Source organism: Mytilus galloprovincialis, chromosome 11 (assembly GCF_965363235.1).
Source record: "Mytilus galloprovincialis chromosome 11, xbMytGall1.hap1.1, whole genome shotgun sequence".
Lineage (NCBI taxonomy): Eukaryota > Metazoa > Mollusca > Bivalvia > Mytilida > Mytilidae > Mytilus > Mytilus galloprovincialis.
Genome location: NC_134848.1, coordinates 47,219,062 through 47,291,150, shown reverse-complemented (window position 1 = coordinate 47,291,150; position 72,089 = coordinate 47,219,062). Strand labels below are relative to the sequence as shown.

The 72,089-nt window shown below is 32.1% G+C and overlaps 2 protein-coding genes across 3 annotated transcripts; one reads left to right on the top strand and one right to left on the bottom strand.

The window, feature by feature from the left end:
• Positions 1-6,560: 6,560 nt before the first annotated feature.
• Positions 6,561-13,052, bottom strand: LOC143050775 (uncharacterized). Its single transcript, XM_076223891.1, has 2 exons — positions 12,236-13,052; positions 6,561-6,628 (listed from the first exon to the last, which is right to left on the bottom strand). The coding sequence occupies exons 1-2, from the start codon at positions 13,050-13,052 to the stop codon at positions 6,561-6,563; spliced, it is 885 nt and encodes a 294-aa protein (XP_076080006.1).
• A 16,345-nt stretch (positions 13,053-29,397) lies between these two features.
• On the top strand, positions 29,398-45,219 carry LOC143052280 (uncharacterized). 2 transcript variants are annotated; one of them, XM_076225283.1, is made up of 9 exons: positions 29,398-29,504; positions 32,285-32,511; positions 33,597-33,716; positions 34,701-34,879; positions 36,878-37,807; positions 40,280-41,776; positions 42,412-42,572; positions 43,991-44,100; positions 44,440-45,219. In XM_076225283.1, exons 2-9 carry the CDS (start codon positions 32,286-32,288, stop codon positions 45,066-45,068), a joined length of 3,852 nt encoding a protein of 1,283 aa, XP_076081398.1. In that variant the 5' UTR covers positions 29,398-29,504; position 32,285; the 3' UTR covers positions 45,069-45,219. The 2 variants fall into 2 exon arrangements, with proteins under 2 accessions (XP_076081398.1, XP_076081399.1); XM_076225284.1 differs by lacking the exon at positions 29,398-29,504 and adding an exon at positions 31,609-31,698.
• The last annotated feature ends 26,870 nt before the right edge of the window (positions 45,220-72,089 follow it).

Here is a 72,089-nt window from a genome sequence, read left to right as displayed (position 1 = left end):
AAAATGACACAGACATTAACAACTATAGGTCACCGTACGGCCTTCAACAATGAGCAAATCCCATACCGCATAGTCAGCTATAAAAGGCCCCGATAAGACAATGTAAAACAATTGAAACGAGAAAACTAACGGCCTTATTTATGTAAAATTGCCTTTACATACGGATATGAAATGATAAAAGAAGGGCGAAAGATACCAGAGGAACAGTCAAACTCATAAATGGACAATAAACTGTCAACGCCATGGCTAAACATGAAAGAAAAAACAGACAAATTATAGTACACAAGAAACAACATAGAAAACTTAAGACTGAGCAACACGAACCCCCACCAGAAACTGGTATTTATACTGTGCTCTAAAAGGTTAAGAAGATCCTGCTCCACATGTGGCACCCTTCATGTTGCTCTTGTTATCACAAACGCGTTACAATGTCTAATTCGGTAGGTCACATTCATGAATAGGGAAGGAGAATGTAGTAAGAAATAGCTTATAATTATGTACACCAGACGTGCGAAAACACATATCCGATGTCATCTGTATTCCATAGCGGTCAACCTACTCTTGATGGCGTCCATAAAATTTACGAAGGGATAATTTATTTTAACTTCACCATTTAGAACTCTTGGTTAACTAGCTTTCTTGTGAGCAGCAACCTTCTATCAGAAAAATATTGATAGGAATTACACCACGGCTGTCTCGTATCAATTGGGAGATATATACTCCGTATGCAGGCGCTACTGTAATGTTGATACATAGAACTGGAAAGTTTACAATTGGGAAGTTGAAATCACCTCATTGGGTTAAACGATGGAGATAAATTCCCACGATACATATCTATGTATTCGTTATTTAATCGGTAATGTACATTGTCATTGAATGTCATTGGAGTTACCTTAGTCGACAAGATATATTGTTACCCAATTCTTTTGGGGTTTTCTTGATTCAGTTGCCCATTTTGTTGTGTCATTGCATCGTTGTTTCTATAAGATGATTAAATAAACATTCCTTTTTTTTTTATTGAATAATGTCTTTGCAGAAAATGTAATAAGCAAAACTTTTATTCATTCTTTATTATAACATATTTAAGTGTTCTTCATCTAGATATGCTAGTCTCGAAAAGCGCATTGGACACAACTGCCTTCATGTTCCTTTTAATTCTATCAGTTATACATACGTTGCATTTTAATTACAACATGTACAAGTTTAGGGCAAATCAAAATATGGTTATTTCGAAACTACCTTTTACAAGAGTACAAACGCTATGCAAAGGTCAATTTTATGTACTGGAGAGAAACGTCATCATTTGCAAGCATTAGCAATTCAGTCATAAAGTCAAATCAATTTTCATATTTGATATATTCTCTCCTTCCCATCTTTTCATCTACTCAAGTCAGGCATATAAAGATTAAAACATAAAATTTTCTAAAAAAACTTTCAATTTTCATTAATTGGAATATTGTCAACACTGTCAAACCATACATTTTCGTTGTTCTGTTTTACGATTAAGCTACTGTTGAATGAATGAATGAATGAATGAATGAATATATTTTATTGCAGAAGCAAACATAATGCTATAGCAAAATAACATAATATACAATTACAATAATGACAGTAAACAAACAGAGAACAACACAATATGGTCATAACAAGCAAATAATTACAACTGCTATGCAATGATTATCTGTGATCTTAACTTCCATGCCGCATTAAGAAATCTACATACTTGTTTAGTTAGACTCTTTGAGCTAGCCTGTAAAAGAAATAACAGCTTTTTAATAGTTGGCCATGAACAATAATATTTTGGTAAAAACTGTAGTCTCAATGATCTAAAGGCAGGACATACAAGAACAAAATGGTACTCGTTTTCAATACAATTCATATGACAGCATATACATATACGATTTTCTCTTACAATATTGTCAAAACGACCAACTTCAATATTAAGTTTTAATGTTCCACTACGCAGTCTATTCAGTATATTACTATTAAAAACTGTTGTAAATATTACTTTCGGTGAAGTCAGGTAAACGACTTAATCCTCTCTAATATTAATCTCCCCCAAAATACACCAGTTGTTAATTGAAAATTACAAGACAATGCACCAGATCCCCTGGAGTAAGCCAAACACCTAGTGAACATTCGTCATAACAACTTCGCGTGCTTAAAATCCTCTACTTCAATTTATCTGTCACAAATGTTATATAATTGCTGTATAATACAAATATGAAAACGGACTAAATTTGTGGTTATATGAGGATTAATATTTATTGACTCATTAAGATGTTTTAAGATCTGAGTTGGATGTAAAATTATCCTAAGAAGAATTCTAATTTGGTTAAACAGAATGTAGCATTTAATCTGTTAGCTATAATTTCATTTAGTACTATGTGATTTTTTCTAATTTTATTTTTTGTTTTATTTTATCGATGTTTCTTAACATCCTTAAGATAAATACATATCTGAACTTGAAAGATATGTTGATAATAGTAAGTGATATGTACTCTTACGGGAACTTATTGGAGGACATTTGAGTAAGTGTTATATCATATGCATTGTAATGGATAATGATGAATAACTGATGCCTTAGGCCAAAATGTTTTAAAACCCAAACATCGACAAGCATAGCGGAGCTTATAACACACAAATGTGCCTAAGGTATAGTAAGTAAATACAAAGAAACAGAACTTTGCATGAGAAAGATATACTCTTTAATTTTAAAGGTTTTTCAAATAAAAAAAGTTAAATGTCTAACAAATAATATCTTTTTTTCATGCAGTTGTTGTCGGTTAATGTTTATACACATAAAACAAAATAGTTACAGTGAACTTTAAGTGTTCACTTTTTTACACGTATAAATTAATTACGTATTTTAAAAATCACATGTGCTATGTGTCAAATCAAAATGTGGTAGTTTTTCATTTTAACAAAAAAATATTCCCATTTGTTAAATTGAACGATCTATTAAGGGAAAACAAATTATACAGAAAGGTCAATAAGACATAAACGAGGAAAACATCATCATTTATAAATAAATGAAACAACTTCATCATCCAGTTTGACAAGTGTTTAATAAAACTGATAAAAGACCTATTATGAGAAATTCTGAAATAACAATATGCATGCGAACACTGCCTAATGAGATGAATAGTGCATCTACAGCTAATTCATATATAGAATCTTATCACATTATCATGTACATCACCTGGCCCCGGCGCCATAAAACTATTTGAGTAAAGTTTTTTTACTCAGCCTGAGAATTTTCTCAATTTTTTTATTCTCAGCAAAATGAACCGCCATAAAAAAATTCTCAGATATTTTCTTACTTAAAGTTAAGAATATTCTTAAATATTTAAGTATAGCCAAAACCATACTTAAGTATATATAAAAAAAATCTTAAATGTTTTTTTGAGGTAATTTGATATAAAATTACAAATGTTGATAGTGTTTTTGTTAAAATTTGCAATGAAGAACTTCACTTATCACCTCAAATCAAATGATATCAAAAGGAACATACACATCTTTATTCCTTAACATATTTTTTTTCATACATTTTTTAGGATGAATACTGTCTAAAAAAGCTGATTAATGGGGTGCTTAAATGTGCATTTTTTTTACATAAAAAATAAGAGTAAGGTACAACGACTGAAATATGTCTCATAATTCTGTAAAAGCATATGAAAATTAAAAATGTAAGTTGCTAACCCCATCTATGTTAGTTGGTTGTACCATATTAATCTTACCAAATTTTAAAAGATACTACAAAAAAAGCGACCAATTAAACAGCTTCTCATTGTAGATACTTCTTCACTTTTAACGCTTGACGCTTGAATATCTGATCTTTCTTAGAAATTACCCAAATAAACGAGGCGATTAACAGAAAAGAAAATACCCCCCCCCCCAAAAAAAAAGAAGAAAAAATGTGCAAAAAGAAAAAAAAAAAAAAAAAAGACTGAAAAATTGGGTGCTAAAATGTACAATTTTCTTATATAAAAATTAAGAATAAGGTAAAACGAGTGAAATATTGAACTGGTCGTAATCGGAATTGGTCAATTGATGTACGTAAGCATTGCAATTTCTGTACATCCATAACCATCAGTATTTTGCTCAAAAATCACGATCTTGCATCAGGAGTTAACAAATCTTGACGTATCATTTCGTCCACTATTACAGACAAAGTCAACCTAACATCCTTCTCCTGCATTGTGTCAGAAATTACACAAACATTACCCCATAATAAAACAGTTCGTGTCAGAGATCAGACCAATATGATCATTGACAAAAACGCTGCAATAGTGGAAAACAAATTGATAACAACAAATCAGAAATATGGCAAAGAGACGAAGGTCAACTTTGTCCGAGTTGAAATCTCAGTTTCTTTAGATTTTTCAAAATTTATAAATGAACAACTAACGGTAATTAAAGTCATAAGAAACCTCAAATTAAAATAAATAATGCATATGTTTTTTATAACTCAATGGATAGTTTTCATTATAAAACTTATGTACATATACTTTTTTCTGAAGAAAATTCTTTAATTTGTTCATATTAAGAAGAAGTTTACATTATTCTAATTGTTTCCTTCCAGGAAGCAATTCCCCGACATATTTTCCGTATGCAAAGTGACCTCAGTGTGACCCATCTCGTAAAAATCTGGGGCGTGTTTTATTGGTCTCTTCTGTACATCTCCAGAATGTCTTCTGGTGAAGAGTTCAAAAAAATGAATCTGGACCTCTTCTGGAGATATTCTACGGAAGATCAATAAAATAAAAAAATTTAATTGCCGTCGAATACAGCAGGTTCTTGTTATGTTGGATGAATTAAATTAAGTTTACGATTTTTTTAAGAAAATTAAGATACGTCCAGTAGACATGACTGTAAAATTGTGCTCTGTTCGTTACAATTTTCTTTATGCTTTTCTTCAATTCAATGTTGCTAAACAAATCAGGCTTTATCCCCCACTATTTGATTTTTAAGAACAATCTTATCCTGCACAAGAATTCGTTAATATTTGTCTGGAATATGACTCGGATCAATTTACAAAAAGGACATCTTAGTCTATCTACTTTTTTTTTAAAGTAACCGAACTGGATTATTTTTGTATAAAGCAAAGCTTTCAGGAAGTTCTCAAAATCATTTTTTTCTGGTGGTCCTTGAAGAAAATCTCCTCAGGTCCTAACTATTATTTCTAATGCAAAATTTCGATGGTCAAAACCTTCGGACTACCACTTTTCAAATGCTTTCATTATATATCGATCCATATGTTAGTATGCAACGTAAACCAGACGTTTCCTATACTTTTCTTTTTAATACATTTTAACAGTTGGTTGTGTACTGATTGATACTTCAGTCTGGGAGAACAAGATTTATTTCAGAACTAGTTGCAACTAGCTTAATTTGAACAAACTTCCAGTAATTGCAAATACTCTTTGTTCGATGTTTTGAGTCTACAGTTAGTTGGCCGGTTTCTTTTGAGTATCTCGTTCCGATCTTTTCAGTTAATCAAATTGCAACTGATTTGCACATGTTGTTCTTATATTGTACTGCTACACTACTGTTTCAGCTTCGAGGAGGATCGAGCGCTCACAAACTAGTTGTTGTACTGTTAAATCACTGTCCCTGGATAGGAAATGGTTGGGATCCCGCTACTATGTTTAATCCCGCCACATTCTGTATCTGTATGTATGTGCCTGTCCCAAGTCAGTAGCCTGTAAGTCAGTGACTTACAGGCTACTGACTTGGGACAGGAACTCGGTGGTTGCCGTTTGTTGCTGTGTTACTTCTTTGTTTTTCGTTCACTTTATTTTATACATTAATTAGGCCGTTAGTTTTCTCCTTTGAATTGTTTTACATTTGTGATTTCGGGGCCTTTTATAGCTCACTATGTGGTATTGGCTTTGCTTATTGTTAAAAGCCGTATGGTCAGGTGACCTATGACTATTAATTTTTGTATCATTTGGTCTCTTGTGAAGAGTTGTCTCATTGGCAATCATACCACATCTTCGTTTTTATATAATCAACTTCTGTCATATTCTTTATGAACCTGTCCCAAGTCAGGAGCATGTAGTTTAGTATTTGTCGTTGGTTCATGTCTCAACTCATATTTGGTATTTTTCAAATTGTTTTGTTTTGTATAATTAGGCCGTATTAGTTTTATCGTTTGAATTGTTTCACACTTTCATGGCGTTTTATAAACGGCTTTACAGTATCGGTTTTTTTTTATTGTTGAAGTCCTTACGATTTCCTATTATTGCTTTCATCCACTACTTCATATTATGATAGTTGCGTCATCAGCAATCAGATCACATCTCTTCGTTTTTATATTATATACCCGACTTTTTCTCTCGTGTTTTCCTGAACATGCATGAAATATTTGTCACTGGGCGTTAAAAATTAGCATAAATTTTGTGTTAAATAAGAAAAAAACATCTGATATTTATTTATTTGTTGGGATGGGGGACAGGAGATTTTCGTTTATGAATATGGTTGCCTGGTAAGAGCAAAACAAAAATAGGCATGATTAGCGACAAATTAAAATGAATAATGATGTCCTCTTTCCTTCTTCATTCCTCATCTATTGATTTAAACTGACTACTAGCCCAATCATGAGTATTGAAATTAGCGTTAATCACTAATGAAAATATAATAAAGAAAATGTAAAAAATTAAAAGTTCAATAAAATTGTAAAGTTTAATAAATAAAAGAAAAATTGAAATGAACTAGCAACCTCAATCAGGCATGCGCCGGAAAGTAATCTTCAAAATGTTGATGGTTTTCTGTACCTAAAGAAGAATCAAAATCCCGTCTCTAGTTCAAAGAGTTGTCCCTTAACTGTTACTGTCCGTGTAGTTCTTATATTCATCCAGCTTATCGTCCTACAGATATGTCCTACTAAGGCTGTCATACCATAAAAACGTTTATAACAAAGCTCACATTCTAGTATATCTTCATTAATTAATTTATGAATGTCATTTAGACTAAACGACGCCATGTTTGTTTTGTGCCTCTGCTGTTTAAACCACCTATTTAAAAAGAAGAGGTGGAAGAGAGCCAGAAGATCTTCCCAATGCAAAAAAATAGAAATGGGCCTCTTCTGGCTCACTACCGAAGAACAAAAAAACACGCCCCTGGTGATCGCAATACGCATGGATGTCCTTAAAATAAACTATTATCTGATTGTACATGTTAAACACGTGCTCAATATCCATGCTTTTTGGTGGATTGTTGACAAACAGGTGACAATCGTTAAACTTCGGCTTCAAAACACGAACTTTAATTACCTGCTATATTTTCACAACACTGACCGATTGAAAAAAAAATTGACAATTATACGAAATTTATGCAAAAAAAATTATAAAATCGTGCACAGAAGACTTAGTTTATGATGTTTGTATGCATTGGTTCAAGAATTGGAAAAACATTATTTTTCACCGGTCACTTGTTTATTATGACTTTAAATACAATTACAGAATCAAAAAGGTCTGAGCTCACGTTCGCCAGCATGCTTACTACGTCTTATGTTCCAGTTTTGTAAGATCCATAATTCATTGCAATTTAATACAATATTTTTTGGTAAGGGCTGTTTGACTGATACTCGAGGACGGATAATTACATTGTTTTCGATTTTTTTTATTTTTTTTTGTTCACTTCCAATAAATTTTAAATATATGCTCCAAAATAGATGATAGATAGGCAATTTTTTATATTTTGTTGGACAGGGCTTATCAATGTCTTTTCTCTCTTAAATCTATTTTTACAATTTACTACTGGTACATCAGTTAGATTGCAGTACCGGTACCTCATATCTACTAAACCAAATACATGTATATATCAAATATACCCACATGTTATGTCATCCTATCTACTATTTATTATCTTAGATATCAAAAGTTTTACAAAGAAAGTAAAAAAAAATCCCCCCCCCTGTTTGGTTTTAAACAGATATTAGTTAAAATATTGATATGCAGGAATGTATCATTTGTGCAGTACAGTAGTAAGGTGACAGATTCGTGGGGGGGGGGGGGTATTGTTGTCATACATATGTCGTTGATCCAGACAAATCATTTATCTTGTCAAAATCATGATACAGAAGGAAATTTCCATATGCACGATCAGAATTTTACAGAAAATATTTCTTACTGAATAGAGAAAAATAGAACATCTTCCCCTTCTCCCTTTTTCATGACCCTCGTAAATCGGTTAGTTTTGTTTGTTTTATTAAACTGTTTTTATTTTCGAAAATAATATTTGTACAAGGTGTTGTTAATAACTGTAATGGACATTAAATATATATGCCATGCCTTCTCACACGACGTCGTACTTTTTATTTTCTCTTCCTGTGCAGGGCTTTCAATAAGTTTAGAAGTAGGAGGATAAAACCAAAAAATAGGAGTCCCATCAATGCGGACTGTGCAATATGATATTAAACTCATTATGCAGAGCAATTTTTAGGACTACTTGCATAATTGTTAAATCGTATTAAACATATTAAATTCTGTATCAGATTTATATTATTATTAAAGTTACATATATCTTGAATATTGAAAACGGATTCAAATTATTTACTGGCTTTCATATTGATTTAAACATATTTGGTTTGTCGTTTTTTTTGGGGTTTTTTTTCCAAATGTTTATTTGGCACTCCATACTCGATAGAAGTGCGGACGTGAAAGAAAGCACTCTTCACGTAAACGTCAACGAAGATTGCATTTTATCTTTTAAAAGAATACAAAATATAGATCTAAATAAAGAAATATAAAATATATATATACATATTTATAAGAAGATACGGGTAAATAACTCAAGTATTTCAAGATCTTTCTATTCTGTGACTTTTTGTCAAGACTGTGGTTACAGATGCTTACTAAATGCTACTTGTCATCTTATCTATCATAGATTCTTTTTATGTTTTACATTATTTCTAAGAGATAAAACTGCGTTTTAGAGAAGTTTGGTATACGTTTTAGTTTTCAAACAACGATTTTACCACTTACGTCACTGAGAAAAAAATACTCAGCTGAGAAAAAAAATTCTCAGCTGAGAATATTCTCAACGTTGAGAATATTTTTTTATGGCGGATAAAAAAGTTCTCATTCTTAGCTGAGTAAAATAATTCATTCTGAGAATATTTTTTTACTCAGCAAAAAAAAGTTTTATGGCGCCGGGGCCTGTTCAATTGGTCAGAAATGATCAAAAATTAAATAATTCGCAACATTGAACTATGTAACAACTCAACATGATAAAATGGTATTCGACAGATGCTTTATTAACCTACAAAAGACAAATCTTTAAACCAAGATAAGATCAAGTAGAGCATAACATTTGAAGGCATGAAGAACTCTTAATCTTCTAAGATTCCTCCTGTTGATTTAAAAAAAAAAGATATAGAAGATTGGTGGATTATTCCTGATAACTTTTGATTTTCTAAATTATCACTGACAACCTTTTGCAGACTTCTTTGTTATTTGGTTTGCTAATTTTTGTTTGTTTGTCTATTCAGAAACTTTTATGTTTGTGCTTTTGAAGATACAAATGTCGCAACAGATACATAGATCTGTTTCCTTAAAATTTTCTTTTGCTTTACTTGTAAAACATCAAATCGGTGATTAATAAAGGCACCAGAAAACTGATCATTATGCTAAATAAATATAAAGCTTTCATGCTGAATGTTTTACAAATAGAATACTTGCAATAGCTTTCTTTGTGGTTTATTGAGTGTCGTAACTTCTTAAAGGTATACAAATTAAGAAATGAGTGGTTTATTTGTTGAACTGTATTTATGACGCAGTTGTTTTAGTTATAGCTTACATTTTTTTTCATTATTTTGCTATGAATATAAGCTGTAAATATTTTTGTTGTTGTTTTATTATTGAATAAAACCTTTTATCTAGTTCATACTACTTATACGTGTAATTTGACTAGTTATAGAACGGTTTCACTATTGATCTACTTAAATACTATTAGGATTTATCAAACACATATCGAAAGCATAAAACTATATACAAAACCAAAGGGTCGTACACACATGTGTTACTATATACATAATATAAGTAAAGCATGTTTATGAATAACTTTATTTTAGAAAAAAATGACAAAGGCTTCAAATCAAAGATATAGTTTGAAAGTTTGGTGTACCAAAAGCGCTTCTCTTATTACATTGTAATATGATATCATAGGAACTCTCATACAAAACCATAAACATTTAATTCAAAGTCATTCTCTTTCTTTATATTATTCCTTGAAGTTCAAAATTTAATCATGGAAATAAGATCACATAGCTCGTAGAATATTATTATTCTTGCAGAACGCAATAACCAGTATATTAAAGTATTTTTATTGATAGGAATTTGTGGATGGTGGATGTCATGTTTTAACAACTTTGCACAAGAATATTGTTTTGTATACAAAAAGGAGCACTCCGTTTGGTGAAGTTGGTGTTGCTTGGTCTCTAGTTTTCTATGTTGTGTCTTGTGTACTATTATTTGTCTGTTTGTTTTCGATCTCTGAGTTTGAAGATCTGTCTGGTGTCTTTGGCCCCTATTTTGACGATTTATCTTTACTGATATTGATACTTGGTATAGGTTCTGAGATAATCTTACATTTAGTCAGTATATTTAACTATTTATAAATTTTTGTGGCAATCTTATTGTCCTAACCGATCCAAGTTTGAATAATATTTCAAATTTGACAACGGTAGGGCAATTGCAACAGAAACTACATATTAAAGCCTCCCAAAACGAATAGCAGTCTAATAATGATTAGAAAAATAAATTTAATCTAACGAGGTAAAATAATTGAACGTGGCTACGTACTTATATATTCATCTAGAATGAATGAAGCCCTGTAATTTAAACTGGTATTTTAAAAAGAATTTCGAACTGTAAAGCCGGAGTTACTAGAAATAAGTGAAGACAGGAAAATGAGGGACTCATTCTATGTTTTTTCATTTATGCCCTCTGGGGAAACTGTCCGTAACTTTCTTATCCAAAATCTTTCCCGAGCGACTCTGTCGACTTCGACCAAACCTCGTTGTGGTCTATGATGGTGATGGCAAGGTTTTTGAGATCAGTTTGTGTGTACCAAGGTGATCTCAAATGACGACTTACGGGTAGGTCGGGCTTGCAAGTGTAGTCACTTCGATGACCATTCATGCGTTTGTTGAATGGCTGCTCTGTCTCGCCAACATACTGCATGCCACATCGACACTGAAGGAGGTATACAACATTCTGGGTTTTGCAAGTTACATTGCAAAATATAGTGTACACAGACCAAGTCGAGTGGCAAGTAAATGTTTGAGTATTAAGTATTTGTTGACAAGTCAGACAACGTCTGTTACCACATGACTTGCACCATCCTGCAATTGAACAGCTTTTATATGAGGAGACGTCAGCTCTAACAAATAAGTCTTTGAGACGTGCTGGTCTCCGAAAAGCTAAGACAGGAGGATTGGGAAAGATCTTGGATAATTTAGGGTGTTTGGCAATAGTTTGCCAATTGGCACGGATCAAACGTGAAAGGTTAGTAAAGGCTGGATTGTATGTAAGAACAAACGGGACTATTTTGCTGCGCCTCTTCCGTTTGTACTGTAAGAGGTCATTGCGGCTGTTATTGTTAGCGCGCGCAAACCCCTTATCTATGTCCAATTTCTTATAACCTCGTTTTGTCAAAAATCCGCGAAGTTCCTGTAACCGTTTCGTGACAGTCTCCTCAGAGGAGCAAATCCGCTTAACTCTGAGAGCTTGACTGTACGGGATACTTTTTGTACAGTGTTTGGGTTGACAGCTTTGGGGAGAAAGGTACTGATGTTTATCTGTGGGTTTACAGTAGAGGTCTGTTGATATGACATCGTCCTTTATAGATGTGGTTGTGTCTAAGAAAGATATCTTAGAGTTGGAAATTTCATACGTAAATTTAATTGAATGGTGGGCGTTGTTTGCATGTCTGATGAAATCATCCAGTTTTTGTTGGGATTCAATCCATTTCATGTCAACATCATCAATGAAACGGAACCAAGACAAAGGTTTGGATTAAGATGCTGCAATAATTTGTTTTTCTAATTTGCCCATGAAAATATTGGCGTAAGACGGTGCCATTTTCGTCCCCATCGTTGTCCCGTTTTTTTGAAGGTAATGATCACCATTAAAGGTGAAATTGTTGTATTTCAGGACCAGAGTAAGCAGCTGGACTAAACATTCATTAGGTGGTTCTAAAATGTTGCGCGAGTCCCATATTTCCCTACAAGATTGTATGCTGTCAACATGAGGTATGTTGGTATACAATGAGGTGACATCTAAAGTGACAAGGAGGGTTTCCGGAGGAAGAGTGTTCATGGATTCCATTTTACGAAGATAATATGTAGTGTCTTGAATATGGGAAGGAAGATTTTCTACATGAGATCTTAAATGAAAATTGACGAATTCCGAGATTTTCTCAGTCGGATGGTCGTTTGCGGATACAATGGGTCTACCAGGGTTGTTAACCTTGTGTATTTTGGGAAGAAGATACAATCGACCAGGCTTGGCATTCTCTGGTTTTAAATAACCAATTGTATCCTCATGTATGTGACCGTCATTGTACATGGTTTGTAACGCAGTGATAATTTTGGAGCTAAACTCGGAAGTAGGGTCATCGTCTAGTTTGTTATAAAATCTCTCATCAGAGAGCTGACGCACTGCTTCCGCGATGTAGTTAGCTTTGTCCATTATCACAACGGCGCTGCCCTTGTCTGCTGGTTTTATCACAATATCATCTCGGTTTCTCAGCGATTGTATGGCTTTTTTCTCGTCAGGGGAGGTGTTATAAAATGACGAGTACTTGTTGCTAGCTAGATGAACAACATCCGATTTGATTTTGTCGATAACATCTTTCAGTGTAGCAGATTTACTAGGTTTTGGAATCCATGAACTCTTCTTTTTAAAATGCGGAATTATGATTTCTTCCTCCGAGTCAGACGTGTCTGAGTCTTCCTCATTACCCACCTCTTTATCCTTGTTACCAAAATATTCTTTGATTCTGAGGGTTCTGGCAAAGTTATTAAGGTCATCTCCCAGTTTCATATTATCTATTTTATTGGGAGTAGGGCAAAAATTCAAACCCTTAGACTTATTTGTTAGATCTGACGTCTCCTCAAATAAAAGCTGTTCAAGTGCTGACGTCTCCTCAAATAAAAGCTGTTCAATTGCAGGATGGTGCAAGTCATGTGGTAACAGACGTTGTCTGACTTGTCAACAAATACTAATTACTGAAACATTTACACACAAGCTGATCTCAAAAACCTTGCCATCACAATCATAGACCACAACGAGGGTTGGTCGAAGGTCGACAGAGTCGCTCGGGAAAGATTTTGGATAAGAAAGTTACGGACAGTTTCCCCAGAGGGCATAAATGAAAAAACATAGAATGAGTCCCTCACCTCATTTTCCTGTCTTCACTTATTTCTAGTAACTCCGGCTTTACAGTTCGAAATTCTTTTTAAAATACCAGTTTAAATTACAGGGCTTCGTTCATTTTAGATGGATGTATAAGTACGTAGCCACGTTCAATTATTTTACCTCATTAGATTAAACTTATTTTTCTAATCATTATTAGACTGCTATTCGTTTGGGAGGCTTTAATATGTAGTTTCTGTTGCAATTGCCCTACCATTGTCAAATTTGAAATATTATTCAAACTTGGATCGGTTAGGACATTTCTGATTTTTTTTTTTTTTTTGTTTGAGGAATGCCCTCAATGCATTTATAACATCTAAACTGTGACAACCTTTGGAAACTTAAAATTGTGCCAGTTCACATCGAAAATAACTATTTTCATTTGGCATATCTTTGTAATCTTTGCGCCGTGTTTGGAAATTTAAAAATTGTATCAGCGTCTGTGGTGTTCGCCTAAATTGTATAAATTTCGAGATTTAGAAAACGTTTTTCAGTTTGAATATTTTTATAGGATTCATTTGACATCGTGCTATTATTGAAGAAGGATATCAGTTATCCGAAATATCTAATATTTGTTCATTTTATAGTTATTTAATGGTGATGTTGTACCCTTTTTGACTTGTTATATATGTAATGTGATGATATTTACGGTTGTGTATATACAGATTGTAAACTTCTATAAAATATAGAACATTCATGCACTTTTGATGCTTTTCATGCCAGTTATTTTTTGAAGCATCTAAAATGAAATACTTCAATAAACATCAACATGGTTAAAGTGACGCTCGAATAAAAAAAATGTTAAAAAGGTCAAATAAAGCACGAATTTAAAAATGGACCAAAATTTCCTAAAAGATTTGCTAAAAATGAATGGGTTTAAATTTATGAATTGTCAGAACTTTTGTAATCAATTGACTAAATACTTGCGACACATTTCTATTGTTACATTATAATAAGTTTTTCTTGGTATATTCAAAACATATCCATATGATTCTAATGTTAAAAAAGACCTGTAATGTAAATTACACCTATTTTATAACAACAAAACCTTAGGAGTTAAAATATATGATTGTCATTTGGTTTTCTTCTAGATTTCTTCACTTTGGTGTGATATCATCATTTGACCATTATCAATTACATTTCTAGGTGCTGTTGAATACTGATAACTATCGAATGTTTGAAGTAGCATAGTCAAATGTCAAACAGTTCAATATATTACTGAATAATGTCAATGAATATTGTAACAGCACAAATAGCAAATATGTCACGTATACACCATTTCCTTGCTAAAAGTAGTTTGCGTCTATTCAATAAAAATCGTTTTTGATTACTCAATATTACGATGTAGCGATATCTAAAGTAAAACGTTTTTGTAACAATTATTTAAATCTTGCAATCATACATTTTATCCTTGTACTTCATGTTTCCATAGTCATTTGTATTCATACATGTCTCTGTAAAGAAAGAAGTGTATGTTCAGAGAAATATTTGAAAAAGACAAATACAAAGTTATATAATTTAATTTTGGATGAAACGCGTCTTCTGATTGGCTGACGTTATTTTGTTATCAGACCATAAACATAATTTAGTAATGTGACCGTGACGTCATCAACGTTTTTTCAAGGGTATCTACGGTTTAAAATGGAATTTAGAATTAAATTATAAGAAATGACTGTAATATTTTTTCTGTCTATGAAGAACTAGCATTAAAAATGTGGTGCACACTGTTAAATAACCCGCTACGCGCGTTATTCAGTGTTCACCAATTTTTTTATGTTATTTCTTCATAGACAGAAAAAATATTACAGTCATTCCTTAAATAATAAACAAACTAACAGAAATCTATCATGACTTTGTCTCTATTCTAAACTATTTCTATTCTGATAGGATTCCTGAATTTGAAATGATAATGTCTTATAGTCCACAATTTCAAAGGAAAATGTCTCTTTGTGGATATCCATGTTTATTTAATACTTCATGGTAACTTAGTAATGTTGAACGTTTTCAGTCAAATATTAAAGACCGATTATTGATAATTGACGTCATATTGTTATCTATTATTTGAGATTTTAAATTGCATCGTCAAAACATAATATCTATTGTGGTGCAAAAGGGAAAACATTGAAGAAACATTATGTAAACTTCATCGGTCTTTTTGAATACGTGTTGCTTTTCAGTATTTGGATTCGTTCAATGGAAAAAAGACAAAAGAAAGTATGAAAATATGTGGAGAGGTGGCAAGATGATATTAATCAGTGGTTAACTGATCATGATATAGTGTCCATAGTATTTCCGACCATTTAGACAATGTACACGATTAGAACATAAAAACAACATGATGTGATTATTAACAAAAAAGATTTTTTATTCAACAAGTTACAAGTATTTATTAATGAGTTACAGATACGGAAATGATAATTAAAAAACTTCTTTTAGATTTGTTTTGTTGGTAAGGAAAATCGAAAATATAGTTACATTTTAATAAAATGGAAATATAAACTTCTAAAACTTCTCCTTTTTCATTGGCATGTATTATTCATTCAATTTGTATCATATCCAAATCAATTTTTCTGACTTGCTGTTTCATTGTACATACATTCATGTTTAACTGTACTTCATAAAATTCTGCATTTCATAGGTTTCTGTTCGTATTTAATTTCATTGTCAAATGCTTTCGTTTAAAACACACCGGCATCAATTTAATGAAATACATTCAACTGCCAGTGTTTTAAATATAAATAAAAAAAGAACAAAAAAATATACAACGAAAACACGAAAGGTACGAAATTGAAGTGTATAATATTGTAAGGCAAAGTTGAATTTAGCTGTACCTCGTTTTATTGAATAGTTCTCAGGTTTCCAGACATTTGTATATCCCTGTGATCACATTCACTTTGGAAGATTTGAAATGAGTGCCTTTAAGACAACTCTCCATCCAGGTTACAATGTGTAAACACATTAACAGTTACAGGTTAAGGTACGGCCTTTAACATGGAGTCTTAGCTCACTCCGGACCGAGGCCTCTTAACTGAAATTGTGAAACAATTGAAACACAAAAACCAACAGTATAATCTGTATAAAAATACGACAACCACCAATGAAGCACATCGACAAACAACAAGCACTAAACAGGTTTCTAACTTATAACAGGTGCATAAAAACGCATTGGGTTTCAACAGACGCCAACCTTCATCCTAATATGATACATGTATGGGTTTGAATGCCTTTATAGAAAGAGTTTGAAAAAGAACGTTTGATATACAGAATCTGAAAGGCTATATATAGACATACAGGATCTAAGTTAATCAAAACATAGAATGACACATAAACTGTATACAGGAGGTCATTAACTCTGTACTATGGAAAGACGAGAAACATTTTTTAATGAAAATCTATTAAAACTTTTCTTATCAATTATGCAAATGTAGTTTTATTTATAAGGAATGTAAGTTTTACTCCCATGTATGGAAATACATTTTGCAATAGTTCCCCAACACTTATTCGTAATCATAACTTTAATCCAATGGATCATTGTGTACCAGACAATTCTATGGCCTATTGACGCCATCTTATAAATTGTAATTAAGATTACTAGACCGTTCCTTTTGAAGTTGTCATTCCTTTATGAGGCTATACGAGTTCTACTTAATTGAGTATGAAAATATTTCTTTAAATTAATAAAAATAATATTCATTCAGCTTAACAAATTAACTAGTTCGTAAAACACAAATTAATTTTCGTTGCCATTCTATGCGATAAAAAGTAAAAAATCTATATATTTATTGTCCATGTCATCCGAAAAAAAAATTTTTTTGGATTGAAGTTCAATGTAACAATTTGTCTGACTAATAAAGAATTCAAAGGCATATGCCCCGAAACGCATTCTGAATATAGTTATACAGAATGAATAATTGCACTCATGTGTTCGTAGCATACACTGTATCCTTTTATTAACATACTTATACGTGGTGTAGGCAAAAAAAAATGTTCTGATTATGTTTTCTGAATTTTCCTGGTACCATTGTTTGTCTATTCAGCTTTCCATAAAATGACAAGAGGAAGACCACTTAAACAGAAAAACAAACGATATAATCTACATCAACAATTACATCGTATCTACTAATTCCTTAAAATAATTGTCGAAGTGTAGGTGAAGGGCAAGGGTGATTTTTATAATAATTTTGAGAAATGTGCATTATGTGATATAAAGAGATAAATGTTGTTGCATTACTGGTGAGGATAAATCAAGAAAAACGTTTTTTTGTGATTTTTTTATTCCCAAAACCGTTACTGAGAGCATCTACAATTTGATTATACGGTATCTTGTAGTATATGTGTGCCTCTCCATGACGTCACGTTGTCTGCAATGTTGTGAAAAACATGACAAGGCTAATCATTGTTTTAATCTGGGTGCATTATGATTTTTTTTTTCATATCCACTGCTGAAGGTTCTTAAAATTTATCAATAATTCATTATTTAACTCATGGCTTAAAAAAATCCTAAATTTTAGATGTTGTATGGTATCTAACTAGTTCAAATCTTATAGCCTTGTAACATTTGATGTACCAGCAATGAATTCTTTGACATGACCTAATCATAACATGCTGTCATATTTCTGATAGAGTAAGACTACAAAGTAGTCTGTCTTCTGTTCGGTTTAAGCCGTAGACAAGGTCGTTAAATGAGGCAAATGACTTGTAAAACAAATAGTTTAATTAAAAAACAAAGTTTAAATGTCAAAGATATATAGGTTTTTGATACGAAATCAATAACGACCTGACACCTTTGAATTAACAGAAAAAAGCAGTGCACTTGTGCCGAAATAAAAAAAAAAGACTTTGAACACGCCGGATGTTCAAGTATATACACTACATTAAGTAATTGGCAGTCTTACAAATATCAGCATCTTACCCTCACTACCATTGATCATGACATCCAGTGAAGCACAGATGTTGGTATTTAGGATTCCCAGCATCCTGTGTAAGAGAATTTTTTATCAACGTCAGCAGATTTCTATCAGTACATAAACTTTGATATTGTTATAATTGCCTTATATAAACAATTGTACCATTGTTTAGTATTACCATTCACCAACCAATTCTCAATTCGGCTGTTCCCTTTCGATGTATGGCTCAATATCATCAGATTGTTGATAAACTTCATATTCTATTCAAGGATGTGTTTTTCCAAATATTTCTAGAATACCCTGTGATCACCTGTCCAGAAGTTAGTACTTTCATTTTTCAACATGGACATTATTGTTCTAGATTTCATAATTCAGGATTTGGTAACAAATATTTCCTCACACGGATGTTTCTTGGGTCAAACATCCCTCACCCTAACCACGTGTATCAATACATCATACAAAAATATCGTACAAAAGGACTTAACTAATCAGACCGATACGAAGAAGAAAAACATCTACCAGACATGTCTGGGTATGTTCACTGTACTGACAGCTAGTTCTTAGGTCAACTTAGATGTTAGAACTGTAATAATTACTTGATTTATCAACGCCGAGTTATCTAAAACCTGTTATATAAAATGTTACTGACAGAGGAAAAAACAAACAAAAGTCAACAGGTCACCAGCAGTGGTATTGACCTAGCTGCAAATAAATGAAAATAACACAAATATTTAATGCTTAGGACTTTACCAAAATATTACTCATCTGGGTCACTTAAAAATTAAAGACAATTCTAACATGACGTCCTTCAAACTCTTTGAGTACACAAATGTATTAAGATATGAATATATTGTTTGGGCTGTTCCGATCGTACTCCCACGTCATATTCTTTTTTTATGAATGAACTACCCGACGTCATAGGACGTTGACGTCAGAATATAGGCATTTTACAAGAAAATACACGCTTGTGAAACCGAAAACTAAAATGTGTTTGGTAAGCCGTTTTTTATACATATAAGACATGTAAGCCATTTAAGTACAATTATAATTTAGATTCATCCAAACCTTTCTTGATATGTAATTGGAAATAGTTTAAGCATGTCACTTCTTAAGTTTGCTCCGTTCTTTTACGTCAATTTAATGATAGTGCGTTTATTTATGGGAACGGCAAATAATGTCTTCACTTAGAGCGCTTCGATCCAAAACAATTGCCGTATTTGTCCTATTAGAATCAAAATAATTCATGGGGGCCATGAATATATCGTGATTTTACCACGGGATGCCCTTTGTGTCGATATTTTACCCCTCTTTATCGCTCAGGGTAAAACATTTGTCATAAAGGGCCAACCCATTGTAAAATCACGATATATTAAACCCCCACCCCCCCCCCCCCCCCCTGTATGATTTCTTAATTAATGATTAAGTAAGTAACTGTACCCTTTTTTATTTGGCCATTTTCGTTTATTTTCGGATAATGGGTTTGTATATGCCTCTGGTGTCTTTGGCCCTTCTGTTATCACCGGGATTGTACCACATGAACAATGCATTGAGTTCAGATGTGGATTAGGAACTGCTAATTAGTCTGAATATCTACAGGTTTTGCTGAATTCATGTTGTTAAGTCTGAAGTTTGTTTTTGTGTTAGCCTTTTTGGTTTGTTTCAAGGTCGTGGTCAGTAAATCATCAATTTATCAGTTTGAATTACCCTGTGTGTTGCCTTCACCTTTCTTTAAATATAGGTACACGGTGAAGATTGACAATGTAAAAATATTCACAATTCATTATAACTAGTGATAAGAGCAAGTATAAGTAAAGTTAATAAATAGCGTTTTCAGACAAAGATACAAATGTATGAATTAAGGTGGTAACAAACACTTTCACTCAAATTAATTTGGCTCGTTTAATTTTCATAAAATTTTGACAAAGTATTTACTTTGACCCTTTAACAAAAATATAAAAAATTAAAATAATTTGAACTAAGCGTTTTATCAGAAAAATTACAATGGTTATATAGCAGTTTGACAAACACTAATTTTGATCATTGAGAAGCTTTATATTGCCTTCACAACGCAACGTAATTAAAACGTTTAGCTGATATTACAGAGTTATCTCCCTGTAGTGTTAGGTACCACCTTAACACGTCTTAGATTACAGATAACAAATTATATAATAAAAATTTTGATGAATTGGATAGAAAAACGCATATGACCCTGACAGAATGAAGCTCTTAACGTGCAAGTACATAAAAGCTGTGACAACTAAAATCGTGTTTTAATGTATAAGAACTTTTGATTTAAATAAGACATAGGCAATAACGAAAACACTTTTAAGTCCGTATAAGAGTAAAAAAAATAGCAACCAATAATGTATATATGCTGTATATGTTTTCTATTTAATATCATTGATGGAGTATAATAAAAGTTCTGTACCCTCAATATTTTGACCTCGAACATTGGACTTAAAAGTCAAATTAAATAATGCATACAAAAAGAATAACTCTCAAATAGCGGTTTTAAACCGCTATTTGAGAGTTATTATTTTTGTATGCATTATTCAAATCTATTAAGTTAATAGATATAAAACAACATTGTTGAGACAATAGCTTTGAACCATTCAGACAAAATGTCCAGTTCTGATTCTTCTGGTTCGAGCTTTATCCAGGTTCAATCCATCATTTTCTATATTTGATAATTCCTGTACCGAGTCAGGAATATGACAGTCGTTGTCCATTCGTTTGATGTGTTTTATAATTTGATTTTGCCATTATATCAGGGACTTTCCGTTTTGAATTTTCCTCGGAGTTCAGTATTTTTGTGATTTTACTTTAAATGTGTTCTAAACAATAATTAATTCCCATCCAGAATAAACATGTAACCAAAGTAAATCACTATTGATATAGATATTAGCCTATATCTAGACTAGGTACCATAGAAAAAACAGGTTAACTGATCAGTATTTTAACTGTATCAAGACTGGATAGGTTATATATCCACGGGTGTCATTCGTTTTAACGAGAGGAATGATCGTGAAAGAATATCTAACGGCGGTCAAGTATTGAGAGACGATCGTGAAAGTTCTGGTAACGGATCGTGAAAGACATTTAATCGAGAAGACATATAAAAGGTCAATAAATATTCTAATTTAATTAATTACACAGACAAATTAACGACAAAATAAAACTGTTTGTCAAAATGGTTCAACATTATGATCAGTATGTAAGAATATCCAGTTTTAAAAGTACATAGTTATTACAAAACAACAAAAGGCAGATTGCTTCTCAACATTTCAATGACATCAAAAATGTAAACAAACATTTTTTTCACAAATTCGACCAGAAAAACTACTTTTATCCGAATAAGAGCATTCTATTTGAATGAATCAAATAGTTCTCATAGTTATTTTGCATAAACATAATCTGAAACTTGGTAAATAAAGAACTATTTACACCAAAAAAATGACTTTTCGGATCGTGAAAGATCACGTACCGCATTTTTGAAGATCGTGAAAAGGATCGTGAAAGATCTGATGCTACGAAAAATTTCAAATTATTCTTCAATTATATCATAATTAATATTTGTTTTATGGTATTGAGAAAAGCTAGATAGATCAACATCCTCAATAGGTTTAAACATTTCAAAGTATTAATATTTTCAGAAAATGAAATGTAAAATAGTTGGATAATTGTAGGATGAAGCTTTTTATTGTCATGAGAAGTACTCACTTATCACGAGATATAGGATACCCACATTTTGTATATTGGATCCTATAAACTACATTTAAGACAGACAGCTAGATATCATAAACATACTATGTATACACAAGCCAGAGTCTGAGCTTGATTTGCTACATGATATAAAAACTAAACTGACGAAAAAAGGTCATTTATTCAAAATCATAAAATGCAAAAAATACATTTTGCAAATAAAACATTTGACATAAAAGTTCATATTTAATATGAAATAATAATACATAATTAATACGAAATTACATCAACTAATATCATGTCAATTGAATAAATGACAAAGAATAGCAAAGGTGGGGAGAAAAATCTGCCACAAATCCACTCTTAGGCTGAAAGAGTGGATCTGAAATCCACTCTAAGACTGAAAGAGCGGATCCCCCACCCGACGACTCTGGCGACGTGAATACAATTATATATGACTTGAAAAAAAAATACATTCACATACATGTACATCAAACACATATCACTTTATTATGTAAAACGTTTCCACATTTAGCAGAAATATTAAAATTTCATATTATCATATACCAAGATATTACTGGTAAAAATGATTAAAGTAGTAAATCTTATTCCGGCCAGTGAAAATTCAAACAAAACTAAAGTTCATTTTTACGAAGCCCTGGATCCTTCCTAAATACGAAGTTTTATAACTGACTATTTCTGTAAGGGATCATAAGCAAAGGATTCTCATACTACACTTGACATTTTTCAATCGAAAATGTATAAATATAAAAAAGAAGATGGTATGATTGCCAATGAGACAGTTCGCCACAAGAGACCAAAATGACACGGAAATTAACGACTATAGGTCATCGCACGGCCTTCAACAATGAGCAAAGCCCATATTGCATAGTCAGCTATAAAAGGCCCCAAAATGACCATGTAAAACAATTCAAACGAAAAACTTAAATGTAACACATAAACAAACGACAACCACTGAACTACAGGCTCCTAACTTGGGACAGGCACATACATACATAATGTGGCGGGGTGAATTCCATAGGGTAAAAGTTTTTAAATTGAAATTAGTAAATAAGTATTTAGTGTAAACCTTATTTATTTAACTCTCAGTTAATTTTGTTGTGATCCGAATTGATATGAGACTATAGAAATAATTTTCGTAACTCATGATACGGTAAAAAGAAAAGTTTTAGTCACAATTTTTAATATACAGCTTTTTAGAAATTTAATGACTGGTGAACATCACCATTCAATATTAATAGTAATAATTTATATCGATAATATCAGTATAAAAAGGGGGGAATACACCAAACTTACTTAAAACTTACATAAAATAAATTCATTTCTTCCTGGCATGCTACAGAACCTATTTTAACAAACTGTTATTCCAATGCAATACATTTAATAGGTTTATATTGTATGGTAGTAAATAAAGTTGCTAAATGAAAAATATAATATTCCAGCTTTAGGTGATGTTTCATATATTTTTTGTACCGTAATTGCGATAAAAGTTAAAAGATGTAAGTTTTAACCGAGTAAATATTTATAGCTTTTGACACATACTATAAACATTTAACCAAAAGAAAAATCCAATTTAGTTAATAACCAGTTTAGTTAAATTAATATAAAAACTTTGGTTTGCGATGGATTTACCTCTAAAGACCATAGCATTTAGACAGCATTGGAATAAACCATCAAGTCTTTTTATATATATAATTTGAATAATTAATATGAATTAGATAGGCAACATTAAAAACCATAACATGATTTACGAACTATTCATGCATACATACAGGAAGTTAAACCGAGCCATGAAATTAAAAAATAATTTTAAGGTAGCCTATCGAATGATTCCATTGACACCCCAACAATGTGTAAAGACAGCATCGGCAGGAGGGCGGCAATAAAGACACAAATCGTATGAAATAAAGATCACAAACGTTTTAGCAGGCTATACTGACCCAAAACAAGATACGGTTGAAATTATGTGAAATAAAGATAAAAACCGTTTTGGCAGCCAATGCTGACCCTAAACAAGACAGTTGTAATGATATGAAATAAAAATCATAAAATGTTTTGGCAGGCAATGCTGACCCTAAACAAGACAATTGTAATTATAAGAAATAAAAATCATAAAATGTTTTGGCAGGCAATGCTGACCCAAAACAAGACAGTTGTAATTATAAGAAATAAAGATCATAAAACGTTTTGGCAGGCAATGCTGACCAAAACAAGACAGTTGTAATTATATGAAATAAAATCATAAAACGTTTTGGCCGGCAATGCTGACCCAAAACAAGACAGTTGTAATTATAAGAAATAAAGATAATAAAACGTTTTGGCAGGCCATGCTGGCCCAAAACAAGACAGTTGTAATTATAAGAAATAAAAATCATAAAACGTTTTGGCAAGCAATGCTGACTCAAAACAAGACAGTTGTAATTATAAGACATAAAAATCATAAAATGTTTTGGCAGGCAATGCTGACCCAAAACAAGACAGTTGTAATGGTATGAAATAAAGATCATAATGTTTTGTCAGGTAATACTGACCCGCAACAGCTGAAGTATAAAGTTCTGATACTAAATTTATTCTTTTTAGCTGTAAAATTCCATAAACGTATTTGACTTCAATCCTTGAATCACGGATACTAATAGGACCATGCATTCCATCCATGAACTGCGGCAGAAGTCTTTGTTTGTTTTATTTTCCTTCCTCTAAAACTAAGTGCTGTAATTAAGTAACGAGAGACCTGCACAATTAACGACATAGTCAACTTTAAAGAGATGGTGGTATAACAATAGGTTCTTTGAGCTTTCATTGTAACTAGGGTCCAGTTGTGTATCAAAATGCTGATCGAAGTCGTATTTTGTAAATTTGTATTTATAAAACAATAAAATTAGGCTTTGGTTAGTCAATGTTGATACGACTCGCACTTCTGGATAAAAATTCTAATCCAAATTAGGTATGTGTCATTAATGTCAGTGAAACAGCAACCCATCAATATTCGTATGTTTGTATTATCGGACTTATGGCATACCGCTGACAAATGAAAGTATATGTAAGTTGTTGATATCACGCTTTATTGCACATGTCCTTCAATGGGGAATACCATTCTTAGCGTTCGTCAAAAAGTCGTCCATAGTTAAGGCATGAAATAAACAAAAAAAAAAGAATATAAAATAATGGATGAAATTAAATTCTCATTAAAAAACAAACTTGGTCTTACTCAAGGACCACAAACATAACGAATGTTAAGGAATAATATGCGATAATTAAATTATCATAGTTTCTCTTCTTTAATAATCAACCATTAAACAGAAAAGATGTTTTTATCATGTATTAAATGAAGAGTATGGACTTTAAAAATCATCAGTATATACATGTATATATATATATATGTCTTGTCCAATGTTATTTTTATTAATAAATCTAGTATATAGAAAAAAGCAAACGACCTTACAGTGCATAAGTATCGGCATAAAAATTATCAATTACGTTCATCGCATCCCAAACTATATCATGTACATGAATTATACTAGTAAAGATAAATAAAATAATACATTAAAAACATGTATTACAAACTGACAAACATGTAAATCTGGCTACATGTCTCAAAATACTGGCAATTTTGTATGTAACTAAAGAATTGATTACAAAATTAATTTATTCCAAACCAATCACCATGACGAAATAATAATTAAAAGTAGTTTAGCATGAGTTTCATGACGAAGCATAAAACAATACAGAGATCATAGACCAAGCTACTACGACCTCTGCAAAAATATAACATGCGTTTCATGACGAAGCATAAAACAAAACCCACTACATATTAACTTTACAAAAGCAAATACACAGAGGTCATAGACCAAGCTACTACGACCTCTGAAAGAGTAGCATGAGTTTCATGACGAAGCATAAAACAATACAGAGATCATAGACCAAGCTACTACGACCTCTGTAAAACCAAAGCAGCATGAGTTTCATGACGAAGCATAAAACAATACCCACTACATACTACAATATTTGCAAAAGTAAATACACAGAGGTCATAGACCAAGCTACCACAACCTCTGAGAAATTCGCGGATTCGTTAAGCTCTAGGATAAATGTCTGTTTTTATGATTGTAAGGTGTACATTTTCGACTTCTGCAAGGTTTCAACTAACATCGAACTCATTATCATGTTTAGCCTTTTGGATATAAACCTGTATGCTATAGCGCCAAGGTATTTCGTGTATGGTGTACATGTCTGTCTGCATGTTTCATATGTGACCATGATGACGTCAATTGTATTTGATATATTAAATGATAGTAAGATGTCTATGTCTGGCTGTCGGTCAGGGTTCATATACTTTTGACTTTATGTTCCGAATTAATTGGCCAAGCATAACTTTTACATTTGTCAGTTTCGAAGGCATTGTAAGGATCAGAAAACATTTATTTGGTGTACGGGATATTTGTAGAGATCTGTATGGCATGGTCTATCTTGCCTTGAACTCTTTTTATGAACCATTTGACACTTCTAGTAAAACCCTTGATATTATAGACGTTCAACAAAATATACTATCATAAGTAAAGCAGACGAGACATTACAGCATTTGTGCTCTGGTATTTTATAATCTGTAGTATATAGTTAAATCAATCCACATCTGCGTTGTATATAAAGAACTTAAGAAAAACTGTTGCACAAAATGTTGATTATCGTTCAATCTCAAATTACTCATGAAAGATGCTGTTTTGCTGTAAATTTTTGATGGATATCATTTTGATTTAAACGTTGCATACCCATATTATTGGCTAAATACTGCCTGAATTGCACTAGACCGATTCTCAGAGCTGAATATTTCACACTTATTTAGACACGTTTTTAGTTGTTGTTCTTTTTTAACTTTCGAGGTAAAGGTGTTGAATAGAAAAAAAATTATAGCTTTAATGTTCATCCTTATCAAAATAGTTACAGGCTTCCACCAGTTTCAGGTTTATCAAATGTTAAAAGAAATAATGATTTATGATTACTAGTATTAATTCTGGTCACGCATTATCTGTCAGGATCAAAATAATGCGTTGCCTGATCTTTCACGATCAAGTTTGATGAAAATTCAACAAATTCAAGGTTTTCATATACAAGTAAATGCTTATAAGGGAAGAACATACTTTAATTTTACTGTACTATCAGATACACCAAAGATTAAATTTCAAATATATCATGATAAATTGAAATATGACCATTATACATGTAGGTACAAAAAAGGTGTTATTTGTAATTAATTTCATAGACATGCATTGCGCCTTTTGTGTTTTTTCATAAAGTACTGCATATTTTCTTTATCTTATTTCACAGTTATGTTGAGGAAGATAAACCATTTTGACAGACATATTTTTTTGTTCGGATTTGTTCCGTGTTTTGAAAATTAAGCGATTTTTTCAAATATTCTGAACTAGAATTTACATTAAATGTCTTTCACGATCCGTTACCAGAGTTTTCACGATCGTCTCTCAATACTTGACCACCGTTAGATATTCTTTCACGAGCATTTCTCTCGTTAAACCGAATGACACCCGTGATATCATTCAATGGTTAACTTATATCAATAACAAGAAATTCATTTTATTCCAATAGATTTAATCAAAACATACAATTTTCAGTTTATATCAATCAGTTGTTTTCCATTCGGTCGATGTGTTTGAACTTTTGATATGCCATTTGATCAGGGGCTTTCAGATTTCAATTTTCCTTTTCGGATTTTATTTTTACTATCCAGTTATTCGGATATTTGTCTTTCATGGAATCCATAAACCAAATTAATTGAGCATCCACGATTATCATTAATTACATAACAACATCACGAATACTCTCCATTCACCAACATGCAGTGCTAAAAGACTTTGTGGGGCTAGCGTATACTTGTTTTTTTATAATCTTAAAGTCCTCCACCATACTCTTTAAGAATTTTTCATATACATGACATCGAATTTCTTAACACTGAGAATGGAAACCGGGAATGTGACAAAGAGATATCAATCCGATCAAAGAAAAGAAAACAGCCCATAGCCACTAATTGTTTTTTTCCTAACAGCAAGAAACCCCCACAACTGGGGGCAGGCCTCCATAATATTAAAGATTAACCAAAGACAAACAAGACAATAAAGGCCGGAGGTCCTGGCTTGGCAAAAATATTTGTCGGGGTTTAACATGTTTTGTGAGATTGATTGTCATACAAGAGAGATGTTTAGCTAGCCATAAGTCCAGATTTTATCCATCATTTTCTGCATTATGAAATGCTTGTGCCAAGTACGGAATTATGACATTTGTAATCCATTCGTTTGACCTGTTTGAGCTTTTGATTTTGCCAATTGAATAGGGACTTTCCGTTTTGAACTTTCCTCGGAGTTCAATATGTTTGTTATTTTACTATTTGATGAAAATTATAACGGAAAGTATGAAGTTCGACTCCGGTTGATAGATTTTCTCGCTGTTTTATGTTTGGTGGCTGTCGACTGTTAATTTTTATTTATTTTTTTTGGAGGGGGGGGGGGGGGGGGGGGTACGTTGTTTTTTCTTTGACAAATTCATCATTTCTATTCTCAATTTTACTATACAAATATTATTTTTAAATCCTGTAAAATATTATGCTCTTAAACATTGTTTGCAAAAGATAAGAACAATTGCATTACTAGTCACAAAACCTTTATTAGTTTAAAGATATTTATTTATAGTGGATTGTGAAACAAGTTTTGCAACTTATATTAATCCCTTTCCACTTTGCGGGTGCGAGTGCTGCCTTGTAGCGGCATTAGCCTGCTCTTTTTCGAAATCTACAAGGGTGTCTTTAACGTGCAAGAGCTATGGCTCCCTCTTAACACGGGTCAGCCATTTGTCGTCATCTTCCGACGGACTATCATCGTTTCCTCAAGACCATACTCGCAAATGGTGTAAAGGGAGAGCCGAAAATTCAGTCCCTAAAATTTTCATCCCAGACGGGAATCGAACCAGAAACCTTTGTGTTAGTAGTCCGATGCGGTCACCACTACACCACAGCTCTCTAAAAACCTTTATTAAGATTATGTTTGGGTTTTGCCCTAATAATACGCAGGAATTTAGTACAAAATATTATAAATTCAGACGACCATGGCGAGGGACAATTTAAAAAATATTAATGTCGAGTGTCGTCCTCCTTTTATAAAATTCCACCTTTTGAATATTCCTTTGTATTTAAGCAGAATTGTTATCTAAATCGGAGGTGTTTTACAACTTCCGCACACGTGTCTAATGTACACTGTTTACAGTTCATATATATACATTCTAATGATAAAGAAGCATTGTACATCATTGATCAAGCATGACCACAATCCTTTTGAAAATTAATACGTCTTAAACATTTTCAATATTTACATTTACAAAAATAAGTTTTGTTATTATAATAGTATCTCCTTAGAGGATAAACAGTAAAATTTCTTACATGTGACAGGTAGGTTGTTTAATTATTAAAATGTGTAATATAATAATTCATTTGACATTTTATTGGTACAAATTATCATTTTAATTTGATGTCAAATGTTTTACGTAAAAGGTGTGTACAGTGTTTCCTATATGTAAGTATGTGTATTGGTGTTAACGTGTTATTCATTTTGTGTGTATCTTGCATGTCCTTATGGTACAAACAAAGCTTATTTTTAATGAATTGAAGTTAGATTTTTGCGTTATTTTTTTGAAAGATAAATATAAAAGTCAAAGTTTTAACCATTATAATTAAATACATGTATATTGAAAACTTGAATATCGCATATTGAAATTACAAATAAAATTGTGAATGGAAATGGGGAATGTGTGCAAAAGACAACAACCCGACCATGGAACAGACGAACAGACAACAGCAGAAGGTCACCAACAGGTCTAAAATATTTCAGTATTTTGTTTTCTTTCATCTCTGTATATGCTATTTTTATTGTTATCCCAATCTCTATAAGGGGTCCGTAGGCAACATTTTTTACCCTCATTTGGCAGTGTCACCCCAAATCCCTTGTTCACGTAGAACTACCCTTAAACCTCACGTTATATTTTGTTAACTAATTATTATACTTGAATATGCGTGAAATATATGCCACTGAACGTTTATAAACAACCATTAATACGTTTTAACGTAACTATCCACTTTTTTTTGGCCGTGTACATTGTATAAGGTAAAGGGTTATTGTGATAAAATTTAAAACAACACAACAACTTTGAAGTCCATACTTGAATATGCGTGAAATGTTTGTCACTGGACGTTATAAACAAGCACCAATACGTTGTAACGTAACTACCCACTTTTTTTATGGCAGTGTATTAGGTAAAGGGTTATTGTGATAAAATACAAAACAACACAAAACAACTTTGAAGTCCATACTGAATATGCATGAAATATTTGTCACTGGACGTTTATAAACAAGCACCAATACGTTGTAACGTAACTACCCACTTTTGTTTTTTTATGGCAGTGTATTAGTTAAAGGGTTATTGTGATGAAATTTAAAACAGCACAGAACAACTTTTAAGTCCATACTTGAATATGCGTGAAATGTTTGTCACTGGACGTTTATAAACAAGCACCAATACGTTGTAACGTAACTACCCACTTTTTATGGCAGTGTATTAGGTAAAGGGTTATTGTGATAAAATACAAAACAACACAAAACAACTTTGAAGTCCATACTGAATATGCATGAAATATTTGTCACTGGACGTCTGTAAAGCAACAACCAATCAGTCAACACGTAACTACCCATTTCTGGTTTTTAAATACCAGTGTACGAGGTGGAGGTTTATTGTGATAAAAAACAAAACAACACATACAAACTGTGAAGTCCGTACACCAAAATATTCGCATATACTAGTATGATGCTACCGAATTATTAAGTTGTCCATGTTGCATTATGTTGAAGTAAAAGTTGGAAGGTATGAAAACGAAAATCAGAGGGCGCCTTGCTCAACCCTCAAGCCAACACAATAAATAAGGAGAAAAAAGGTTAGTTCACTCCGTTCAATATTTAGTAAGACATCGGTTTTGTCACACTTGTCAAATAACAGCCGTGTACCAAACTCGAAGAAAATGTAAACAGTTAAAAATCAATAAATGAACACGACCTCGTATAGACCATCATTAAACAAAGCATTAAATTATAAAGCTTTGACTATAAATGAAATGTTTAACTAACAAAATGTTTAATGAGGGTTCACAAAATATAGTTATAGGTAAAATAGGAACGATAGTTTACAGGTGAAATATGCTAAAATGAATACGGGTTTACTAAAACTTGAAATTTTAAATGTTTTATTCTATATAAAAGAATAAGATTTACAAATATTAATTTAACTAGTCAATTGCCATAACAAAGCACACAAAAACAATTATATGAAGTTATTCAAAATAAAATAAATTTGAGTGAAAAAAGAGCCTTGAGATTTGAATTGATAAAATGTAGACGGTTACAAGGAAATAAAGTATTTGAAGGATGTACTTTCAGTCTTTTTAATATATCATATAATTCTATTTTATTCAATTATTTAATTTTTTGAGGGAAAGGGGAGGGGTGGGTAGGAGATACATTTAGGAAATATTAAGCCATTTTAGGAAGTCATATCAATAAAATACCAAGGACATTAACAGACATCAGAGGTCATAGGTGAGGGTCTGTGTGGATTTTTTTATTGAACAAGTGATAAAAATTGTGCTAAATAAAAGACAAGAAATTAAAAAAAGAAGAATATTGTTAAATAAAGTACACACAAAGTAAAGCAAATGAAGAATATTGTTAAAAAGAGGACTAACAAAGTAAAAAATTAAGACTATTGCTTAATAAAGGACAAACAAAATAAAACAAGAAAAACTTTTGCTAAAAAAAGGACACAAAAAGTAAGAAAATAAACATGCTAAATAAAGGACAAACAACGAAAAAAATAAAGGATATTGCTAAATCAAGGACAAACAAAGTAAAACAATAAAGAATATTGTTAGATAAAGGACAAACAAAGTAAAACAATAAAGAATAGTGTTAGATAAAAGACAAACAAAGTAAAACAATAAAGAATATTATTAGATAAAGGACAAATTAAGTAATAAAATAAAGAATATTTTTGACAAAATGAATAAAGAATAGATAAAAAAGTCTTAAAGGCCTTTATTCGACGGTCTTCAATGGCATATCATGTGTAATGGTGATCAATCTTTTCACCAAGCAAACTGACTAATTTTATATTTATATTTTTCAGAATGATTCTGATGAACAGATATCTCCTCGTTATCATATTGTCGACTTATGCTCTTAGTGAAACATTATTACCAGGGGAGATAACTGTCGCTGCCTTATTCCAAATACAGAATGCTGTTAATAATAAATGTGATGGAATTTCTCCACTCTCTGTGAAAAGTCTAGAAGCTGTCAAATGGACTTTTAGAAAATTAAATGAAAACAACTATATTCCTGGAGTTTCTATTGGTAAGAACACTATTAAAATGCTAATAAGGCTAAAACAAATAATATGAGTGTTTTCTATTACATCTGCGAAAATGGGGTAGGTAAGTAGGGATTTATTTTTATTTTACTTTTTTGTTTTACATTGAGTCTATGCATATGGGAGGGATATTCTGACTTAAACAGTGCTTATTGAAAATTGACAAAAACAAATCTGAAGGGTACTAGGCTATTTATGAGATGAAAAAAAAAATAGGTAAAGTAAAGTAATAGGAAACACACATCTTTTTTATTTGGCCTAGCTGGGTAGAGATGATGACCATATGACAACCATACAATACGAACAATAAACACAACTAATCTTTAGGTCAAAATGTTATAGAAAAAAAAAATAGAACGATCTGAATGGATATGTCGAATTTTATGTTTAGCTATTTATTTACTTCTTCTTTTAGGCATTTTTGTATATTCCGGAAATCTTATTGTAGTCGCAGTAAGAAGTGAATAAAGGCAAAACTGAACCCCCTTTTTTGAACGATTAATGCATTTGAATGGGGAATGTGGTTGGCAACCTCCCCCCCCCCACCCTTTATCCTGGTTTTTTAAATGACTGGATCCGCCCCTGATTAATTAATAGCATCAAAGTTATAAGTATATTCATCAACATAAGGAAAAGTACAGTGAAACAGTGAATGATTCAAAATTACATAGGTTACAACTACAATTTCTGATTAGCAAGGATCAAAATAAAAGTTAATTATCAACACAGGCCAATAGTACTCTTAATGCGTTGTGTAATATTTAATCTTCTATGTTGTGTCGTGTTTACTATTTTTTATCTGTGTGTCTGTTTTCATTTAAAGCCATGGCTTTGTCAGTTTGTTTTTGATCTATGAATTTGACTGTCCAGCTGGTATCGTTCGCCCCTCTTTTAGAGTGAAAGTGTTTTTTTCACATAAGCTTACGCACGTCTGGTGGTAGGTTTTTGGTTAACTCTACAAAAAACTCCTATTACTAGCTTTGCGTTTATCTATAGGTTTACTTCTATTTATATAGCATTGTTACTATTAAAAACCTTACTTCTATGTATAGCTTTACTTCTATTTAAGGTCTAGAGGCTTACCCAACATGTGAGATGGTTGAAGAAGCCAGCGACAGAGCTGTTGATTTAATTTACAAAATCCGACAAGACAAACAAGATTCCTCCTTCACAGAGCCACCACTTGTATGTAAGTAGTTCTTTACGGTAGGTTTGAGTAGCACGTAATTAATCTGTTACGGTATATAATATAAAAAAAAAGAAGATGTGGTATGATTGCCAATGAGACAAGGCCCAGATCAGACAATGTAAAATAATTCAAACGAGAAACTAACGGCCTTATTCATATAAAAAAATGAACGATAAAGAAATATGTAACACATAAACAAACGACAACCACTGCATTACAGCTCCTGACTTGGGACACATACATAAATAATGTGACGGGGTTAACGGGATCCCAACTCTCCCCCTAACCTGGGACAGTGGTATAACAGTATAACATAAGAACGAACTATACAAATCATTTGAAAAATGACTAGTTCCCACAGCCATTATACTTTTTTTTTTACTCAGGCTGAAGAGGTCTCGCGTTATCTTTAATGATGCTAGTTTCGTGTCTTTTCAAGTAAATATCAGCGTCATCCTTCTAGAAATTTTGTAGTTAAACATAACAAGACAGTTATCATAAAAAAAGAATTCGCTAAATCTCTATTTTTGAAAATATATAGAGACTACTTTCTCGTGCTATCTTAATTCGTATTTACTTTGGAGATGTCCATTATTGTCATAAAGACGGTGACGGAATTACAATTGATTGCAAGTGCACAGTCCTTTGCTAACCGTGATTAGCATTAAATTCCGAAAAACAAACTGTAAAAATCAAATTGAAAAGGGATTGACTCACCAAATCAACACAAAACACAAAAAAAAAACTTACAAAAAAACAAAAGACAAATACATAGCACTGATCTAAGGGTACTCTCATTATTTGAAATCTAGTCCTACGCTTGTGTAGTGTTCGTTTGCTGAACTTTTTTTTTTTAGCAATATTGGTTTTTTTTCTAATTCATTCTTTATTTGTCCCCTTTCTAAATTTTCTTTTTAAATTTTCCCTGTATTTTTTTAGTTCTGTAAAATATATATCTTCTTAAATTATTGATATTACTTTCAGCTCTGATCGGTCCTGGTTATAGTAGCGAAGTCCAGAAAACGTCAAACTTATTAAGTTCCCAAAGAGCAGACGATAGGTTATTACAAATTGGATTCTCCTCGACTGCTGCGTCGTTAAGCAACACCAACATTTACAGCAATTTCTTCAGAGTTGTTGCAAGTGATGCCGTACAAATTGAGGTAAATCTTTAATTCAGGGTATATAGTAATGTAAAATTATGGAACATCTATACTACCGAAGGAAGATGCAGGTTTCCTTGAGCCGCATCTACTTTGAAACTCGTACAAAGTAGGAAATATATGGGATATATGACGTATAAATGTAGTGTTTTGTGCTTCTTAATTTTGTCTTTGAAACAATCTTTTTCCCATGTAAAAGGCCAAATTTATGAGAAAATAGCCCTATTCGGAGACCGTTATCGATCCGTGTCTTATACGCTTTCTTGCATGCTCAGTCCACGTACTGCCCTCTAAATTTAAAGACTCTTTGTTTTAACATTTGCCCAAATGTGTCGCGATTATGCGAACATTTTCTAGTCTGTCTTATTTTTAAAACATATTTTCCAAAGGACTATATTCTTGTTATTGACTTTTCGTTCCGGAGTTTATTTTTTTTTTCATCAGGTTGCTTACATTGTGATAAGACATTCTGGTACTCGGTTAAGTGTGAGCAACCGAATGAAGAATTATCAAGCAGTTTTCAACAAAAGGTTAAGGTCAATTATTACAGAGTTTTAATGTTTAGAAAAAGAACAGGACAAAACTATACACTCTCCGTTATCATCAGATAATATATTTTGCAAAAATGTTGGAAATAACTATGAGTTGTAAAACTAACAAAATAGCTATAAACGTATGAATTCACTGAATAGCTTCCCTGGTTATTCAACGACTAATTCATAGGAATACTTGACTGTAATTTGTCATTACAGCATAGAAAAGTACAATAAAGATATTATTTTAGAAAAAAAAGAAAATAAGAATGATCAAACTTACAATCAGTGTTAAAATAAAGAATTCAGTAAACATAGATTTATTACAAAAATGAACCATAAGTTTACAGTTCACAAATTAAAAAGAACATGTAGTGTAAACCTCCAGCAAGAGAAATAATTATCAAAGGTACCAGGATTATAATTTAGTACGCCAGACGCGCGTTTCGTCTACATAAGACTCATCAGTGACGCTCATATCAAAATATGTAGAAAGCCAAACAAGTACAATGTTGAAGAGCATTTAGGATCCAAAATTCCAAAAAGTTGTGCAAAATACGGCCAAGGTTATCTATGCCTGGGACAAGAAAATCATTAGTTTTTCGAAAAATTCAAAGTTTTGTAAACAGGAAATTTATAAGAATGACCACATTATTGATATTCATGTCAACACCGAAGTGTTGACTAGTGGGCTGGTGATACCCTCGGGGACGAAACTTCCACCAGCAGTGGCATCGACCCCGTGGTGTAAATAGTTATCAAAGAGGGACGAACGATACTAAAGGGACAGTCAAACTCATAAATCTAAAACAAACTGACAACGCCATGGCTAAAAATGAAAAAAAAAGGCAAACAAAGGTACCAGGATTATAATTTAGTAAGCCAGACGCGCGTTTCGTCTACATAAGACTCATCAGTGACGCTCATATCAAAATATGTAGAAGGCCAGACAAGTACAATGTTGAAGAGCATTGAGGGTCCAAAATTCCAAAAATTGTGTCAAATACGGCCAAGGTAATCTATGCCTGGGATAAGAAAATCCTTACTATTTCGAGAAATTCAAAGTTTTGTAAACAGGAAATTTATAAAAATAGCCACATTATTAATATTCATGTCAACACCGACGTGTTGACTACTGGGCTAGTGATACCCTCGGGGACGAAACGTCCACCAGCAGTGGCATCGACCCAGTGGTGTAAATAGTTATCAAAGGTACCAGGATGCACAGATGATACTTGTCTAGATAGAGAAATAAACAGCGTGTTTATGGTCCTTGTAAAGATAGTGAAATAAACAGCGATTCGAAGCTACTTGTTTAGATTTAGACATAAACAGCAATTTAATGATACTATCTATCTTGTTCATATTTCATGTTTTATTTATATTATATTTTTTTTTGACAACAGAGCTAAAGTGGGACTATATTGCTATCATGTACGATGATTATATTTCATGTTTTATTCAGGTTATGATTTCTTTGATGACAGAGCTAAAGTGGAACTATATTGCTATCATATACGATGATGATATATACGGAATAGAAGGCAAAGATGCATTGATGACAAGAGTGGCTAAAAGCTCGATATGTGTAGCCACTTCGTTCGTTCTTCCGATTGGTGCGGTAAGCTTAATACAGGTCAGAGACATTCTTCAGAAGATTATTACAAACGGAGAGAGTCCAATAAGTGGAGTTATTGTGTTAACCAGCGGTGCGCATGCGAATGCCATAGTTTCAGCTGCATCCGCTTTAAAGGATACATTATCGGACCCAATTTCTTTCATCTTTTCGGAAGCCATAGGACTTTCCGATAGTTACTTTACTACTAATACAGGTGATGTATTAAAAGCATCAAAAGGTGCATACGTTGTTTCTCCACCGCAGATTCGTATAGATGAATTTGAAGATTACTGGTTAAATACCTTTCGGAATGTTTCTAGAGTTGTCGAAGAAACTAAAACTAATATTTGGTTAGAGAATGTCTATAAAGAATATTCGAGTTGTTCATCTTCAATATCAATGTGTTCAGAACTTAATTCGGAACAAATAGAGAAAGCTTCACAAATGTCCTCTTGGACAAGTTATGCAATTAAAGCCGCTTATGTCACAGCAAAGGTTTTAAAAAACGTTCACGACCGCTTGTGTTCAGGACAACACGGAATGTGCAGTAACATGAAAAGCCAATTATACAACAATAAGGGATCTCTTATAGAAGAAATGAATGGTTTGTCAGTTAATTTTAACACAGATTTTACGAACGTTCCAGCAGCATTAACTAATATTTCTCTTTTTTTTAATGATACAAGTGATGCTCAGTTTACTGCAGGATTTCCTGATTATCAAGTTTATCAGTATAGAACATGTATATCGGACCCGTCTACATTCTGTTTTGAGAAGGTAAGAAATAAACTCATCATAGATACCAAGATTAGAATTTTGTATTTGCGCCAGACGCGCGTTTCGTCTACAAAAGGCTCATCAGTGACGCTTGCATGAAGGAAACATTAATCAAAATACCAAATAAAGTACGAAGTTAGAGAGCATTGAGGACCATATATTCCTAAAATATTTGCCAAATACAGATAAGGTATTCTATTCCTTAGGTAGAAAAGATGGAAGCGATATCGAATAATAATGCATACAGAGTTTTAGGAAATGTTGACTATGATAAAAGGAAAAGTCGTGACGAGGATGAGTTTTTAAACAGACAAATATACAACTTGTCTATGCCTAACAGGTTTCTGTAAGGCCTCACTCTAGTTTGAAGCATTTTGTATATTTTCAGTCGTGCTAGATATTTCATAACTAGTGCATAGTACGATGATTTGCATTAGGATTGCCTGGTATTCCTTTTGACATCGTACGCGGTGACATGTTTTAGAATCGCCTAATATTCCCTTTGACAAAGTACAGTGACATGTTTTATGATTGCTTAATATTCCTGTTGACATAGTAGGGTGACATGTTTCATGCTTGCCTCATATTCCTTCTAACATAGTACAGTGACATGTTTTATGATTGCCTAATATTCCTGTTGACATAGAACGGTGACATGCTTTAGGAGTGCTTGCTATTTGTTTTGACAAAGTACGTTGACATGTTTCATAATAGCCTGATCTTTTTTTTTGACATAGTACGGTTACATGTTTTGTGATTTATGGATATTCCTTTTGACATAGCACGGTGACATGGTCTATAATTCCGTGAATCCCTTTGACATAGTACGGTGACATCTGTTTATGATGTCCTGATATTCCTTTTGACTTCGTACGCGGTCACATGTTTTATGATTGTCTGATAGACCTTTTGACATAGTACGGTGACATGTTTTAGGATTGCTGTATATTCCTTTTGGCGTAGTAAGGTGACATTGTTTATGAAAACCTGATAATTCTTTTTGACGTAGTACACGGTGCTATGTTTTATAATTTCCCGATATTCATTATGACGTAGTACGGTGACATATTTTATGATTGCCTGATTTCCTTTTGACATATTATAGTGACATATTTGATGATTGCCTGATATTTCTTCAGACAAAGTACTGTGGTATACTTCTAGATTGCCTGATATCCTTTTGGCATAATACGGTTACATTGTTTATGTTTGTCTGATATTCCTTTTGACATAGTACGGTGACATGTTTTATGATTGCCCGTTATTCCTTTTGACATAGTACGGTGACATGTTTTATGATTGCCCGTTATTCCTTGTTGACAAAGAACTGTGACATGTTTTATAATTGCCTGATAATTCTTGTGACATAGTATGCTGACATGTTTTATGATTGCCTGATAATACTTTCGACATAGTACGGTGATATATTATATGAATACCTGATATTTTTTTTGACAAAGTACGGTGATATGTGCTGTGTTTGCCTGATATTCCTTTTGACATAGTACGACGACTTTTTTTAGGATTACCTAATATTCCTTTTGACATAGTTCGGTGACTTGTTTTAGGATTGCCTAATATTCCTTTTGACATAGTACGACGACTTTTTTTAGGATTACCTAATATTCCTTTTGACATAGTACGACGACTTTTTTTAGGATTGCCTAATATTCCTTTAGACATAGTACGTTGATATAGTTTATTATTGCCTTATAATTCTTTTGACATAGTACGGTGACGTGTTTAACGATTACCTGATATTCTTTTTGACATAGTACGGTGACATGTTTCGATATCAGTTTTGTTTTCTTAATATTTGTTTTCAGTTTTAAGCTTTAAGTACAATTTGAAAATGGATGTTAGAGCCATTTGTATTTCATTTCTCATCTTTGCACATGAGTAATGCAATCACGCTCAATAAAGATATATTCATGTTTTTAAGTAGGTAGCAAACCAAATGATGAAGCAATAAGAATGGCGACTCTTTTTATATTAAAGCGCGTCTGATTATACTGCATATCAACGACAAAAATCTCTTGTTTCGAAATGGAAATAACATGTTCTATAATCTGGATTGGGTAAACACGTATACCATGAATAATAGACAAACAATTACACAAAATGTTGTCGAGAAAAAATTAAAAATAGAGAAAAAAAAGGCCGCTAAAATATAGATAAAAATACAATAATTGGCATGATATATACATTTGTAGACTATACTCGGCAAACAAAATATATGATAGAATACAATAATGAACCCACCAAATACAGACCATCAATTATAGGGTTCAAGAAAACATTCAACTGGTCTATCTCACTCTTTGAAATAAAAAAAAAAGATATCGAAATAATAGAATACAAATCAATGTGTTACCACACGTATTTACTTCAACTATATGAATGTCCGGATATTTTTCCTTCTGGATTATTTTGTATCGTTTCTATTCAATGGTATATTGTAACTCTCTGTAGATCGGAACTTTTAACAACACTGAACTTATGATGGATACATCAAAGATAAGAGAGTATGATAACACGGGAAATGAACTTCTATGGCCAAATATTAACTATGCGCAGTGTAAAGAGTCAAGACGTTGCAGCTCGTGTATCTTACAGGAAGTTTATGATAAAGTCTACTTCAGGGATGGCGATCTTATTGTTGCCGGTATAGTTCCAGTTAATGATGGTGGCACTGACGACCCATTAGCATGTGGGGTGATAAGGACGTCGAATGGGAATGAATTAGTTGAGGCCATGGAATATGCTGTTACCCTGATAAACAATAAAACAGCACCGTATGGACAACTGTTTCCGGGTAAATCTATTGGACTTTTAATTCTAAATAGTTGTGATCAGCCTTTACTCGCTCAACATAAATTGCTGTCAATTTTGAACAACGGACTTTTATTGGATAATAGAACAAGTGTCAATGTAAAAAGCAAACTGCTTGGATTAGCAGGTCCTTATTCAAGCAGTATAAGTGTCGCGGTTTCAAATGTGTTATCAAAGTTTGGGTACGTACAAGTAGCGTATGCGTCGACTGCTGTCGATTTAAGTGACCGAAATAAATACCCTTTCTTCACCCGAGTCTCTACACCAGATAATAGACAAACTCAGGCTATGATACGTATCATTAAACATTCAAAATACAACTCTGAATACATTCAATTCGTCTACAGTAAAGGCACATATGGCGAAGCCGGTCGTGACGCGCTCAGACAGGAAGCAGTAAAAGCGGAAGTATGTATTGCACAGGAAATAGAAGTTGATGACGGAGAAAATTTCAATCTTATTAAAGAGAAACTGCGGAAATATCCATTTGCTAAAATTGTCATTTTGTTTCTTCGTTCCCACCAAGTAGAACCAATAACATCAGCACTTAACGACAATATTGAATATGGCGAATTTTTGTTTATAGGATCCGAAGCATGGGGGTTTAGGCCGAATGAGTTCTCAAATAAACCAAAACTGGTAGGTAGCATCATTTTGGCGTTACAATTACCTACAAATAACAACTTCACCAACTATTTAAGAAAGAAAGACGTTCTAACTGACAGAAATAATCCGTGGTTACTAGAATATATCGCTGCTAAATACAACTGTCATGTAGATACTAGTTTCGACAAGACATTTACTCCATCTTGTGGGTCAAATATAAAATTAGCAAGTTCTTCAACGTACGAACAGGAGATATGGACACCTTTTGTGCTTAGCGCAATGTTGGCACTACTTTCCGGAACTAGTGAAGCGTTTCAAGAGTTATGCGGATCCGCTTCTGCTACCTTGTGTGACCAATACTTACTTAATCCAAACACTGTTAGGAACAAAGTTATCAAACAGAAGCTTGATGTCGACGGAAGTGGAAATCTTGTCAGTTTGTTTGACGAAAACGGTGATGGTAACGTAGGTTACACAATCTACAACTTACAACGCAATAAGAATGACGCAAATAAAATAGAGTACCAAAAAGTAAGTTTACTATGATAACTGAAGCACACAAAGTAGTTTAGCAAAAGATTAGCTATAAATCATGTCAATGGCACAAATGAATTAGAGTATCGAAAGATGAGTTTATCATGTTAAAAGTGGTAGTGTATGCTGCATAGTCTTGAATGCGGAGTATGAAAAGCGCAGTTTAAGGATGTTCGGTTTTCTTGTTTTCTTTACTGATTATCAGATTGTCCGGCTCCTCTGGTTTTATCCAGTTGGTGACTTTAAATTTTGAACCCTAACCCTTACTTTTCATTGTATCGGTTAATAACATATAGTTTGAAAAGGGATTTTTAAAATCTTTTTATTATATGATAAATAGATCAGAATGTCCTCTTTATGTTCAGTTATTTCAAGATCTAATAATGTTGAAATTAATGGGAGCTTACATCGTAATTTGGTGATAAACTAAAAGATATTTAAAGATTTCTCGAATTACCAGTCACGCAGATTGAACAGACTACCATTTCTAACTTGAGTGTAACTTGGAAATGGTTAGGTCTGCTGGTTTTTCTGCCATGTTTTGGTGAACTCCAAATTGCATGATTTTTACAAAGTGCGGTACTTCTCACTATGATAGGTTTTACCATGTATACATATATAAAATCTTATAGGTAGGAACTTATCCTTTAGATGGTTCAACTTTTGACCTGGATGTGAACAGAATAGTAGAACCAGATGGAATAAATCTGCCGTCTGTCTGTCCAAACGACAAGGCGTGTAGTATGTGTAAAACAACTGAATTTATTTCGACGCCATCCCCTGCTCTTGCCAGGTAAGTACGATCAGCACGTTTCTCACCCCAGGTTTTGGTGAGGTTCGTGCTGATAAGTCTATAGTGTGCTATGTTGTTGGTTTTTTTTTTTTTTTACTGTTGTTTATCTAGTGGTCTTTCTTGTTAAGCCATGGCTTTGTCAGTTTGGAATTTTTTTCCTCTTGTGTAATACTACAAAGATTAGGAAATTTTATATAGGTCTTTATTTCTCAAATTTACGGCATTTTTCTTTTCTTTATTTTTGTCCATTATCCTTTATTAAATTCATTATGATACCATTCAATAATCTCTTCTTTACTTGTTAAACCAATTCATATCGTCATTCAATAAGTCACATGCTAATGTACTATCGCCTTCTAGTATCAAACATGTTACCTTCATACTTCTAACAACAACATTATTATGTATAACTTTGAGTATCTAACACCATTCTGTCTCAGGTTATAGTTTCTTTTTGACATCTTCTTTATTCATGTTTTATGTAAACTATGTCATAGATCAAACTTACTCGTTCAGTGTATGTTTACTTGTTTTTGTTTTGATGTCATCTAATTGATATTTTAGGATACATCTACGCTATATTTATGCTCTGAAAAGTTTATAGTCACATGGTTAATCCGGATAAAAGTATTGTTCGTACTATTAAATATCACGATCACATATTTGTTTTGAAAAAAAAAATTGAAAACAATTTAGCATTTCTACTTATAGTGCACTATAATAAAGATAATTCTGACAAGCACCTATTTGTTTGATATATCGAGAGATTGATAGTCATAAACAGACATAATTAATTCAGTTCAGTATGTTCAGTAGCTGTCGTTTGATGATGTGGTTCATAAGTGTTTATCTTTTCTCGTTTTTCATATAGATGAGGCTGTTGGTTATCCTGTTGGAATGATTTTACACTAGTTATTTTGGGGCCCTTTATAGCTTGCTTTTCGGTGTGAGCTAAGGCTCTGTGTTGATGACCGTACTTTGACCTATAATGGTTTATTTTTAAAAATTGTGACTTAGATTGAGAGTTGTCTGATTGGCAATCATACTTCATCTTCTTATATCTATATTTAAATAATTTAATTTTGGATGTAACGCGTCTTCTGATTGGCTGACGTTATTTTGTTATGAGCCCATAGACATAATTTAGTCATGTGACCGTGACGTCATCAACGTTTTTTCATGGTTTTCTACGGTTTAAAATGGAATTTAGAATTAAATTATAAGAAATGACTGTAATATTTTTTTCTGTCTATTCGAAATAACATAAAAAATGTGGTGCACACTGTTAAATAACCCGCTACGCTACGCGCGTTATTCAGTGTGCACCAAATTTTTTATGTTATTTCTTCATAGACAGAAAAAATTTTACAATCATTCCTTAAATATGTTTACTATATACTTCATTTTGTACTTTACAGTGATGAAGAAGGCGGTACTGTTATAGCATTAGGAGTTGTTGTTGGAATCTTAGTGTTGATGCTAGTGGTTGCCATGGTTGCCCTGTTATTGAGTTATCGTAAAATGAAAGGTAAGGTTATCTAAGCCACTATATATATAAAAAAGTGTTTGCGGTTTCTTAGTTTTCATTTTAATTAAATTTGGTTCTAAGATTTATTTGACATGTTAATTTATTTTGAAAATAAATACAGTCCATAAATTTGATGCTTATTTAGTAAGGTAAATTACTTTATGTACCGACCTAAAATTTGTTTCGTTTGTTTGTGTGTAGGAGTGTGGCTATTTTTGTCGTTTTTATGGGGTGTTGATTTTTTTTTTATTCAGTATATGGTTTTATTGTTGCTTTTAGGGAGTACCTGATTTTATATTCAATTTATTTTCTTCCTTACTTATTCCCTTTTTATTATAGGCGAAACGGTAAATGAGGATTATAATTACCTCAATGTAATTGGTGATCCGAACTATAGACACGTTGCAAATGTGACTAATCATAATCGTGAAGGTCGTAGTAACGGGGCATATTCTGTAGAGGACACCACAACTGATACTAGGGGTCTTTCACCACGAAATACCGAGTCCTATCTAAGTCCGAGTAGTATAACAAGAGATGCCTATATCATGCCTTATGACGAACAATCTAACAAAAGTGATACAGATCCTAAAAAAGTAGAGCTTGCATATTCCAGTAACTCTGAACCAGGGAGAGCTGACATGTCTTATATGAGTGAAACTGAGTTGAAAAATCTGGAAGGATCGAAAAGCAGTAAAGAGCTGACACGTGGTATACCAGCCTTGCCAACTAGGCCTTCAGCCAATACACTGGAATATCCAGGATCTATTTTGCCAGCAGGCGACAATACAGAAACTTCAGATTCATCTCCACCGCCTACTTCACATTCATCCAATGTCCATCATGTTACTCCTATACCACACAAAGTAACTCAACAAACATCTAAAGTACAGAACTCACCACCGCTAGCTCCATCACATACAAGACCTCAGCAGGTAGCAGTAGTGTCAGGTATTCCAAAGACATAAATCGAAATAAGATGTAAAGTGGAATGTTGGGTAAAACTGGAAGTATAAAGACATTAACCATTGCATTAATTTTATGATATATTTTTATACATACAACAATTCAATCGTTTTGTGATATATTTTTATACATGCAATATATGCATTATAACAATTGACTTATAAGAAGACAACTTTTAGTTTATCCAAAAAGTGAAATTGCAAGGAAATCCAAGGAAAATTCCAAACGGAAATTCTTTTATCAAATGGCACAATTGAAAGCCCACACCCATTAAACAAAAAACAACTGCCTTATTCCTGACTAAGTACAGGCATTTCTTTATGTAGAAAATGGTTGATAAAATCTATTTTAATAGCTAGCTTAACCTCCCACTTGAATGACAGTCGTTCATAAACCATTATATTGATAGCAGTTTTAACAAGTTCAATATCTTCATAAATATTTTGAAAATGCTAAACACAGCAGTTTTGTCTCTGCTTTGTTTCAATTCACTCAATCATCACCATGTCACATACTAGACGTAGCAATAGAACATGCTAAAATAGCTTATACCCCTACTAGATATAGTTATATAACATGCTCAAATAGCTTATATCCCTAATAGACGTAGTTATACAACATGCTGAAATAGCTTATACCCCTACCAGACGTAGTTATACAACATGCTGAAATAGCTTATACCCCTACCAGACGTGGTTATACAACATGCTTCAATAGCCTATACCCCTACTAGACGTAGTTATACAACGTTCTCTAATAGTTTATACACCTCCTAGACGTAGTTATACAACATACTCCAATAGTTCATACACCTCTTAGACATATTTATACAACATACATCAATAAAATTGAGAATGGAAATGGGGAATGTGTCAAAGAGACAACAACCCGACCAAATAAAAAACAACAGCAGAGGGTCACCAACAGGTCTTCAATGTAGCGAGAAATTCCCGCACCCGGAGGCGTCCTTCAGCTGGCCCCTAGTTTATACCCCTACTAGACATAGTTATAGAACATGCTCCAATAGTTAATACACCTACTGAAGTAGTAATAGATTACGAAACACTCCAATAGCTTACGGGTGCCACATATGGAGCAGGATCTGCTTACCCTTCCGGAGCACCTGAGATCATCCCCATATATATATATATATATATATATATATATATATATATATATATATATATATATATATATATATAATGAGTCTTATGTAGACAAAACGCGCGTCTTGCGTATCAAATTATAATCCTGGTACCTTTGATAACTACTGCAATATTATTTGTCTGTGTGTCTTTTTATTTTTAGCCATGGCGTGGTCAGTTTGATTTCAATCAATTCCACTCTGTAATCTTTCGTCTCTCATTTATACCCCTACAAGACCAGGGAATACTACACGTCATTATAGAACATGCCCGAATAGTGTATTTCCCTACTGGACGCAGTTATAGAACACGAATTACTCCAATAGCTTATACTCCTACATGAATAGGTAATACTATAAGTCGTTATAGAACAGGAAACACTCAAATAGAGTATACCCTTACAAGATAAGTGAATACTGAACGTAGTTATAGAACAAGAAACACTCCAATAGCTTATACCCCTATAAGACTAGAGAATACTACAAGTCGTTGTAGAACAAGAAATACTCCAATAGCTTATACCAATACAAGACTAGGGGATGAAATTTCCAACTCAAATACAAGGTGTAGATCTCAAGAACAGTCAGAGTCTATCTAACATTGACACCATGCATAATGATACAAAATTGAACGGTATGATAAAATATGTGTCCGTCCAATAGGCACACACTCTAAAAAAACACAGGTAAAATGGAGACAGCAAGTTGATAAATTCAAATCGAAGATTAATTACAACATAACAATTTGACAAAACTTGAGCTGACAGCTGCTTTCTACAAAGACATAAAAGCAGTAGAAATTGCCAACAGAGTCATCTTACATGGACACTATTCGTTATGCATGTTATGATACAATAACAATCATTTTGTGAGATGATAAGTCTTTCCCATATGCACTCAACCTAAAAATAAAAACAACAAGCAAAATGGAAAAAATCAATTTGATTTACAACATGACAATTTGACAATCTTTAGCAGCTCAAAGCTGCTTGCTACGAAGAAATCAAAGCAGTAGAAAATGCCAACACAAAAAAGGCGCAAGTTTCAAGAACAGAGTCAATCTAACACGGACACTTTCAATACTGACACAATAACAAACAGTATGATAAATGATCAGTCTATTCCATATTCACTCAATATAAAAATCTAAAAAAAATATGTCAGGCATACTAGAAAAAATCAAATCGAAGTTGAAGTACAACATGACAATTTTACAATACTTGAGCTAATTTCTGCTTGCTAGGAAGACATCTAAGCAATAGATCTCAAGAACAGAGTCAATCTAGCATGGACACTTTAAACTTTCATTGAGGGAAACACATCAAATGTATGAGGAAAACAATGAAACAACAGAAACGCAAAAAGGGAACAAAATAAAAAAAACGACAATGTAACACACACAGAAACGAACTATCAGATAACAATAGCAATATCCCTGACATCTTTAGAAAAAAAATGGTTGTTTGAACTTGCAAGTTTTGTAGCTAGACAAACCTCCCGCTTGTACGACAATGTTAAATATAACACTAAAATGGCACCAGTATTTGACATGACTACAACACAAACAAATGGAAGAACATTCAGGACCGCTAAATACACAAATAAATAATACAAATAGAACATTATGACATGCTCATAGTTATTAAAGATACCAGACTTATCACATAATATGCTAGACGCAGGTTTTATCTACATAAAACTCATTAGTGATATGTCCAGGGGAAACAGTAAAGAAAGCAAAATAGTGATGACGAGCATTGATGATTCTAAATTTCTAAAATTGTGGCAAATACGGCTAAGCTTATCTGCCTGGGATAAAAAAATCCTTAGTATTTAAAATAATTTATACTTTTGCAAACAGTAAATTCATAAAAACTGACCATATACTTGATAAACATGTCAACACTGAAGTTGTTAATAACCACAGAATCAAAACGAACATATAAAACAACCTAGATCAGCACATGAAAACAGCACAGCCTTACCACGCTTTGTATGTCGCCTGACTGGATCGACGCACAAAAGTGATGTCTCAGGCAAATTTCTAAACGTTTCCAAAAAAATAGGATATAGTTCAAAATGAGGTTTCTAATAATGATATTTGAACACCTGTTAAATACGCGAAAAAGTATCACATTAAAAAGAACAACAATACTGTTGTTACAGGGTCAATAAGTCAATAAACCAGTGCCGGTCATCTGAGGCAGATAGAATGAAACACGACTCGTCTTATAAAACCATGATCATAGAAAGCCTACCTACTCACAGGAAAGCACTAAGTGATTATGTTATAATACAGGATAACGATTACTATGCAATATGTCCTACTTGTAATACCTACTGCAACAACAACTCAGTGGAATGCTCCTCTGTATGTACTGGTTTACTATACACGTTTGAATAAAAAACACTTGAGTCATCAAAAAACACATACACATGTCGTGGCTGTGAACATATACAAGAACAAAATGAAAGAGTCAAATCGTATTCAAAAACATCGAAAATAAACTGACAACACCATTTCTAAAAGAGAAGAAGACAAACAGACAAATAATAGTACACAAGACACAACATAGAAAACTAAAGACTAAGCAAAACGAACCCCATCAAAAACTGGGGGTAATCCGGAAGGATAAGCAGACAACACACAAGCCGACAGCACAAAAGCAGACAACACACAACTTTAAAATATCTGAAACAAAAAAGCCTAATGGTACTCAAAGTGAGCGACTCCCAACATCAGGGGTGACGAAAAAGTGATTTAGGGAATGTTCAAACCTTAATCATTGGAAGCTTATCACAATGATCACCAAACAACAACCATGCAGACTCACTAACAATCTGTAGTAACTATGATAATATTTTTTATCATATACTTATAGAAAATAATGTTGAAGGCCGTACATTGACCTATAATGGTTTACTTTTAAAATTGTTATTTGAATGGAGAGTTGTCTCATTGGCACTCACACCACATCTTCCTATATCTATCTACTAATAATTGTACCCCATTATAAAACTTATTTGTGCATTCATTTATTCATCAAATTTCAAGATTTGTCTTAACCGTGTGATATGATCTTCTGTTGATAGTCCAGTCGATTTGTGAAACAATTGCTCAGATTGTGGTAAAAGCATAACATTTTACAGAGTGTTAGTTAAGGTCATAACTAACATTTATAGCTATGAACCCAATTCAGAAATCAAAATGGCGGCTCTGGGCGGCCATTTTGATATCATGTCTAAAGATTAATAAAAATTATAAGAAAAAATATGAAAAATATATTACTTTACCAATTTTGATAAACTTTCGTTTATTTTATGACAACGAATACCAACTGAGGACTATTGAAGTATTAGGTGGCCATTTTGAATGGTGGCCATTTTGGAAACGTAATTAAGGTACTTATCCTGTCAAAGCAAATCTTAAGATCAATATATTTTGTCAGAAAAAACAAAAAAAGTCTAAGATGAGTCACGGATTGAAAATACCAGTAAAATAACCAGCCACGGTTGTGATGAATTAACAAGAACAATATGATTGCAGGGATTTTTTTTTCTTTCATTGTGATGAGGTATCTGACTATCATCATAAAGCCTCGACAATTATGATCGACAGTACGTGACTGCCACTTGAACTACTAACCATTGTTCTTTTAGCCAGACTCAGTGCTGGAGATTAATATTTCAGGAGCAGATATCATGCTTAATGTTTTTAAACTGCACGACAAGACAAATAGACCGAATTCTAGACACAGGAAAAAAGTCAAGAATCTGTTATTCATGGAATGGGGCTCGCCAAATTGATAGAAACCAGTAACGGCTCACACTCTGGAACAGATATTGTTCTAATATTTGAAATTGATGATATTTGTAAATTGTACAGTAAACGTTCTTAGTAAATATGAGTTGTCATGGAAGGAATGATTAATACAACACTTCTTAAAAATTGAATACTAGCTGGCATAGATGATATGCAAGCACACATCAAAGGTTGCGTCTTTCTCCAGATTCTCAACGAATATGTTGGGGAAGTTCTGAAACAGGCCATGTCTTTTAGTCGTGATTATGAAGGCCTCTTCATAGTCAAAGTAACTAGAATAGTTTGAAGACTTAAGCTTGTTACTATAAAAAGGTTTACAGGGACATTCAATGGCTTTTCAAATGAATCGGTTCCACAATCTTTGAGACATCTTACTCTCTATTTGAGAACCGATAAGTTGCAGTTGTATCCTTTCAACGACGAGTTGCACAATTGAACTATTATACCTGAGAAATGGTAAGTCTTGTCTGCTTCTCAACGATATTTCTGGACTGTATCTCGATGTTTGGCCATCCTGTATCATTCTTACTAAGGAAACTTGTGTCTGTTGAACTAACTCGTGTCAACAGCTGTTATTGAGTGTCCCTGTAAAGTTATTCTTAGTATCAAGCATATATATATATATATATATAGTCTAATTGCCCATTATGTTTTTCTGAAATCTAGTTCCAGTGTTTTTGAAATCTACAATTTTGATCTTTTCCAAAAAAAACTTTCGGTCATAAAATATATAATGTATACGTAATTTCTGTTTTAAAAAGTTACTAAGGCAAACGTGTAAGTAACAGAAATTTTGATACTGATATCTTAATTTTGTAAACATGCGCATGCCTTATCTGACCTCTTGGTGAATATCCAATATAAATTAGTAAAAAAAGTATGAATGCAAACAGTGAATTGAAAAGATTAGCGAATAATGATATATTGGAAATTCATGTTTTCAAAATGGCCATCATTCAAAATGGCTACCAAAAATCAATATATATATGACTATATAATAATTTCCTACAGAAAGCGCTTAACTTATAAGTCAAAGTGAACACGGTTACTAAGGAAATGCAAATGTGTAACGGCAGTATTAAGTTGTACTACTCTATGTTAATGTGGAGGACAATGCGATAGAATATGATAAACAGTGTGGTTTGACAAAACATGTAAATTTTATTTATTGTTAGGTATTTTTAACGTCAATTGAGAACATTTGAGCAGTTTATGTTCTTATAACATTACTTGTATGATATAAAATTAATTATGTCTGCAATCAAGGTTTTTGAAAGTTGTTTCAAATGAACAATATCAACAAAACGAATTATCCAGTAATCAGCCAACTATTATAACCGACAGGTATACAAATATTTTTTTGCTTTAGCTGTACGTATAAAATAAAATTATTTTATTTTGAACAAGCGGTTGCACGAATATTGCTTTCAGAGTAATAGTTCATTTTATAATCCTCTTCATGTCCGCGTGTTAATGCTTTTGTACCCGCTACAAAACAGAAGAATAACTCGGGGAGGGGGATAGGCTCGCATTTTGTCCTGTTTATATAGCTCACACAAATACATTTGTATATCTTCCACAATGCATATTTATTATATCGAATAATGACTACATATTTTGTCTTAAAAAAAAAGATTTTCAAGATGGCCGCCATTCAATATGGGTGATATTTCCAAAACTTTTGTTCGACAAGACAATGGGATTCAGCACTGTTATTTTATTAACCAGATTTCATGTAAATATCTTCTCTAATATCCTTTTCATGATTTTGTAATATTAATCTATTGAGATCAAACGGCCACCATTTGAAAATGGCCGCCTCTTCCGCCAATTTCGACATTCAGATTGGGTCCATAGCTTAAAATGTTGTCCATGACATATACTACTAATATGCCAAATTTCATGCTTTTACCACAATCAGAGCAATTTTGTCAAAAATCTGCACAAATCGACTTAACTATGAAGTATATGATAACAAGAATATAACATGCTATTTTTCATATCAGAACCATATCAGCCCATGGTTAAAATCATTCTTCGAGCTTGTCGGCTCTCGGATTGATATGGGGTCTGAAATGCGATATAATAATCTATATATTTTATATCGACAATATCAAATTATTCGTCGAAACCAGTTTACAATGGTGAATCCACATCTAGGTCACATGTGATCAGACAGCAAATTGAAACAACAATTGTATCGTAAAACATATTTAACCTTACTTGAAAAAATGTCATGAAAAATGCGTTGACGACACATATCCTATATCATCGTTACAGAGAACAAGATGATTAACATGTATAAGTGTGATATCTGTTTGCTACAGGTTTTATATTTAAAACTTCGTCATAGAAAAAGCAGATAGATGTATGCATATCAACTATAAAAAAGTGAGCTTAAAACTAAACCTTTATTGGGAATAAGTGTTAATGTGCCCTTTGAGAAAGGTTGAATATGAATGCAGGCACAGCAAGGAATAAACGAAAGATAAGAGACAAGATATTTTTAGTTTTCTATATAAGTTGATGTAGTAGTTCAAATAATCATGATGTGACGTCTGGCAATGATATTTTATTTTTATTTCTTAACGCCTTCCTACAACGTCGTAGGGAAGTGTCCCAGAACAAAAAATAGCCTAGCCAGACATCATAATTATTTGGACTAATGTTGATGCTGTTTAACTCTTGCCTATGACTGGGTGATAATAAATATTCATCAACACAGAATGAGTCCATTGCAGATAATCATAGTGTCCAACGAAGGCAATAATTGTGCCTCTCATAATAATGATAATTGAACCTTTTGAAGTTTCACTGATTTCAATGAATGTTTATTTTAAGAATATCCAATTAATGGTTCTACTATATGCGAATTTCAAACATTGGTTGTCAAGTTTACTATTAAAAACAATATTTTTAATAACTTATCCGATTTTAGACAATGAACAAACTGAAAACAGAAATTTGTTTTGTCAAAAGTAAAAGACACTTATATTTATTACATGTATACGGATCTACGGATATCTGCGGATGTATTTAAATGGTTTTCTATATTTTCTTACCTCTTAGTGCTATCTAGATAAGTTATTCAACATGTCTTTGTTATTTGATTTTGCCATGTGATTATGGACATTCCGAATTGATTTTCCTCTGAGTTCGGTATTTTTGTGATTTTTCTTTTTTCAATGCAATTGGTTTTGAAATTTAAAATAGTTGATATATTCTTATTTGACATCTGTCTTTATTGTGGTTTTCCTATAAGCCGAGGGAAAAGATAGAAAAATCCTTGTCAAAAGAAAAACCGACCAAAATAGACATGTAATACTTTAGGAACTAATATCTACCAAAAAGCTTTAATAAAACAAGTTCTGATAGAAGGGTACACATTTGCCGATACACATTTTTCATTGGTTAATGTGATATTGGCAAGCAGGAATCTACTCATTAGAATCGAGTTCGCTGGATTCACAGAGATACAAAGATTGCTGTTACGGTTTAAATTACATATTTGACTCATATAACTCATTAACTAATACTGTACGAATGTCATTAAATCACGACAATGTAGGTCCATTTAAACATTGGAAACCCTCGATTCAATTTGATCGGTGTTTAACCCGTGATATTGTAAACGCAGATCCAAACGTTGGACCTGATTTGGATATAAACGATTACAGGACAACTTAGTTACAATCAAAACTTAAACCAACAATAATTTGTGTAAAAATCTTTTACATGCAATCGTGTATGATATAGGAAGATGTGGTATGAGTGCCAATGTGACAAATCTCCATCCAAGTCACAATTTATAGAGGTAAACCATTATAATTCAAGATATGGTCTTCAACTAGTATCCTGTGATCACACCGAGCAACAATCTATAAAGGGTCTAAACAAAATTACCAGTGTAAAAACATTCAAACGGGAAAACCAACAGTCTAATCTATATAAAATAACGAGATATGAGAAACACTTTCGAAGCACATCAAGAAAAGACAGATGCAAACAATTGTAGTGGGTTAAAACGTTTTAATGGTACCAAACATTCACCCTTATCTGAAAATATAGTGTGACACCACAACATAGAAATACACACTATAAAATATTATATAATTTTGTAGGATTGATTAAACGAGAAGAAATGCAATATTTTATAATTTGGTATATTGTGTGTCATCATAGTGAAGTTAACAAAATATGTCTTCAAATTGCTTAATCGGTTAAAAGAAATTGAAATATAAATTGCGATAATTCTATTTGTAAAAATTACATAACGAGATGTCCAAATTTCAATTCTAAAAGTTTGTTTTTTGTCTATTTGCCAATTTGTTTGTAATTTATATAACTTTATAGTAAATAATAACTGGAGTTAACCACCTACTCAAAAAGAGGTAGTTGAAATTGAAATATAAATAAAGTGCTTCACAAAAAAACAAATTTAAAAGTACAAATCATTAAAATTATAGGGAAATCATTTCTGCTAAAATGAATTAGTTCTACTTTTATGTTAACTCATTATTAGATTTAGGGGTACCTAATACAATGATATATAATTGCACAATTTTAAATGACTCATTTTGTTTCAGCGTTTACATGTGTTTTATATGCGATTTGTAAACAAAAGTGTTTTCAATGATGTAAAGCATTAAATTCAAAGCATTTTCACTTCACATAGGTTGACAAATATGTGTTGAATTGTAAAACTATTATCAATATATCACCGTGAACAAATATTCAGGCCGCATGACATACCTTTTTACAATTACCCCTCAACTGGTGCTTTCGGGACTAAAAATTTAGTAGTACAAATATGTAGTACATTTGATTATTTTTTTTTTTTTTTGGCCTGTTCATCTATTCATGTTTTATTGATTGTATTGAATTTCTGATAAACTACAAGTTCGTTTGCGTTGTCTGCGACGGAACATGTGTTTGATTCCTTTGTGTGTTTCGTGTTAAAAATTTGAAAACGAATGAGCATGGTTTAATGGTAAATAAAATCGTCTAATATCTAATTCTGAAATCTTTTAAAAGTCGTCATTGATGAAAACTTTCTATACGTTTGTTCCATCGAAATTTTTTGTCAGCAGTGATATAAAATCTTAGGACAAGATAAAAATATAGTTGGTGCTTTGATCATTCGGAAATGACAGAAACAAAAACATTATCAACTTAGAACTCAAAAAATCTTATCGTTTAGGTTTGTTTTCTGTAGTTTTTATCAATCTGTATCTCTTTGTATATTAGTATACAATAAAGTCCAATATAAAGTAAAAATTTGATTCTACGAAATAAACATACAAAACTATTCTGAATCCCGGTATTGGAAATAATACAGATTTTTTTTTTTTTTTTTTTTTTTTTTTGCGTCATCTTTGCTTGTATTCATGGTTTAGTGTTCCTGCGGTCGTTTCAGTTGATACAAAATACATTTTAGAAAAGATAAAGTTTATGTTTACTATAACAAAGTAACCATCTCCATGTACCAACTATAAAAGAAAATACAATTATGGAGGATAATTGGGTTTTTAGTCATGGTTAAATTTAGATACAAGCAAAAATGGATATTAGGAAGTTTATTTATGGATAAAAGCAATTAAAGCGTGCAATGAAATTCCTAATTTATTTTTAAAAGTAATCTTGTAAAGTCTGGAAGTAATATTTTAAACAAAATTGCCTGAACTAAGGGTTTATTGCGATACATTGAAGAAAAACAAGGCATTATTACCTTTTGTCTAGACTGTGTATAGTATAAAGAAAGACTATCGCATTAAATTATAAAATGAAACTGAATCTGATTGAAGAAAGTAGTGGTATTGGTCATTCATTAACCTTAATTTGCACTTACACATGGACAGCCATCAATAATACAATATAAAAGAGTTCGACTAAACTGAGGTATGGTAGATGATCAATTTTTATTCAAAATATTTGGTGATACATGCAATCATTTTTAAGTATAAAGATTATCCGGCAAAATAAAGACCACCTAATAAAATTGATATTCTTTGTGTTATATCAAAACTGGTCAAAATCCATTAAACACATGTATATCCAGTGCAGTTTAGTGTAGAAATTGTTTTAACATATATTTCTACATTACAGTGTTTAGATAATAATGACCGATATATCAGTAGGATATTTATATAGACGATATTTTCAAAATGCAAAACATTGGCCTTTTCACCATTGTGTTGTCATTAATTAACTATAATAAAAAAGACTTGATCTATAAACATTTGTAGGACCTTGATTTTTTAACATTATCATTTAAGCGGATCTAGCATCTTTTGTTTAACTATATATATCTAAAATAATAGCTCAACTGTAACCATGCATATTTTTTTTTTTTTTTTTTCTTTTCTGAAATTCAAGTCTTGCTTTTTCATATAAAAAGGAGATGTGGTATGCTCAGACAAATTTCCACAAAAGACCAAAATGGCACCGAAATTAACAAATATAAGTCACCGTACATTTTGCGAGACAAAGAAATAAAACTAGTCTCCAGGTTTATATATACAAGAAGTTGTGGTATGAGTGCCAATGTGACAACTCTCCATTCAAGTCACAAATTCAACTAGTATAGGTCCAAGTACGTCCTTCAACCTTACAACAAGCTAAAAAGGGACCCAGATATGAACATTTTATACAATTCAAACAGGAAAACCAATGGTCTATTCTAAAAAAGAAAAAAAGGGAAACACTGATGAACAACATCAACAAACGACAATCATTGACCATCTGGTTTCTTACATAGGACAGGTGCAAAATAAAAATGTAGCGGATTTAAACGTTTATAAATGTTCTCTTGTAGTTATGCGATATAAAGATATTTAGATGATAATTGAAGAACATTGGTTTTATATCTTTTTCGTAACAAGTTCAACTGCAAATGCGTCCAAATGTAAAGACTCTATTTGTGTGCTAAGGCACGTTGGGTGAGATTTTGGAAACTGCAATATACCTGAAACAAAGGTGTAACACCACAACATGGAAAGACACACTATGAAGTAATATTGAATATAAATATCTTAAACATATACTATTCAACGTATCTTTTTTGTGTCTGTTTACATGTACATGATTAACACTTAGTAACATGTTTTGCTCTATCTAAACACGTTTTTATCAATGTCTTCAGTAAGTGCATTAAAATATATTAAAATCTATGCAATAAAATTAGGACTATCAAATTTACTATAACTAAAGCATTTCCAAATCATACATTTTATTTCGGTACTGCGTGTTGTGACGTTTAAACAACGATAAATTAATGAAATAAATATATATCGTGACATATGTCGTAATTCAGTCAAAACATTCGTTACCTTAATTTACATGTTTTTACTTTACTGGTACATTTATATGATATCAACTGACATTAATTGCTCCTTATATACAGTACTTAATTGTTAAATCAGTTTCATGTTTCCAATATCTTACTCAAAGTGTCTTAGCACGCAAATAGAGTCTTTACATTTGGAAGCATTTTCAGATTAACTTGTTACGAAAAAGATTTAAAACCAATGTTCTTCACTTTATCTTCTATATATCTTTATATCGAATAGCTGAAAAAGAAAATTTATAAACGTAAATTACTTTGCATATTTTTTATTTGATCTTACTGCCAGCTGCTTTATCATTGACAAGACCTGATACTCGACAACATTAGGTAATGACAGCAAATTACAGTGCAGTACGTAAAGTGTTTATGTCCATTCACGTCAAAGTAGCAATGAAAAGCACGCAATTTCATTCATTCAACACTACATCCATAACGCTTCTGTACTCGTACACGAAGTTTTACGTATTATTTTAGTGCATAGTTTCATGTGTATTATCAACCAATATGAAAAAAGACAAATTATCGATAATAAGTATAATTGTCTATGCTGAACTCATCAGCTTGAAATATTGGCTCGCTATAGCATACTCGATTGATATTATAGCGGATAAAGTCAGAATCAAAAACAAAATTGCCATTATCTTAAGAACATATATTTCTTTAGGTTACGTTTTAGTTATTTCGTAATATTTGAAGCTATCATGAAAAGTGTCAAAGCAACATGACAACCATTCCTTATGTAAATAAAAATGATAAATAAAAGTACAAACTCTTTATTATCAAGCTGGGAATAGACAAAGCAATGTCTGTTCTCTCTAGGGTGGTTTACACCTGCAGACAACGTAGACAAATTAATTTATAAATAATAACGAGATTTGTGGTTACAGTAGCTACTTCTGATGCATAGACAATCGTTTGGGGACTAGTTTGGCTGTAATGGATATATTATGACCACTGTTCAGAAGTCAAATCCCTTAATTTAAATAATTACCTTTTATGATTTCCTCCACAGATTGTAAAGTCTGATCCCGGAAGTAACTTGAGACATTTATCAGTTTATTATTACTTGTAAGTGTGTTGTCCACTTTGATGAAATCAAAAGTACAATTATCTGGCATTCTTCTCTTATACTAAAATTTAACAAGAATTCAAACACGAAAGACAGAAAAGTAATATATACATGATCTACAATAATAAGAGTTTCCATTTGATTTTTGTGTATGAAAATGTGTATGCGTTGGACGTTTTGAGGTATCGCTATAAAATAATCTACAATTTTCATCAGAATCAGATTCGTATGTATCAATATCCGGTTGTAATTCGCTTTATACAAGCAGTTCAAATCATAATAATGCAGCTTATTTCTGTGTTGTTTATTCTTTAGTTTTCTATGTTGTGTCATGTGTGCTATTTTTTGTCTGTTTGTCCTTTTCATTTTTAGCCATGGTGCTGTCAGTCGATTTATGAGTTTGACTGTCCCTCTGATATCTTCGTCGTCCCTCTTTTAGCCATAAATTATAGTTCTATTGTTATAAAGGTATTTAAAAGTTCTTGCGTTCTTTTTAACTTTTTGAAAACTATGCATTGCCTTATAGTAAGGAAACTGTATGCACCTTCATTGAGCATTTAATATAATATTTCTGTTAAGGTCACAAACGTATGTTAAATTTAACTTACACATCAATAACCAATATTCTGTTTGTCTTCGGTGACACATATTAATTTGCGTTCTTAACAATAGTTATCAAAGGTACCAGGATTATAATTTAGTACGCCAGACGCGCGTTTCGTCTACATAAGACTCATCAGTGACGCTCAAATCAAAATATTGATAAAGCCAAACAAGTATAAAGTTGAAGAGCATTGAGGATCCAAAGTTCCAAAACATTGTGCCAAATACGGCTAAGGTCATCTATACCTGGGATAAGAAAATCCTTAGTTTTTCGAAAATTCAAAGTTTTGTAAACAGGAAATTTATAAAAAGGACCACATTATTGATATTCAATTAAAAAAAAGAATTGCGAATCGAAAAGGGGAATAGTCTGATCTCATCTTATCGCCCTGTCTAAAACCGAACATAAAGCAGATTACTTTATGCGTTAATGTATCATAAATATGACAGCTTGCTTTAATTAGGTCTTCTAAACAATAATAGCAATGAATTCAATGCTGATACATCATATGTTACAAGGCTGTAAGGTTTGAACTTGTTCTATACCATATGATAGGTAGTTTATTCTAAAATCTAATTCTCAGGAATTTTTCAGGAAATCTAAAATCTAATTCTCAGGAATTTTTCAGGAAATCTAAAATCTGGAAATTTTCTTAAGGCAATGAGTAAAATAATGTAAATGAATTAAATGCTGGTACATCATATGTTACAAGGCTGTAAGGTTTGAACTTGTTCTATACCATACGGCAGGAAATCTAAAAGCTGGGGAAATTCTTAAAGCAATAAATAAAGATTTGGGTATTAATAAACTACATTCAGAAATACATATGAGAAAAAAGAATCATGATACATTCATATCAAAACAACAATTAACTTTGTTGCAGTATTGCAGACAATACTATGCCATGACAAAGCCAACATACTACAAGGTATCGTATCTACGAATTGTCGATGCTATCAGTCACGGACGGAGAGTAAACAACAGCACAACAAACGTACTTCTCGTCAATTTATAGCTTATTGTTTGGTGTTGGCTAAGGCTCCGTGTTGAAGGTCGTATTTTGACCTAAAATTGTTTTCTTTTACAAATTGGAACTAAGATGTAGAGTTGTTTGATTGGCACCCATAACATAGCTTCTTATGTCTGAGTAGAGATACAATTGAAACTATTTCGTATCGAAGTATGCGGTGTACCAAAATGCTCAATATGTGATTTGGCCAACGTGCACCAAGATCAGAAAGACATTGATATCGGGTAAGATTTGAAATACCAAATCAAATCAAATTTATTTGCTTACACTACATCCAAGTCTGTTAATAAATCAATGCAATATATATATTGTTCATAAGTGCCTGGTTTATTGTTTTTAAATCGATTCGACGTTGGTTTTCCTTTCCTTATGGTTTTCCATTAGTGATTGTTGGGCCCTTTTAGTTGCAGTTTGGTGTGAGCTTGTTTGTCTGTTTATCTTTTCATTTTTAGCCATGGCGTTGTCAGTTTATTTTCGATTTATAAGTTTGATTGTCCCTCTGATATCTATCGTCCCTATTTTCTTATATCCAACTATGTGTTGCACTTTGTAAATACAGCTGTTTTTCAAACCACGCCTCTTTTAGGGAGATTTAGAATATTCATAGATAATTAATTTTGTTTACATACTGGAAACTTAGGAATGTTAACAGTAAATATATATGTGAATATTGTTTATTTTGAAATTTGTGGTAACCCTACAGTCGAGGCAGGGGTGGTTTAGAAATTTAGTGTTAGTTTAAACACTTAGAAGTTCCGGGCATATAACCGTTGAAAATATGCCGCACAGCCCTTTATTTTGACCTTTGAAAAAAATAGAAGTGCATCTGAACTTTCCATTCAAGGATATATTTTTTTTCAAAATTTCATAGTAAAAGCGGTACAGTTTCAGCCGTAAAGGGAGTTCCAATGGGAAAATGCATTGTCAATATAAACAGAAATGCAACCTATAGGTACAATTAAAACTATTTCTTATCGAAGTATATGAGGTGTACCAACAAACCTAATAATATATGAGCAGGTCAAATTCGCTGCAAGTTTAGACGGACATTGCTATCAGGATAAATAAAAAAAAAACAGAATCAAACGATATTCATGTAAAACAATGCAATATATGGTTCGCACACAGTAGTGCAATTATTCATTTTGTAAGATTGTTTTCAGAAAGCATTTTGGGACACATGTTTTTAAATTCTTCATACAAGTCAGACAAGTTATGGCAATGAAATTCAGTCCGAAACAGTTTCTTTTTTTTTTCGGATGAAATGGACAACGGATGTTTTTATTTATTATTTATATATCGCCAAGAATGACATAGCAAATTATTTTGTTTTCAAAATATATTAATTTGTTCAGCTTAATGAATATCACTACAGTATTTTAAGACATATTTTCATATTCAATTAATAAGAATTCTTATAACCTAACAAAAGAATCACACTTTCAAGGAAAACAGTCTAGTAATTTTAATTAAAATATATAATATATCGTCAACAAGCCATAGAATGTTCTGTTATACAATGGTCCATTTGATTAAATAAGTTATGAATACATATAAGTATTGAATGAAATATTGCAAAGTTACTGTCTATACATTAGAATAATTTCGTATAAGGTGGTCCAAATTTGCATGATTAATAAACGAGAAGAATTCTATTGAAATTTAAAAAATGTTTCTGATTTTTCCTAAGAATAGGTTCAAGATACTACAAGCAATATATATGTTAAATAAAGGCAACAGTAGTATACCGCTGTTCAAAACTCATAAATCCATGGACAAAAAACAAAATCGGAGTAACAAACTAAAACTGAGGGAAACGTATTAAATATAAGAGGAGAACAACGACACAACATTAAAATGTAACACACACACACACACACAGAAACGGACTAAGCATTAGACAATGAGAATAACAAATATAACATCAAAACAAATACTTGAATTTGGGATAGATAAGTACCGTGAAACGTCTTATAGTAATGTGAATTCACCCTTAAAAATAAGAGAAAACAAACGACACAACGGAAACACAACGTTAAAATGTGACACACACAGAAACGAACTATAATATAACAATGGCTATATTCCTGACTTGGTACAGGACATTTTTAAAGGACAAAATGGTGGGTTGAACCTGGTTTTGCGGCACGCCAAACATTCCTCCCCTATGGCCATGTGAAACATAACATCAAAACGACAACACAACACTACATACTACAATATAAATAAATAGGAGAACACAATTGACAAAGAAACACACGAATAATAGCTAACGAAAGGCAACAAGTTTTAAAAAAATTTAATACGCCAGAAGTGCATTTTGTCCAAACAGGACTTACTAGTGACGCCCAGATACAAAAATTTGAAAGCCGAAACAAGTACAAAGTTGAACAGCATCGAGGACCAAAAGTTCAAAAAAAGTTGTGCCAAAACGGCCAGGGTTTTCTGTTAGGTACCAGAACATCCCTATTATTTAGAAAAATTTATACTTTTGCAAACAGAAAATTTTATAAAATGACTTTACAAAAGATGTACATGTATATGATAAAACTGAAGTATTAACTAATTACAGGACACAATCGAAATACATTACATAACCCAACAAAATGCAACATATCCGAATAAGTTTAAACCTCAACGCCAAGTGACGTCACATTAGAAATTGTAAAAAATGACAAAAAAATGACGTCACATTTGAATTGGTAAAATAGATCATCCAAAAATGAAAAATTACGTTACATTTGAATGAAAAAGATAATATTAGGATTGATTTAAGATTATATTTGAACTAAATACTGATATTACATTTATTATCAATGCACATTTCAATACTTACTAATAGCAAACTAAGGTAGCAATTAACTATATTATATAGCTATGTCCGGTTTGTTTTGAATCTAACTTCAAACGTAAAACATGGTACAGATTACGTTGAACAAAATCAAATCTAATAAATGAAGGCGGTGACTAATTTTCTTTACCATAGCACATGAATATAATAAAAAAGACGTCAACACATTTGACAAAATCCGATGAGAATAACAAATATAACATTAAACATTTAAACTAAATACATGAATTTTGGATACCGTACCACGTCTTATGGTAAAGCGAATTCACACTCAGCAAAACACTCACAATCGGGAATAAGTCACGTTTGGTAATTAAAAGATTAGACGACGTAATGACAAACCACAATCTACCATGTGGTAAAAATGTCCTTATCTAGTTTGGTCAAAGACACATCGTATGGATCAACCAATTGGTGATTGTGTCCATAAAATTTACGGAGTGTCAATTTTAATCTGTCCTCCTCACAACTTTGTTGGAGCAGTTTCTGCGTAAGAAGCACACTCCTGTATATGAAGTCCGTATAGTGTGAACAAGCACGAGAATATCGTATCAATTGTGATATGTAAACACCATACGAAGGGGCAGAGGGTATGTTACTGCTAAGAAATGGGAAATTGATAATTGGGAAGTTGAAATCGTCCCGTTTATCATAGATTTTCTTGTGAAAACGTCCATCTGCGTCAATATTGAGGAAAAGGATCAATGTATGAAGCAGCCCTTCTAGTATCAGTAGTATCCTTAATTTTAAGTTCACTGGGATATATGAGATGTAAGTATTGGCTGAAATATGGCTTATTCAATGATAGAATATCATCAATATATCGGAAAGTGAAATTAAAGAATTTCGCAAGGTGCTTTTTCTTTTTTGTCTTTTAGAAGGTTCTGAATGAATTCTGCTTCATACGAGTACAAAAACAAATCGGCCAGCAGTGGTGCAAAATTAGTACCCATAGGAATACCGACTGTCTATTGAAATACAAATCCTCCAAACTCAACAAATATATTGTCGATCAAAAAGTCCAGCATTTTGATAATATCATCTTCAGTATACTTTTTGGAGGATTCAGTGTGATTCTTCACAAAATATGAATTATTGTAACCCAAAACAAGAAGTTTGTATCTACGATTCCCATTTTTATAGAAAAAGCTCTGTTTTATGAGATGGTGAAGTCGATCTTTCTACTGAGCATGGGGAATAGTAGTATATAGTGGAGAAAAATCAAAAGTTTCTTATGTTGCTGCAAAATTGCAAAGATTGTGATCGAAGATTTAGCAGTAGATCTTCCGATTTTTTGAGAATCCACATCTGGTTGACAACACTGGTAGAATATATTTCATCACAATATTTTTGAAGCCCATCTTTAGCTGTAGAAAGAATAGTAGTCAGTATTAACCATTCCTGTAAAATTCATTATAAAAACCCGGACATGTGAAACCAGGGATGTACAAGTATTCGGAAACCATTTTACATAAAGACTCATTCATAAACTCATATAAGGTTAACTTTGATTTCTATACAAATGAGTACTCTTGCATTTGTGTTTTTTTTTTTCTTATTTCTTTTTATCTTGAAAACACGGGCAGTTAAATTCATCTGAGAAAGATAGATGTCAGTGTTCTTTGAATAAAGGCACTTACGATGAAACAAGAAATACGAATAGAAACCTATGAAAATATAGAATATTATGCAATACAGTTTGAGTATGTATCTTTTTTTTTATTTATCTACCTTTTGAACATTTAAACTACGTAACAAACACTAAAAGCGGATAACTGAGATTCAGAACGATCTATTTGGAAGAGGTACAAGATGGACGAAAGAAGAAATTCAATTAACCAACTGAACAAAACCAGAATATGTTTTCTATTTTTCCTAACCGAAAACAAAAATTAAATCCAAAAAATGGTTTTCAGTTAGTATGTCCGTATCTGTTACTCGACAGTAAGTAGTTCTAGCTAGTTGAACAAATTTGGTTTTTTTTTTTGTCATTATTCGCATCAAGAAAGTTGTGTTCTTATCGTTTGCAGTGTCTAAATGGTTGGAAATATTATGGACATTTTATCAGTTTACCACTGATTACTATTATTTTGCCACTTCTGCACATATTGTCATACTTTCCTTTGTCTTTTCTCCATAGAACAAATTCAAATATCGAAAAGCAACACGTATTTCAAAAGCCCGATAGGGTTTATATTATGTTCCTTCGATGTTTTCACATTTGTACTGGAAAAGAAAGTATCGTTTTGACGATGCAATTTTAAATCACTTTACCGAAACAATAGATAAAAATTTGACATTAATTATCAATATTTTTCTTTATTATTTGACTGACAACGTTCATTATTACTAAGTAACCATTTATCAATATTCAATATCCAATAAACACGAAGATGCACAAAGAGAAATGCTTTCTTTGATACTTTGGACTATGAGACATTATCATTAAAATTCATCGATTCAATCAAAATAGAAATACATTTGAATAGAAATCAAATCATGATAGATTCCTGTTATTTTAGTTATTATATAACTTTGTATTTATCTTCTTTCAATATTTGTCCAAATAGTTATCAAAGGTATGCGGCTTATTAAATGATACGCCAGACGCGTGTTTCATCTACAAGGGACTCAGCAGTGACTCTCAGATCAAAATATCAAGGAAGCCAAAACAAGTACAAAGTTGAAGAGCATTTAGGACTCACAATTCCAAAAAATTGTGCAAAATATGGCTAAGGTTTTATATGCCTCGGATAAGAAAATCCTTAGAATTTCAAATAATTCATGCTTAAATATACTTCTTTTTTTACAGGGACATATATAAATACAAATAACTACGAACACATAAAACAGACTATGAAAGGGACGATAAGGTGATTGAGGTATTATTAAAAAGAAATGGCTTACAATATCGTCATATCGCATTATAAAAAAAAACAATTTGAATGAAGGACGCAATTAAATGTTATGACGGACACGATGTAAACATGGTCGATTTCTTTGATATTTGTGCTGTTAAAATATTGACTGACATAATTCGGTGATATTATGAACCGCATGACATTTGACTATTACACTTCAAACATTCTAAAGTTGTGTGTATTTAACAGTGCATTTCGACATCTAGAAACCTAATTGATATCGGTCAAAATGATTATATAATCAATAAAGTGAATAAAACCAAATATCAATCATGTTTTAACTCCTTATGTTTCAGTTGTCTTGTTATTAGTGTATCTTGCATTATCATTATGGGTCTTCATTAACATTTACATCATTTAGAATGTTCTGAATATATCAAGAAAAATAGTTATAATGTATCAATAGGAATGTTAATTGATTACTGAAGTGTTGACAATTCATAAATTTGAACCCATTCATTTTGGCATTTTTGCAAAACGTAAGTCCGAGGTGTAACATAGAATTCATTCATTTCTAAAATCTTCTGTATAATGCTTGTATTTATGTTTGAGTATCTAAAGATTTTATTAAAGCTTCAACATTTTTTTTTAATTCAGAAATAACTCATATTTATCAAATGTGCATGAATGTAGAAAAAACGTCATTTTTTGCTGTATATTTATCAAATTAAAAAAACAAATGCACTATTTACGTTTTCGTGAAAATTAGCACACATCATCTTCTCGTGTAATCAAACCAAATGGCATTTAAAAAAAGAGGGGTCCATGAACTCGTTGTCAAGTTAAATAAGTTTGAATGATAAAATTCAGTCGTAAACTGAATCTTTTCGCGATAAGTCATAATTTGACGTCGCAAAAATAACAAATTACGTTAGCAACGTCATTACCTCCCCTGTAACTGTATCGTATGCCCTAAGTATGTGTTTGTTCTTAGGCTCAATTAGAAAAATGTCTTTTAAAACTAATATAGACACAGTGTCACTGTTATATGTCTCAATTTTGATTTGTGTACTGGAAAAACAATGACCAAAGCATAAAAGTGATAATGTTAAAGATTTAGTGGAGTAAACCTTTATAAATCTGAAATTATAAATTGATAATATAGGTTAGAACAGTATCATTCATATTGATAGGCTATGGAACTCCTGAAATGGCCATAACGTGACCTCTAATGGTTTACTTTTATAAATTGTAACTTGGATGGAGATGTGTTTCAATACAAAAAAAATTTGAACACTCATCACAGTAATTAAACGGAACTCTTGTTTAATTCTAAAACACAAATGCATGCAATGATACAAATTCCTACTGTCTTATAGAAATTTCCAAATTCAAATAGATAATTGTGCAATGCAAATACATTAACCAACGTTGCAATACACATTAAAACTAACAACCACCAGATGTGACAAAAGGAAAAAATAAAACAATAATTGTTTCTTGAATGTGTTGTATAAACCATTGGAATGTTGAATAACTATGTCATTAAGTTTGATGAGTAAGAAAGCATTTGTAGGTGTGCTTTATTTCTTTCGAAAGAACCTGCATAAGACGTTATTGTTTATTTCACACAATGTAATGAAATGAATGAAATGTTTAACACGTTTTTTTATTGTAGTTTTAGAAATCTACGAAAGTATATTCACTCATTAAAAGGCACATATAAATCGTAAATAGTCAGAAAAGGTTACTTACTTTTAACACACCAATATGGACATTTGTGTTGTAGCTATGATCTATTGTACTTACATGTAGCTTACAAGTATGCCAATTCACATTTATACCACGAAGACAAATAACAATTAAAATATGTCTTATGTTGTTTAATGCGTTATTCTATCATGTGTTTCTTTGTTCACAATTAACACAGTCAATAGTATTTACCCTTTTTTGTTTAAATTTGGAACCTGAAAGACAAACGCAGATTTACAATAATTAACAAAGTAAATTCACTGACGAATACTTAACACCGAAATCTATTTTTCGCTAAACAACAAACTTAAAATGTATTTTATTTTCAAATTACACTCATAATAGATGTACTCATATTGAGAGCAAATTACATAAATTAACATTGACTTCATCCCAATGTCTACTTTAATCAAATAAAAAAGCGACTACAAAATTATGGTTCCATTAAGCTACAATTCACAGCTGCAGAGTTTTAACATATTAGCAGCATTGCACAGCAGTCACAATTACTGAAAAGGTCTTTTTTCGCTGTATTATGACGTACAATGTGCTAACACGGATTCAAAGAAAACAGCATCAACTACCACTATACAAAACCATAGAAAAATTTCAATGTCAAAATAGTAAATTAACGGAAATGTAGGACAAAAAGTCATTAAACGGGTTACCAAATATCTCAAGCAATACAGATAAATCATAACATTTGATGGAATGTTTATGCCCTAATGTACGATATAACATTATCTACTAACTGCATATAGAGTTAATGCCTATCACGTCCGCATTATTGGCAAGTGATAGGTCTTTAATGCGTCTGTGATTACACCGAGATAATATTACCGTTAATGGCATGTTTTTATCTAATGGTTGTACTATAACAATGTTTACGTATAAACGTATAACCAACTAAGTAAGTTTCTAGTCATTTATAATGAGTTAAAACAACATTGAAATTTAAGAATCGATACAATTAAGAACGGAGATAAGAACTTTAAAATAAAATCTAAACTGTATTGAAATGAAACTTTATTATTAATCAAGATATAATTTTATTACATCCCTTTAACGAATCGCATGTGGTAAATGATCACTCGACCAGAAATTTAATGTAATTGAAATTAACATAACAAAAGAACGACTTGATGTACGATAAAATTGAAACTGCTTAACAAATACAGGTAGCCTTTGTGAGAAATAAAAAAAGATAAAACACATACTTTATTCAAATAATTATATATGGTGAGAGGTATAGATATATAGATCGATAATGATTGCGTGTACATGTACATTTGTACAAGGATAGATAATATTTATAAAAGTAGTTGTTAATAATTTATAGTGGGAGCTTTTTTCTTATCGGCTTTTTCCCCAACTAATGAGACTGTAAAAATCGGTACCTCATTAGTTGCTCCCCTGGGCAACTGAGGGTTTATGTAACAGGTGATTTTTAATAAAATTTGTTTAATATTTAAAAAAAAGAAATTATTTTTGTTTTCAATTTAATTGAAGAGAATTTATTTTCCTTTTTATCCAGCGAACGCAGAAACATTATCTATATGGAGTAAAACAAAATATTTAATTTGAGTAGGGATCTGGTCATTCATAATGAGTTAAAATTAAAAGGCTTTCAGTTGGAATCATTAAGGACACTTTGCAAACTCAATAATATAAAAAAAAAGAAGAGTTGGTATGATTGCCAATGAGACAACTATCCACAAGAGACCAAAATGACAATATTAACTTTGGAAAGAAAATTGCCTCAAAATCTCAGTATTTTGCATGTTATTACTAATGGTAGATGATGAAACATGTAAGTAGTACATCCTTTTATGTATTTTGATCATTAAAACTTTTATCAGAAGTATTTCAAGGATACAACAAATTAAAAACGAACTTATGTGATACTTTACAAATGCGTTTTAACCCATATATTTTCCATTTGAGAGGACTACTCTAATCCTTAAAGAAAAGAAATGTGTCAGTTTTTGTTTATTGGTTTTAAATCAGTGTTTTTGAAGAAATGACATACAAAGTCCTCAAAGGCATTGATACAAATACGGAAAGTCCTGAGAGAACAGTATTGAACTGATATTGTTTTATGAATGATAACTACTTCTGAAGAAAACAATTGTCTTTCTCTTCCTCAGCTCTAATTGAACTTTTTGAAATCGTTTGAAGTATTTCTGATTTCAATGAATACTTATTTTAAGGATTTCCAATTACAACTTTTTCAATGGGCGATTTGCAAACGTTCATTGTCAAGTGTACAGTTGAAATGAAATACAAATCTGACTTCAAACAATATCTTAATGGAAATAAATTAAAGTGTTCGGGTTAAGAGATACATTATTTCTGTTTGATGGGGGTCATGTTGGCCTGGTCACTCTTTAGGTTTTTTCATGATTTGATATGTAGACTTGTCTTTTTGTTGTTTTATGTGTCTTATATTGTGTTGTGAATTGGTCTTTGACTTCGATAACAAATACAAATTTGGTGCCTTAACCTTTTTGTTTTACTTTCATTGAAGGATAGTTCTTATTGCGTTCTAAGCTCATTTAACATTTGTTTTTTCCAACAGAAAATATCCATTCATTGAGCTTTGATTTCTTCGTGTACTTTGGTATATGTGCTTATTTTTGTCTCACAGATTGCAAAGTAAAAGCACAATCAAACAATCAATCATCATACAGGACATAACTTTAGTGAGAAATCAAACGTGTTATCAATACTATTCATACCCAACAGCAGGAATAAAATCAGGTGTCATGCATGGTAAGTTGGTAACTAGTACCAGATCCACTTATTGCAAAATACAAGAAGAGTCGCGAGTTTCTTGATGTCTCAATGATGCAAATTACATATCCTAAGTAACTGTAGCAATCGTAGTTTAAACCTGTTTCTGTGGATTTATCATTTTCATTATTCCTTGGTTTTAATTTTTCGTGGATTTCGTGGTTCAAGTGAACAACGAATTCAAATGTTCAACGAATTACAAATTTCTATAGGCTTTGCATGCAGAGTTTTTCAAAACTACGAAATCAAATATTTACTAAAATTCAAGATTTTCTAAATCCACGAACATTGATTACCACGAAATTAAATGAATCCACAGTACTTGAATTATAGTAACGTCGGTAGGAGTATCAACAAAACGTATCCGACATATATAAATTAGAAATCTGGTTTCAAATAATTTGGGGGACAACCTGGCATATATTTAACAAGGACAAAAATCCATTTGTAAGACCTGCTCCATTGTTTGGCAAAATCATAAAAGAATGATTAAACGTTTCCTTCGTCGAAATGATTATAATAAGTTATAGGAGCTACATGTACATGTTACTGTATTGGTGTACCTTCATTCTAAGTTCAGTGGGATATATACCAAAACGGATTCTTAAAATGTTGGTTTACCCTATAAGTTTACGTGTATATTTAGGATGTGTCCTCTCACATAAAAGATGTTCATTACAACCAAATAGACTTCATGTTCATGCAAAAAAATTGATGTGCACAAATGAATGCTACACGCATGATAAAGATATGTTTTAAAACCACGATGTGTGTTCTCTAACACTGGAGTCCGAATGTTCTGCTATACGTATTGACAAATAAGGAACCAGTCAATTTGATTATTTCTACTATCAAAATGTATGCTCCTCAACCCTTGAAAAAAACACATTTTCATAAATTCCAATATAGTATTAATTTGATAATCAATAACTCAAAGCTCATTAACGATACCAGATAAAGTTCATAAATGTAATGCAAAATGTTGATTTTATCATTTATGCATGAGAGTAGATAAAGCATCATCCAAATCCATAGGAAAGTACACCCGCGACACAACGACAAACAATGGAATCCTTTGCAATGTTATCACTCAATTACAAAACGTTCTTAAGCATACCTTTGTAGTTATACATATGTCTGTCCTAAATTAAGTTTCGTTCCACCTTCCTTGAAACAACATTTATTACATTTTTTACACATTAAAGCTGAACAGGTACTGTTTATTTCTAAACTATCAGGGTAGATCGTCTATTCTGTACTTTTTGGAGAAAAAATGTTGTTTTACTCAAATGTCTAGTAAACAATGTTAAAAAATCATTGCCGGCATACAAGTAGTCATATTTATTTGGCAATAAAAAACACAAAATAATGACCTTCAAAAGCTGTTAAAGTAAAATTAATTCCGAAAACACCACCTCCGCTTCAATATAAGATTAAAAGTCAAATCAAACTGAATAATTAAAAACGATTTATTTCCAGTTTGAAACTGCCATGATAACTAAATAAACATATCAATTTAGAACCTGGTATTCGGTAATCTTGTAATAACGAGGAGAGTTAAAGGATTCCGTACAATTGTTTAACTCAGTGATAAGGCTATCTGTCGAAATTCGGTATATTCTGTGTTTTATCATATTGAATTGTGTGAAATATCTCTTTAAACTCTATGCATAATTGGTAAACTGAGTTTAGTATTACAAAATCGAAATATTAACTGCATTATCTGCATTACCATAAACATTCTGTCACAT

Coding starts and splice junctions, on each gene's coding strand:
- LOC143050775 (XM_076223891.1), bottom strand. CDS start 13,052: ATGAAACTGGGAGATGACCTTAATAACTTTGCCAGAACCCTCAGAATC. Junction 6,629..12,235: donor TGTTGACAGCATACAATCTT/GTAGGGAAATAT, acceptor TATTTTCATTAG/TGATTAACGCTAATTTCAAT.
- LOC143052280 (XM_076225283.1), top strand. CDS start 32,286: ATGATTCTGATGAACAGATATCTCCTCGTTATCATATTGTCGACTTAT. Junction 32,512..33,596: donor TATTCCTGGAGTTTCTATTG/GTAAGAACACTA, acceptor CTTCTATTTAAG/GTCTAGAGGCTTACCCAACA. Junction 41,777..42,411: donor ATAAAATAGAGTACCAAAAA/GTAAGTTTACTA, acceptor AAAATCTTATAG/GTAGGAACTTATCCTTTAGA.